This window comes from Schistocerca serialis, chromosome 2 (genome assembly GCF_023864345.2).
Source record: "Schistocerca serialis cubense isolate TAMUIC-IGC-003099 chromosome 2, iqSchSeri2.2, whole genome shotgun sequence".
Lineage (NCBI taxonomy): Eukaryota > Metazoa > Arthropoda > Insecta > Orthoptera > Acrididae > Schistocerca > Schistocerca serialis.
The window spans coordinates 574,562,971-574,625,433 of NC_064639.1; the positions used below are offsets into that span (position 1 = coordinate 574,562,971).

Here is a 62,463-nt window from a genome sequence, read left to right on the forward strand (position 1 = left end):
CCCGTGTTCGTCGGCTAACATGTACTAATGTGTACTGCCGTTTACTAACGTGCACCAACCTACATTAACGTATATCACATTTTTCTATACAAATAAGCCAAGTTTGGTCTAGCGGTTTTAGGTGCTCAGTCCGGAACAGCGCGACAGCTACGGTCGCAGGTTCGAATCCTGCCTCTGGCATGCATGTGTGTGATGTCCTTAGGTTAGTTAGGTTTAAGTAGTTATAAGTTCTAGGGGACTGATGACCACAGATGTTAAGTCCCATAGTGCTCAGTGCCTTTTGAACCAAGCCAAGTTTGAATTCTGATGGTCAGTTCGTGTTTCGCTACCAACACAAGAAAATTGTGGCAAAAGAAGCCACTAACCTAAGTCACCCGTGATGATTCAAAATCGTCGGCTTTGCCTCTCTCACACACCACTAGCGCGAGACCGCCCATGTCACAGCCTGGACCTTTATACTCGCGTCGGACATACTCCTCTGTAAATATTCTAGCTAAACTATGGCCCGAATACTGTTGTTCAATCCACACGGTCTAGGACATGGCCAGAGCACACCCCCCCAGTACCTAGCCGAGAACATCGCTCGCCCCACCTGTAGTTAACCGCTGAGAGACGGATATATGCTGCAATCACATCCCTCGCGCTCTCCTAGCTACTTGCCTCAGCAATTCGATCTAACAAAACCTCCAAGTAAAAAAAATAATAACCAACTCGAACTCTCTCATATTCTATATCATCCCACAAATACTTAACGTACATTTTATTTAGGCATCGAGTATATCTATCACTCTCAAACAAAGAGCAAAACTGCTCCCAAACAATGCAGTACACATAACTGTAAACATCATCAGTACTAGTAATCTGTCCAAATAACGCATAGCAAAATAACTCAACAGACGCGCGCAATCAACCAGTCCGACACTAAGTCACACGTCCGACAGCTCTCAATTCACTCAAAGGTCTCTGTTCGACCCCTCAAACATGACTTGATGACAGCCGCATTCACACCTAACACCTGAGTAATTCCTATCACCTAGACGTCGAACATGACTATCCAAGCCAGGCCCCGCGCGTCGTCTGTCACCGTCCTAACTCAGTGCGGTCCAACACACATGTTACGGCCGCTTTCCATTGCTTGCCGGCCTATTTGCGACACATCTCCACCTTCACTTCTGTTGTCAGAATAGTCGAGAGCGAGTTCACGCACACACCGTCCACACACATCCCAGTGCTGCCCTCCCCTCACAACCTAAAACGATCATCATACTATGTAAAAAAAAAAAAAGTAAGACCCCAGTCAACCTCTCCGAAATTGTATAGTGCCCCCCAGAAATGGTTAACGCTCGCTTTCGTATTTTCTCAGCTTATTTGTAGATTCAAATTCTTTCCCTAACAGAACTTGTTCACGAACATAATACTGAATGCGCTCCTAACCTCCTACCCTTCCACCTCTCAACATACGCAAAAGTTCTCTACCCTCCTATATCCCAGAACAATCGATGAATCATTCTTATTCCTTCTTATCGAATTTACAGGCCTAATTTCCTAAGGACCCGTTATCGCAGTTCCATCCTGCTCTTCTTTCTGAGGCTTTCTGTGCTTACTTTTACAGAGATCGCTCAATTACCTCCACAGCCCCCTCAATTTATACACACACACACACACACACACACACACACACACACACACACACACACACACACACGGTCATCCTCTCTACTCATCCCATAACATAAGCAATACTAGCTTTACAATTCATTATAAACAAACCCTACACAATGTAAGCCACAGTAACTTTACAATACCGACTATATGCCCCAGTGCTCTCCATTCCTATGGAAGCGCTGTGAACCTGCTCTTTCTTTCTACACACGTGACACTCAGCGGTAATCAGCCCTTCTACGTCAACGGACAGAAGTCCCTCTCAGAACTGTTCCACAATTTCGGCTATCGTTTCCCCTCAACACAAATGCGTTACTTTCTCTTCTTGTTTGCCTTCTCGCTTTTTTTCCTAGAAACATCTCCACATTCATAGACTACAAGAACACACCAAAATTTTTCGAAGTACAGCATCCTGTAAACCACTGAGTAACTAGAAACAAACAGACCAGAAAATGGTATACGCACTCTCGAATACCGAAGTCGGTGATGTCATTATACTTACAGTTAAATGTCACGATCGCGGTCTCAATTGACTGGCACTCGACAATGAGCTAAGTATCGGAAATACACTCTCTTGATCCCTGTTACTCTGGAAATATCTCTACTGTCCTTACGACTTCCGCTCTACTCATCACATAACATAAACAATATTAACTTTACAATGCCATATATACAGACGCTACACAATGTATATCACATTAACTTTACAATACAGTATATAAACATTTGACACAAAACAGTGTACTTATCCACTATATCTCTACAGCATGCGAAAAAAATTTCCTATCCCTACAGCGTCTATATACCCCAATGCTCTCCAATCTTAGGAAAGCACCGTCAACCTGCTCTTTCTCTCTACAGACCCGACACTCAGAGCTAATCTTCCCTCTTACATCAACGGACCTAAGTCACCTTCAGAACTCTTTTTACAAATTCAGTATCATCCCCCCCTCAGCACAAACGCTTTACTGTCTCTCCTTCCTTGTCTGTCCGCTTTTCTACAAACAACTTCAGACTCATAGACTGCAAGAACACATGTACTTTCCCCATAATATTACACGATTTTAGCTGTACTTCTTAATATCATGCACTTGGCTACACCCTACCGATCACTAGTTCATCATAATTCCCAAGATATAGACTTCAAATTAATTCTCTACAAACGCCGAACTTCATCTATGTGCAGCATGCTGTAAACCACTGACTAACTAGAAACAAACAAACACACAATGATATTTCCACTCTCGAATACCGGTCTCAGTCATGTAACATATTCGAGATCTTGGCTATAATTTACACGTCAAATAATGTCTGTCCCAGGTCTAGAGAACAGACAAGCGTGTATCCAACACACCACAATCGATCTTCACTCAACTAAATAAAGGAAGCAAATGGGCAGAAGTAGTCAACCGAACAATCTACATCCCATCGAATAACACTCCAACCCAACTCAATCATCTTCTCAAATTCTGACTTGATCACCAAAGCCGCCCAACACATACTATTACTTCGCTATTCGGTCGTCTAGAGGACATCAAAGTTAACTCTTACAGATCGATACACTCCAACAGGTCTCTGCATTCGGACAACTGCTACAGTTATTTATTACTATTTATTATCATTTATGATCATTTATTATTATTTATTATAATTTATTATTTATTATTATTTATATCATGTGCGTGTGTTCGCCACGAGGTCCGGAGTCCAACTGAGTTAGTACACATCGCCACCAGCAGAGGGCCTCATTCAAGATGTCCGATTTTGGTAGGGAGTTTGAATTTTGGCGGAAGATCATACAATTCGTTTACCTAACAAAAATGGCTTCAAGTTCAACTGTGTTTAGTTCCTATCACAAGCACCAGAGCGCTCTGTCATCGCGTCAGATGATTACGCAATTACCATTATTCAAGACGGCTGCACCCAGTGCGAAACGTGTCATCTTTCCCGAACCTGCATGCTACAGTAAAATTCCAACTTGGCTTTAGTCACATCGTTCAGCTGATCCCATTTCCAGATCTGCAATTTAAGTCCGAGAATTACCTTCTGCAGCCTGTTTAGAAACAGAACGACCTCATTTACTGCAACAGGACCTTGTCTTGACCATTCGCCGGAAATGCGAGCGCCGTCGGCGGCATTTCAAAGCTACATATCTGTCCATCTAAACAGCCGTCCACTCAGCCCCAGGACCAGCATGGCGTAGTGGGCTCTCTCTCTACACCTGCTCTCCAGCTGTTGTCTAAATACATACACTGCACAAATGGATTCCTGAATAGCGCAGATCTCTATCCTCCCCTGCATCTCCAACTCGGCATGTAAACACTGTATTTCCCCCAGCCAGCGAACCCGACATCATTCACGCTGCGCTGACAATTTCCACTCACAAATCTCAAACACTCTCATATATAAAAGCCTATTAACTCCTGCCAAAACTCACTTAATAATAAAAAACATTCTCCCTTTTTAAGCATATATTACTATGCATTTAGAACAAATAGACAAACATAATTCCAAGCAGAAGTCATACATATGATAAAAAAGAAAAAAAAAGACCTCAATTTAGGTTATCCGACATTTATTTACATGTCCTAATGATACAGTCGTAGATGAGTCGCGTCATCCACTCGCTCAGTCCTTCAACACACACTTTCACAGAACTTGTTCTACTTATTTGCCACCCACCCCATTATAATAATTTTGTACAAGCATTTACGCCCCTCACACACAACCCAGCTCAATAGAACATAATAATTCCGTTTTCGAATGATAGTCATAACCGGTGAACAATTAACTGTACTAAATTACGCATACATGCAGTCAAATAAGCAAATACTTTTACCTACATACACACCCCTCTCACCGAGGATAGGGTACTTAATATTATATACAGGGTTATTACAAATGATTGAAGCGATTTCACAGCTCTACAATAACTTTATTATTTGAGATATTTTCACAATGCTTTGCACACACGTACAAAAACTCAAAAAGTTTTTTTAGGCATTCACGAATGTTCGATATGTGCCCCTTTAGTGATTCGGCAAACATCAAGCCGATAATCAAGTTCCTCCCACACTCGGCGCAGCATGACCCCATCAATGCGTTCGAAAGCATCGTTGATGCGAGCTCGCAGTTCTGGCACGTTTCTTGGTAGAGGAGGTTTAAACACTGAATCTTTCACATAACCCCACAGAAAGAAATCGCATGGGGTTAAGTCGGGAGAGCGTGGAGGCCATGACATGAATTGCTGATCATGATCTCCACCATGACCGATCCATCGGTTTTCCATTCTCCTGTTTAAGGAATGCCGAACATCATGATGGAAGTGCGGTGGAGCACCATCCTGTTGAAAGATGAAGTCGGCGCTGTCGGTCTCCAGTTGTGGCATGAGCCAATTTTCCAGCATGTCCAGATACACGTGTCCTGTAACGTTTTTTGCGCAGAAGAAAAAGGGGCCGTAAACTTTAAACCGTGAGATTGCACAAAACACGTTAACTTTTGGTGAATTTCGAATTTGCTGCATGAATGCGTGAGGATTCTCTACCGCCCAGATTCGCACATTGTGTCTGTTCACTTCACCATTAAGAAAAAATGTTGCTTCATCACTGAAAACAAGTTTCGCACTGAACGCATCCTCTTCCATGAGCTGTTGCAACCGTGCCGAAAATTCAAAGCGTTTGACTTTGTCATCGGGTGTCAGGGCTTGTAGCAATTGTAAACGGTAAGGCTTCCGCTTTAGCCTTTTCCGTAAGATTTTCCAAACCGTCGGCTGTGGTACGTTTAGCTCCCTGCTTGCTTTATCCGTCGACTTCCGCAGGCTACGCATGAAACTTGCCCGCACGCGTTCAACCGTTTCTTCGCTCACTGCAGGCCGACCCGTTGATTTCCCCTTACAGAGGCATCCAGAAGCTCTAAACTGCGCATACCATCGCCGAATGGAGTCAGCAGTTGGTGGACCTTTGTTGAACTTCGTCCTGAAGTATCGTTGCACTGTTATGAGTGACTGATGTGAGTGCATTTCAAGCACGACATACGCCTTCTTGGCTCCTGTCGCCATTTTGTCTCACTGCGCTCTCGAGCGCTCTGGCGGCAGAAACCTGCAGTGTGGCTTCAGCCGAACAAAATTTTATGAGTTTTTCTACGTATCTGTAGAGTGTCGTGACCATATGTCAATGAATGGAGCTACAGTGGATTTATGAAATCGCTTCAATCATTTGTAATAGCCCTGTACTTAAACACAGACCAATGATAACAATAATCCGACTCGCACCTTGTCCTTATAATAAAGACAAAATTCATTTTCCTATACGGTACAAAATAGCCATTTTACATCAATGCATCCTCAGTCGACCCAAGTCGCCCTCAGAACAGTTCAGCTAATTCGAGAGCCTTTTCCTGTTGCAGAAACGCATCAGTCTTTCTGATCAGAGCCTGCTCTCCTTTTATACATACATCTCCAGACTCGCGTATTAGCAGACCAAAAATATTTTTAATGTAATATTATAAAATTCACCTCATACTCGATATTAAGCACAGTCCTAGTACTTTAGCACGCTATAGACCTCTGACTAGCTAGAATTCCTGCCCTGCACAGATATTAATACGGACTGATGCACGGCCTCTCACAGGAAACTATACCTTGCACCTTGTAAATCATATTATTACAATAGAAAGCATAGCATTGAATGATTTTAAAGGACAGCCACAACACAAGGAAACTAGAAGAGCCTGGTGGCGTTGTGGCGACTTTCCAAACTACCCCCCCCCCCCCCGAAAGTGATTGACGGCCTCTACATTTAAACTCATATGTCGCAATGACCCAATAGTTGATAACTCTGCCTTCCATCCCTAGTGATTGTTCATTTTGCGCACAAGTATGGGATCACCGTTTTCGGTGTTAGCAACCCCAAAAGTTGCGGTCCATCACCCAAAATATGTTCCCCAACTCATACAAGCATTGTCACTCAATCATTATGTGGTACCCAATGCACGGATGGTATGGATAAGACACCATGGATCTACTGTAATATTATCCATCACTACAGACACTGGCCAGTCATGTGACAGCATGTTTTCCTAATTTCAGTATCATAGCTAAACCATACCTCGTCTACTTTGCAAGTATCATTGCGAGCATTGATAGATGACTGCTCAGTACGTCCATTCACACTTAATTCTTGAACACATAAAAACGATCCAATTATACCGGACAACGCTATACATATTTCTGAGACCTTGCGCATAGTACTCAATCAATCTCTCTGTGTATGGCGGCCACAGAGCAATCTTGCCCTCCTACGTTAAAAGACCGTCCTCACCTCAGCATTGACCAGCCTACCCCGCAACATCACTACCCAATTAATTCTCAACCGAGCAGACGAATACAGCTACGCTTCAACTCTCTTGACGCAATGTAGTTCGACACATTTTTACGTGAATCATCCACTGTATCATGTGTAAAGTATTGTACCTGCATACGACTAGAAAGCCGGATATATCACGTGACTAAAGCTTCCAGATAGAACACTGGGAAAAAATCGACCTTCAGCAACTTGTCATTCTCTAGAATAAATGAGTCAACGTTAAATCGTACCTAGTTACAGCTCTGCCTCAATCGATCATCCCGTACACTCTCTGTTATCCATTAACACAGAAGTGATTAAGTTTAGACGTGAATGATTCTCTGTCCTCCTCAAAAGAATCAAATACAGTATTCAACTCGCGTGTATCACTGCTACCTCAGTAGACATAAACTATAATACGAACTCAACGAGAAAAAATTGACTGCCTTCCTTATTCCACTCCCTTCGAAGACATCGTTTTCCTACATTCATCTTGTTGCAGCATACTTGACTCCATGTACAAATTGTTCCCTGTGAACCAGAAGATAAGCAAGTACATCCTCATTTCCACCGCATTTCGGTGTATATTAGGTTAGTTTATACCTATGCGCTAATCAGTTATCGCATTTCTTTCGATTTTATGTCACATCCATCCACGCGACCGCAATATAACCTATCGTTCTGTGTTCTAAAATTGCCTGTAAATGTAACCCAGGCGTATCCAGTCAACGCCACATTCGGAGAGCGCTTGCTTTTTTACATAGTATGATGATCGTTTTAGATTGTGAGGGGAGGGCAGCACTGGGATGTGTATGGACGGTGTGTGCGTGAACTCGCTCTCGGCTATTCTGACAACAGAAGTGAAGGTGGAGATGTGTCGCAAATAGGCCGGCAAGCAATGGAACGCGGCCTTAACATGTGTGTTGGACCGCACTGAGTTAGGACGGTGACAGACGACGCGCGCGACCTGGCTTGGATAGTCATGTTCGACGTCTAGGTGATAGGAATTACTCAGGTGTTAGATGTGAATGCGGCTGTCATCAAGTCATGTTTGAGGGGTCGAACAGAGACCGTTGAGTGAATTGAGAGCTGTCGGACGTGTGACTTAGTGTCGGACAGGTTGATTGCGCGCGTCTGTTGAGTTATTTTGTTATGCGTTATTTGGACAGATTACTAGTACTGATGATGCTTACAGTTATGTGTACTGCATTTTTTGGGAGCAGTTTTATATTGCGCACTGAAATTAGGAGCTGTTTGCGTGTCTGCCGACTGTGCAACATGACACCAGGTATATCAGGGCGGTTGCTCTTTGTTTGAGAGTGACAGATATACTCGATGCCTAAATAAAATGTACGTTAAGTATTTGTGGGATGATATAGAATATGGGAGAGTTCGAGTTGGTTATCATTTTTTTTTTTTTACTTGGAGTTTTTGTTAGATCGAATTGCTGAGGCAAGTAGCTACGAGAGCGCAAGGGATGTGATTGCAGCATATATCCGTCTCTCAGCGGTTAACTACAGGTGGGGCGAGCGATGTTCTCGGCTAGGTACTGGGGGGGTGTGCTCTGGCCATGTCCTAGACCGTGTGGATTGAACAACAGTATTCGGGCCATAGTTCAGCTAGAATATTTACAGAGGAGTATGTCCGACGCGAGTATAAAGGTCCAGGCTGTGACGTGGGCGGTCTCGCGCTAGTGGTGTGTGAGACAGGCAAAGCCGAAGATTTTGAATCATCACAGGAGACTTAGGTTAGTGGCTTCGTTTGCCACAATTTTCTTGTGTTGGTAGCGAAACACGAACTGACCATCAGAATTCAAACTTGGCTTATTTGTATAGAAAAAATGTGATATACGTTAATGTAGGTTGGTGCACGTTAGTAAACGGCAGTACACATTAGTACATGTTAGCCGACGAACACGGGTCGGTAATGGGCCGTGGTGGTCGGTAGGGACTTTAACTATTTCATTCCAAGTCCAGGTGGGCGTCTCACTGGTGAAAATAGATTCCCGGTGTAGGTGGACGTGGAAGTTTTCCGCATCAGACAGGTTAATTGATTGATCAATTTAATTAAGTAGTCATGGGAACTTTGTTACATTCACTTCCGGAGGTACTAAGCTCGGCACGTGCTAAGGCTCACGTTTACGGGCGTGTGTTTTCGCGACGATCTTCGATTAGGTAAGTGAAGAATGTGGAATGAATAATGAGAGTGGGTTGATCAATTAACTTAGCGAGGGACGTCGTGGCGAGCACATGTACTGGACCACTTGTTGTGACGTCATGGCGGATTCCACTCTCGAGCAAACTTTGGCGCCAAACGTGGGGCAGGGCATTCTTTGTCAGTCAGGTGCTGGATCAACCGACCGACCGTTATGAAGGCTGCAGCGGCAGGTTCTAACCTGTCCAGCGAACAGTTTTGGCGCCAACTGGTCGGTGGGGGCGGACTCAACTGTACACGAAAACATGTTTACATCGCTGGACCAGTGCGTGTCTGCGAAGCGAGTCGGCGCCAGTAGGCTGTGTGACGTGAGCGGCCGCTGGATCGGCAGCGGGCGCGGACGCATCAGACGGCCGTCACGTGAGGCGACCGCTCGCTTGCCGGTGGCGCGCGGATCGGCAGCGACCGTATGGACTAATTCAGTTGGACCGGGGACCTCGTGGCGGCTGGACTGCGACCTCAAGAATGTGTACTAACTCTGTTGGAGAACAAGTGATGACGGTACTGTGTGAAATAATGACTTCAGTCCTTTTCACACGAATTCACAGGAGGTGATTTACGTTAGTAAAATGCACTTTATTATTATTTGACGCGATTTTCATAGCTTCGGAGTGAAACAATAAGTGACAGCAAAAAATTCAAATTTCGAAGGATGAGGTGGACTTAGGTTAGTGCATATGGCTCAATTGGTTTCTTTTTTTTTCGTATGTGTGACAGATTATCGTGTTTGAATTTGAATTTGTGACAGATTTTTTGTTGTGGATGTAAGGGAATTGGCTTTCTTGCCACAAAAATTGACCATCTTGAATAAATAATAATAAATAATGATAAATGATAATAAATGCTAATAAATAATAGTAAATGATAATAATAATAAATAGAAGTACTGATTTCCAGAGATTATGGCGTGTGAATTTGAGTATGGCGGGATTTTCTATGTTAGTGGAGGTAGGCCAATAATAATAAATGATAATAAATGATAATAAATAATAATAAATGATGAATGATTATCAATAATAATGTAGACAAGTATGGTTTTGCAGCCATTATCATTTTGGAATTTGAATTTGGAGGGAATTTTCTAGCAGAGGTAGGCCAATAATAATAAGAAATAATAAAAAATGATAATAAATGATAATGAATGGTAATGAATGTTAATAAATGATAATCAATAATAATGAATAATAATAATAAATGAACATAAATAATAATAAATGATAATAAATGAACATAAACAATAATGAGAAGCCTGCCATTATCCTGTTGGAATTCAAACTTCCCGCCTATTTTTTTGGAGGCGTAGGTTAGTGGACATAGCCCAATTGGTCCAGTTTCCCGCCAAAATTCAAAATTCCTGCAATTTTTTCTGGAGGTTAGGTTAGTGGACATAGCATAATTGACCTATTTTCCCGCCAGAAGCCGCCATCTTGGATGACATCATCGCCACCATCTTGAATAAATTTGGCAACAATGCAGAGTGCGCTGAAACATAGATTGTCCCTCTACTCACTACCTCTGAAGGGCTCACTGTATTGTGGTACAACATGCACTGTGTTGGTTTCATGAGCGATAAGAAAGACCGGAAATAATGTTTATGTTGATCTCTATTCCAAGTTTCTGTACAGGTTCCGAAGCTCTCGGAACCGAGGTGATGCAAAACTTTTTTTGAAGTGTGTGTATGAATGAAGACCGAACTTACACCCCGAAACTAAATGTTTTACCTTGCCACGAGTTGTTGAGTTTCCACTTCATGAGGTTGTCGGTTTGGCCCTGCCTTCTGAATTAGCTCGCTCGTCCATTACCCAATGTGCATCAAGTTGAAAACAAGCTGAAAACTTTTTTGACAGGAAATGGCACCACCCATATGTAAGAGCATTTCTTAACAGTGAACTGCCTCAACAATTAGCCATAATGGGCATATCAATCTTGCATTCTACCACAGGCTGAACAATTACTCCTCAGTAATTCTCATTCGGATATTGTGATAACCAAGAGGGTACAGCAAGAAATTAATTTTCTCTGCTCTTCTTAATTTATAGTGTTTCGACTGGCTTATAATACACATTTGTTTACACCTGCAATGTTTCAGGCATCCAGTCAATTGGTAGCTGTTTCCGCTGCATCTTTGAAGTGCAAGCTTTATGCCTGGTTTGCTAGCCTGTTGAAGAATCAAGTCGGCCGAGGAAACGCATTCCTTCTTGTTGCTAGGGAGACTGAGACTTGGCAACAGTGTACAGTGTAATGATCAAGTTACTTCCTGGAAACTGGAGTGACGCAAACTTATCCTGCTAAATTCAGCTCATATTTTCTCGGTGTTTAAATTAAATAAATTAAATAAGGCCTCCAAGTAGAATTCTCCATGTTGTATACCGTATGAGCACTGGTTACAAAGCTGTTGTTACTAGACAACGTATACTTAGTTCATCAAAAATATTTCACGCTATAAACCAAAGTATAATTTTCTATACTTTCATGTTGGCCAATGTGAGTGTAAAAACATCCACTGTACGTCATAGGATCAAGGCACAATGCATCGCGATTACCTGTTCTGATACTGGTTAACAGGTGGCCATAGACCGATAAAGCAGAAACTGTTCTGATCAGGACAGGCAGCCACGAGCTCTTTCACGGAAACATTTTTCCATGACTTCCCTGTACTGGCGGGTCTGAAAATGAAATAAAAATATCAACTAGCTTCCAAAAGATTGATACTGTTAGCAGACAAATGAAGTGCGGTGTATTAGATTACAGCTGAATCGCGCTCAGTAACTCAGCTTTACTTTTGGAGTGTGCAACATTTAACACGAAGAGGTAGTAAAACAGGGTTGCTCAAGTAGAAGGCAACACTTCCTGTGTTTCCTGTGAAAACTTCCGCACCTACACTGTTTGCAGTTTGTGTAGGTCGCCGTTATGCTATTTTATTTCAGTGATTACAAAATCGAGCCGAATGTTCACACTGAGCTAAGGCAGCTACTAAATGGCGATATGATCGAACAGGGAAATGAATGTATTGAATAGGTTATAATCCACTCCAGGAAGTAATGGTGTCAGAATTCTCATCAAGTGTGGCATGGCTGCTTTACGACAAAATTGTAACCCAGCAAAATGCAGTGTTTGGTGATCTGGTAGAGTGCTGCTAGTAATTTTATTTTAGTTAACGAACTGTGTACTATGTACGGCCAAAAGACACTTATTTCGTCTTTTATTTGAATTTGAGTTGCACTATTGAATATATTGGTTATGGACTGGGATTTGAACTCGGATCTTGCCATTCGCGGGATCTGATCCCTTCGTGGTGAAATCGCTCCATCAATCCGTTGTTTCCTCAAGATTCCAAATTCCTCAAGATCTTCACGTAAGCTGCATGTCTGGCTTCGAATCCTGGTCCGATGCAAAAGTTTTCATCACACATCCGTCCACATCAAACCCACCAACAAGCAACAGTACCTCCATTATGATAGCTGCCACCCATTCTATATCAAACGGTCCCTTCCCTATAGCCTAGGCCTTTGTGGCAAACGAATCTGCTACAGTCCTGAATCCCTGAACCATTACACCAACAATCTGAAAACAGCTTTCGCATCCCGCAACTACCCTCCCGACCCGGTACAGAAGCAAATAACCAGAGTCACTTCCTCATCCCCTCAAACCCAGAACCTCTCACAGAAGAATCCCAAAAGTGCCCCACTTGTGACAGGATACTTCCCGGGACTGGATCAGACTCTAAATGTGGCTCTCCAGCAGGGATACGACTTCCTCAAATCCTGCCCCGAAATGAGATCCATCCTTCATTAAATCCTCCCCACTCCACCAAGAGTGTCTTTCCGCCGTCCACCTAACCTTCGTAACCTTTTGGTTCATGAAATCCCCAAACCACCTTCCCTACCCTCTGGCTCCTACCCTTGTAACCACCCCCGGTGTAAAACCTGTCCCATGCACCCTCCCACCACCACCTACTCCAGTCCTGTAAACCGGAAGGTGTACACGATCAAAGGCAAAGCCACATGCGAAAGCACCCGCGTGATTTACCAACTGACCTGCCTACACTGTGACGCTTTCTATGTGGGAATGACCAGCAACAAACTGTCCATTCGCATGAATGGACACAGGCAGACAGTGTTTGTTGGTAATGAGGATCACCCTGTGGCTAAACATGCCTTGGTACACGGCCAGCACATCTTGGCACAGTGTTACACTGTCCGCGTTATCTGGATACTTCCCACTAACACCAACCTATCCGAACTCCGGAGATGGGAACTTGCCCTTCAATATATCCTCTCTTCCCGTTATCCACCAGGCCTCAATCTCCACTAATTTCAAGTTGCCGCCACTCATACCTCACCTGTCATTCAACAACATCTTTGCCTCTGCACTTCCGCCTCGACTGACATCTCTGCCCAAACTCTTTGCCTTTAAATATGTCTGCTTGTGTCTGTATATGTGGAGATGGATATGTGTGTGTGTGCGCGCGAGTGTGTACCTGTCCTTTTTTCCCCCTAAGGTAAGTCTTTCTGATCCCGGGATTGGAATGACTCCTTACCCTCTCCCTTAAAATCCACATCCTTTCGTCTTTCCCTCTCCTTATCTTTCCTGACGAAGCAACTGTTGGTTGTGAAAGCTTGAAATTTTGTGTGTGTGTTTGTGTGTTTTTTTATTGTGTCTATCTACCAGCACTTTCCCGTTTGGTAAGTCATGGAATCTTTGTTTTTAATGACTTCATAATAATTAACAAAGCACACCTATTCCTTAATTATATTTAGAAATGTGTGATTATTTAGTGCATATATTATTATGTTACCTAATGAGTAGTTTTTTTTTACCAAAATGAATATAATTTTATCTACATTATGTTTCACATCATGAAATACACATTTCTTGTGAGCAATGTTTCACATTAAAATGAAACAAATTCAAGAAGTTACAATAATTTTATTATTGGCAAATTACTGTCTTGGCAGAAAAGATATGAGACTATTTGCATTACTAATCAACTATTTGCCACAGCATATTAGTGTTTAACTGTTTGTTTTCTAATTTTGAGCTGTATCGTCCCAATGCACCAATTTTTCTGTCAGAATTGTTTGACTCAAAGGCTTTGGTCACATAGAGTACTAGATATTTATGGGACACTGAGTATGACACCGATATGAAAGAAATTAGTGTGATGATACAAATTTCTGCAATTTTAAATTAGTGATGTTCACCTTTGAATTGGATTCAATTTTAGTCCATATATGTTTGCACTCAATCATTTCACAGCTCAATATATTTTTGCATATCATTTCCCATAAGGCTTCAAGCAGCTAAGCTATTTTTATTTTCCAGAAGAGCACAAGAACACCTTAATGGTACACTATTCATCCACTGTCTCTGAGTTAATCGAGCTAGGTGAAATGTATCAGCGTATGAGGCTGAAAAAGTTGAAAAACAAACACGCATTATTATAATTTTTATTATTGTTGTTGTTGTTGTTGTTTTTGTTGTTGTTTTTGTTGTACAGAATTGTAGAACATATAGATACACATTGTATTACAAATTAATTTTTAAATTTGACTAAAAGATCACAGAATTTGTTGTCATGTTCAGACTACCTTTACAAGCATGAAGTTCTCAATAGTATGTCTTACTGTATGTTCTCCTGCACCACAGGTACATTCAGCATTTTCACAACCAACCCACTTCCTCAAGATATGGCCATATTTTCTCTGTCCCATTGGAACATGGTTGAGACTGACCATTCACAACTTGGAAGGGCAGACCCTGCAAACTATTTTGTTGAATGTGAAATTAGACAGCCATTCTGGGACAAATGTTCATTGCAATATTCTTTCCACTTCTCAGTGACATCAAAAATGTCAGTCTCAGGTGGTTTGCATGACTTCAAGCTCTTAGCTGGTGGATTCAGGAAAGCACTGTCTAGAACTGCCAATGAGTTCTTATGACACTATGTTCTTAAGAATTTGCACATCAGCACAGTGTATGTGCACATTCTACCCCATTGTTTCCAGCTATTTTGTGTGGTAGATTTACTTGTGAGCTAAGCTTCCTGGGTAATCTTGTTGTGCTGCTGAAATTACAGCATTGTATTGAGAGATATTTAGGAAATGGTTACATGAAACTTCATTCCCAGCAAATACCACATGTAAAATCCTAAGTGCCACTTTATTATGGAACTGAAACAGTGTGATCTACATTTTACTTAGGTTTGACAGTAGATTCTATTTGTGAAATAACACAAATAGTATTTTTGAGGTTGCTTGAGAGTGTACTTTCACGATTCTTGATATGCTTGTTCTTATGTATTAAAGGTGGGACATGTACATACTGGATTGTCTTGGAGCTAGTAGCTATCATGCTGTGAACAACAAATTAAACAGTATGGGAGTCATGGATGATCCTTGCTGTACTTGAATAAATGTGTTAACTTCTGACATAGGATTACATCAACTAACTTGAGCATCAGGACCCTTGTATATACCCTATCGTAAGCTAGCTGTTGCCAGATACATGAAACCTGCAGCCAGTTTGATGCTTCTCTGAAATCTAGATTCGACCAGTATTGTAAGTGTTAGCACCTGATCATGATAACACCAATTTCTTCTAAAGCCATAATACATGCTTGACTGGGATTATTTTCTCAATAGCCTCTTGAATGTGATTGAGAATTAGGTTCTACAGTAGCTTGTATGTGTGGTTAAGAGGTGAGCTAACTCAATAGCTAGGCACCTCAGTCCCTTCTTTACTCGCTTTCAAGAAGGCAGTTATTTTAGCTTTCTTATACAGGTTAGGCAGTTTTCCTGTTTATGCAAGAGAACGTCACATGCACAGTGAAGGTGGGGTTCTGAACAAGATTTCTTTGCATACAGTTTTTTCTTCACTGTTCATGTTTGTGTCTTCTCTAGTTACATTTTTTAAAGTTTTATTGCTATAGCAGCAACTTCATTAACACAATTCTTTTCTGCTTCTTCTTGGTATTTGTGGATCAGTACAAACTTTCCTTATACATTACATGTTTTACGACAGGAATATATAAAATTCACTCAAGCTGTGCTCATGAAGTATTTCTCTTTTGTCTTTTCTGGTTCAGATCTTCTGTTTCTGTATCAGTTTGTGATTTCTGATATTGCTTGTACATTGAAAGTGATGAAGGAAACTGATAGCAGAGTGTGGTTTCAAACAAGAAACTTCAATTTCCAATTAATTTATTCTCTGATAAAAGCACAATATATAAGACCAGACACACTTTTCAACAACACATATATACACACTCAATGTACACATCAAATCAAAGGCTCTTCATTACCAAAGATAAATACATAGCAAACCGATCATAAGGAGCATAACACATAATTGTGATTCTTTCACTCCGTCTCAGCTCTGTGCAACACTAGCCAACAGCTTTAAATATTTCCAATGCCTGTGACAGTTTTTCAATTTTTTTCACAAAACAGTTTTGTAAAAGTATCAGCTAATTGATTTTCTGTAACAATGTACATAACATATATTTTCCTTATAAATCTATGCTTAACATCAGTGTGTTTTATTCTTTTATATTCTCGCTTGCTGGGTGGCATCACAAGACTGTCTACATAAATTTAAAGTTTTTCATTTTAGGTCGTGGAACAGCTTCTCAGACTACAAGTGTTTTGTAACACAATTTGCAGGTGATACATATTCTCGTTCTGTAGAATACAGTGCTGCAGTATTTATATTTTTTATTTCCACAACTTATGGTGTTAGCAAACAGCTTGATGGAATAACCTCACATTGATTATCTTTCTTAACTGTTGCCTCAGTCAGTACCAAAATAGGCTACTGCAGTCTCACCATTTTTCTCATTTTTATAATGCATCTATGCCTTTTATGCAATGCAGTATTCACTTTAAAAATTTCCAATGTGATTCTTTGGATCACTTTGATAATGACTGAAATAATTAACAGCATATTTAAAAAATCAGATAGTGCTCTTTGAGTTACACAAAGCAAACATCCCATTAACTCCCTGCAAGGCTCTTTCTCATGTATTCTTTCATCACCCTCAACTACTCTGTAATTCAGTTCTAGGGATGTGTTAATGTGATTGCTTTCATTCATACCAAACCTCTTCAACAGATGCTCCAAATAAGTTTCCTGACAGAAAATTATTGTGTCCTCCCTGTTATCTAACTTAATTCCCAAGAACAGTCTCAAAAACTCAAAAACCTCTCATTTTAAATTTACTTCTTAAAGGAATTTGAATTACTCAACTTTCATCTTACCATTCCCTAAAATGATATCATCATGTGCAAATAAAAACATAAATGTAAGTTCCTCGACTGCATGGGCCTGGGTTGAGACCCCTACTGTTGTCAGGATGAGGGAGGCTGGAGTGCAGTGAGCAGGTCAGTTGGTCCACTGGGCACTAATGACACAAGCAGAATCGGAATTTATTATATTAAATTTTACAGTCATGTATTCCTCTCTGTATTGATGCCTAAGCCAGCAGAAGGACAGCAAATAGCCTTAGAATGTGTAGATGCTGTCACAGCAATCTGCGGAGGACGTCACCCTGTGGCATCTACCTTACATAATCATGTTGTTGGGTGGGTAGCAGGCCTGGTTGGTGGCCAGCATAGCACATACAACCGGCGTTGCTGCCCGGGAGGAAAACTGCACATTATTAGTGCATTCTCATCAAAGGATTGTGCTCAGGTAACCTCTCAGTAACTCTTCACAATGTGAAAAATGAGTAACAGCATTGCCCTTCCACTACAGAAGACTAAGGACATCAACGGCTGCTTTGAAGTACTAGTCAGGAGCCGCAGCAGCTAACACACTTCCTGAATACTTTGATAGGTTAACAAAGCACCACACACAATCAGCTTGACTCAGCAAGTCAAAGGCAGAAGTCTCAAAATTTTCTCATCAATGGTTGCGACATTGGCAGCTCACAACAACCGAGTGCAGCAGACTAGACATGTAGCAGAATCAAAGGTGGAAGTCATCTTGGTGACCGGTGGCAGCACATCATAGGCTCAGCCTCATAGCTGGTGTCTCACAATGTGAAGACATCAAGGCTCTGAAGCCATTCTGCTTGTCCGAAGCAATGATGTTATGTATGCCAGTGATGACCAAATGTGGCCTCCTTTTCTGGGCTCATCAGTGGTCTTCACCACCCCTCTGTTTTGCAAGAGTGGCTTTCAGGAATTTAGCTTGTCGTCTTTTTCCCATATCACCAAGCTGATAGGTGTTTTTGTAAAATTTGTACTCTCTCTTGTGAAATCAAGCTATGCTATTAGAATGTCATGATGTCTTCTACTTACCCAAGTAGTGTTGCTGAGTTTACAATTCTGGCCTCTTGCTCACATGAGGTGAGGCAATATCTTCTGGATTTGTTCTGCTTCCACAATATTGGCTATCTGTGTGTTTGTCATTTTGAGTATAACATCAGGCATTGCCTGGATTGCCTTGGCTTGGTGCTAGCTGGAGAGAACTATAAGAAAATTTTATATTTGTCCACAATACTACTGTGTAACAGTATATAGACACTCGTCAGCACTGTGTTAAAGTGTCAGGATTTGTGAGGAAGGAAAAGCAGTAGTCACCCATTGAGGTGAAGAAGTTAAACATTTTATAAGGGCATAGTGATTTAATGCAATAATAAAAAGGCAGGCCTAGAGAAGCCATCGAAACTGAATGGGCTGCTGCCCAAGAGAGCAGGAGAGGAGAGCATCTAATTGGGTCAGAAGCTGCCAGCAGAAGAGAACGGACAGTGTGTCCACACCCAGCAGCTGGCCGTGGCTCTATCCACACGTGACCACCTCCAAACCTCCCCATTGGACAGCCAAATTGTAGACGCACGGTTCAGTAGTGTTACCTCATCAGTAACACATGGGTTTACCTGCTGATGATTCAATATGTGAGTTTCAAAGTGGTTCTGTCCGGTTCAATGCAATGTGACTTACGAGCTGAAACTAGCCGCCAGGCAGAAGGCACTGGCGAACATCAATTGAAATACAAAAAATTAAATGTTTATAATATTACATCCATTCAGTAACAGCCCCACTGTACATCTGCTTCGGACAAAGCACACATCTTTAACAAACTTATGAATGTTTAAATTCTGAGATATTGAGTCCTGCATTATACTATGAATTGCTTTGTTTAGCTGACCAACAATACCTGGTTCTACATTAAATCCTTCTGTCATCTTTACATAAATTTCTTCATCTATACCTCCATGAAGGAAAACATTTTTTACATCCACCCAGTTTGCTATCAATTTTTCATGATTCATAACAGTTATACTGTTTTCAATTGTTAATCACATCCCTTCTGCTACAGCATAAAGCCAATCTTCTTTATCTGATCTGCTGCAAATGTCACTGAAAGTGTCTGGAACAGTCTTGACATACATTTCTACATTCAGTGATAATTCATCACAGTCTTCTATCCATGCCAGATATTTCCTTCCTCTTACACTTCTGTGGATTTCGGGAGATTTCATATCTTCAGCTTCATTATCACTTGACATGGAGTCATTTCTGCAGTCACTGACAGTTTATTCATGAATGCAAACCTCATTCTTTGTGACATCTTTGCAAGAGAACCAATCCTCATTATTAAAATCAAAATGATTTTTATCAAACTTGATGACTCTCCATAGACAGTCTCTCTTCTGTACACTATAGATGATATCTAGTAACATAATATCCAACAATGAAGCCTTTCTTTATTCTGGAATCAAACTTTCCAGCAATCACTTCTCCAGTAGTTATAAATATGTCACACAACCACACATTTTCAGTTTCTGCAACTTTGGCATTTCATCATACTGCAAACTAGCAGAGACTATCATTTTTAATGCAGATGTTAGTGTATTGTTTATCAAGTAAAGAATAGTTTGTTCTGCTTCTGACCAGAGAGATTTTCCAAGTTTACTGTTCAACAGGATGCAGTTAGCCTAGTTTTTAATGTTGCTATTCATCTGCTCACTCACTCCATTTTGTTGTGGTACATTTCATCATCAGTTCATAATGGATTCCTTTCTCTTTAAAGAAGCTTTTCATTTTGTTCGACAGACATTCATATCTATTATTGCAATGAAATCTACTAATCCATATAGCTTCATACTGTTTAACATATTCCAGTACTTCAGATTTATTTTGCATCACCTTTCTTTTGCTGTAGCAACAACATCCTCACCTCTTTCAGTCGCTGCTCTTCCATTTTCAAATGTAACTGTGAAACCAGTTGTCTGCAGTTAAGTTGTGAGTTAGTCCAGGAATAAATAAATAAAATCAGCACTCCTTTAACACTGACATAGCTGACAACATTCTTTCACGAGACTGTGTTGCCTTTGCAGATATTCTATCAATGCTGATGAATTCCATGGATACAAATAACCAGTCAACCACACTTTATTCATGCATGACTGCATGAAACCTAGCACAGCATTCAAAAACAATTGAAGTCACACCATTTCCAAAGCTCACTGACTCCAAAGATAGAGCACTCCTCATTCCAGAGTTACTGGCAATCCATGATCACCACAGAGAGCCCCCCCCCCCCCCCCCCCCCCCCCCGTCCGCCTTCCTAGGAGTGTGGAGCACTGGGGAGGGGAAATGGATGTTGTCAAATACAGCAGGGGTGTTGTAGGTCACTTGAAGCATACTGGTTGATTGTGCAAGGTAGCATAACCACCCACACCATGGTTGGTCCAAATGGAAGGCACAGATGGACCATTTCTCACAGAGTCATGGACATTCATGCAAAGTGGACTACAGAAGGTACAATCCACCATCCAATAAGGAGAATGGACCAGTCAACCTGTACATGTGACCTGGAATGGCACGGGAGCTGGCACTGACGAAGGAGAGGCGATGCTTATCTTGAGCATTCCATTGGTGCCGAGTGTCATTATTATTCCGATTGCATCCACCCCATCTGCAACAGGGATTGTGCACAGGATGGTTATGTGTCAGTGGGTGTGGCCCATGTGAAGTGCCCCTCATACGGAGGACGAAGTGTGATATATCTTGTAGCTGTAAGGAAAGCTCATCATGCGGGCACCGAGAAGTGATGATAGAAAAGCAAATCTTGATGATGGTAACTGTAGGGATACTGTAGGAAAAGGGGGAAGAAATGCTGTAGCTCAGGAGAAAATGTAGAACACACTGGGGGAACAGTAGGTGACACACAATGTGTGGTTGAACCCGAGACAGCAGAACATCACATGCAGAGTCTAGTGAGACAAGGGAGGGGGCTCATCACACACAATCACTGAGCAACTGACAAGCATAGTCCATACCACAGAGTGTGCAAAGTTCATTAAATAACATTAATCTGCCTACCTTCATTAGTGGTGATGGATGTAGGGCACTCGAATCTAGCTATCCAGGAAGATACAAATGCTCATGCTGTAGAATCCGCCGTAATATCAACAAGAGGGATCGCCTCCATCCATTGTGCAACATAGTTGATACTGGACAAGATATATCTGAAATATTATGCAAAATAGCGAAAACTTGGTGATGTAACACAGCCAGGACAATGGGTTGAGCAATGCCCATGGACTTATCACGCCATAACAGCCTGGCTGAGCCTGATAGGTTGCAAGAAATATCTATAGGGAAGTGGAAGAGGAATCACATGGCTTCTGATGTCAGTCTCTAATATACATTCCTTTTCCTCACTGCACATTCTGGTTAGTCTTAACAATTCTGAATATACCTTTGATTCTTCCATTATCCTCAATATGCTTTGTCTGTGGATGTTCCCATAGGTTTTCCTAAAATCGAAAAACAAGCATTATACCCTCTTACCAAATTTCCACACATGTCAATTACTTGTCTGGGAATGATCATTTAGTCTGTCTTTGACATGCCTTTCCGAAATCAGGCCTGGTGTTCTTCAAGCTTTTCCTCCATGTAAATTTAGTAACAGAACGAAGCAAAGATCCCATATGCACAACCTAATAATAATATATTCCTGTAACTCTCACTCCTGGTTCTTTTTCCATTCTTGTATATTTGATACACTGTATATTACTGCTTATTGCCGTTCCTTGGGTATTTTTACATTTTTCCAGAACTGCAGAATAATTCCATACAGCACTTTTGTGCTCACTTCTCCACATTGCTTCAGCAGTTCTACTGTTAAGCCATTGGTTCTTGGAGCCTTACTGTTCTTCACCTGTAGTGGTACTTAACCCATTTTCCTCACTGTAGGCTCCTGCAGTTTTGGTTGTGTAACACCCCAATTATAGAACCCATAATGAGCACTCTTTTGTTGCAAAAAGAAATAGAAAAATCAATCATCCTGACAGTGATGACAGCTACTGACAACAAAATTTACACCTTTGACGGTTTGATTAACAATAATGTTATGCAAATACTAATGTTTATCATAAAGAAAGGACTGAGTGAAAGAATACCATATGATACAAAACAGAAACTTTAAAGAAAGAATTCAAAAAATTATTATTTATGAAGTTTAAAGCCCAGACCATAAACTGAGCAAAGATAATATTTATCCTAAAGAGAGTTGTAGCCATGGAGGTAAGAATATTCTTACCTCCATGGTTGTAGCCACATCGAGCTGTAAGTTCTCTGACTACAATGTAACTCGGCAATGGGGATGTTAACTTCACTTCTCTCTTGTACTCCTGCAATAGCAGTAGGCATATTAATCACTACTAGATTGTTTTAAAACCGATCTGAAGTTTAAAAGTTTTACGGTTGGAAGTATTAGCACAGTCTAACATAACAGTCGCGACACACACTGCTGTAAAAGTTGTTACCGTTTGACAGATGGAGCGACACTAGCGCTCCAAGCAGCGAGTAAGGTGAACGTCGGATGCGTCATAAGCATAATGTTCGTTTTGCATCCATTTTCTACGTAATTTTCGAAATATTTGAGTTATTTTCTAGCCTCCAAGGGTTTGTGTAGTATCAGAAAGCGTATATGTTTCTAAAAATGATTCTAAAATAAGCGCAAGTATGGACAAAAACCATGAATCAAGTGGCAAGCTACAAGACATTCGTGAAGAAACACTTGAGACGCAGGATGGAATTTCAGCTTACCACATTGATATCAAAGAATGTAAACACACAGATTCACACGTAAGAAGCACAGATATGTACCTCTACATGCAAAAGCAATCAACAGCTCATTTATCATTCTGTAGGCCTACTGTGTATGTCATTGTCGCCTGTTGCCACAAGTATGACCTTCATCTTTATATTATTCTGAGTTGGACAAGCAGCTGCCAAATAGTGGGAGAAACATGTTGAAAACAACATTATAATGAGCTGAGTACATTACGTTTCACGCAAAGCCAAATATTTGAATAATTTTCAAACAATCTGTCAGTGAACAAGGTGCTAACAAAATAATGTCATCACACGAAGGAAGGAACGAAAATTAAGTGACTAACAACAGAAGTGAATGAAATACATACCAAACATTACGCTTTTGTAAGACAAAATCATTAATCTAACCACTTCATCATCAGAGCAGGTCTGTGTTGACGACTCACACACATCTGGCACTGATACATGGAGAGTTGAACTGGCTGCTTCTGTGTCACAGGACTGCTTTACAGCTTTAGATGAACTGTCGAATCTTTGTGGCAGTTTCCTCTTCATTGTCAGTTGAGGTAGCTCATTTGGGATTTCAAACAGTGTGGGCACTGCATTCCACGTGAGTTTATTATTATCTGCATTCATGAACTGGTTTTTTTCGAAATGTAGCGAACAAAACCTAATATTATTATACAGATAAACTGGGTCTTTTTTATAAGGTCTTCTTGTCGGCTATTAACTAGCCATTTTCTGCTCCTAAAACGAAATATTAATCATTAATACACATATAGTTTGCAAGTGAAACCTAGGATCCTTAGGAAACCTAAAAAAAAAAAAAAAAAAAAAAAAAAAAAGACAGCTGTGGTGTCATCTTCCTGTTGTTGCTGCAATTTATTGCACTACAAATGCTCCCGCTTGTAGAAACCATTGCAAAAATCAAAATAAACAACCACTATTCGCTTTCACGATTGCGCCCAACTCACAGTTTAACTTACTTGCTGCTTGAGGCACTGCTGGCGCTGCAGGCAACAAAATCGAGGCAAAGTGTCACGGCTGTTATATTAGACTATGGTATTAGTCAGAAGTCGGACTGAAGTAAAATCATCTTTACCGTTTAGACAGATAATGGGATAGGTGATGTATGTGACAAAAAAATAGCGCATGTGATTGCCGATTTGTGGTGGGACTTAGCCTTCATGATACTTAATAGTCACGAACATCAACAGACACAGAAAGAGACTGATCGCTGACATAAACTCAATTATTAGACTTGAGTAGGCAACAGATAAATGCAGTCATGAAGAACTTACAATTGCGCCGTGTTGTCAGAAGCTATCGTCAAAGTTAGAATTGCTGATGTTAACAGACGCAATCCCCTGAATGAAAAATCGGTGTGTGTGCTCAGTGTAGGGACAAATAAGTATGAAGAACAATAAACTTTAATTTAGCTTTAATTCTTCGTGTCGCATACATCATCTAATGAACATTTAAATTGTATTTGTGGAATTAACTAATTCTTCGAATAACATAAATGTGAAAAGTGATTTAGTGACAATTTAACTGTAAACAGCAATACGTTTACATCGAAATATGACGCATTCTGAACATCGCTCAAGGTTATGTTATCTCTGGAATTACGTCATGTAGTTGTTGAATACGCGACATAGCGATGCCTTGGCGATATAATAATAATTGACAGAATAATAATTGACAACTCAATATCCTCACAAAAATCATGATGTGACATCGGCTTGGTTGATGGACTGATGATTCAAGATATTATATTTTCAAAGTTTGAATACCCATTCTCAAACTGGGCATAAGAACTACAATCAGCAAGTTTGCATAAACTGAAAAGTCTGTCACGAACACCCAAAGTTTGAATACCCATTCTCAAACTGGGCATAAGGACTACAGTCAGCAATTTTGCATAAACTGAGAAGTCTGTCGCGAACACCCAAAAGGACTTTTGGTTATCATTTCAGATCAAGGGAGTCATTGCATTATCGGGTGGTGCAGACGCTATACACTCCTGGAAATGGAAAAAAGAACACATTGACACCGGTGTGTCAGACCCACCATACTTGCTCCGGACACTGCGAGAGGGCTGTACAAGCAATGATCACATGCACGGCACAGCGGACACACCATGAACCACGGTGTTGGCCGTCGAATGGCGCTAGCTGCGCAGCATTTGTGCACCGCCGCCGTCAGTGTCAGCCAGTTCGCCGTGGCATACGGAGCTCCATTGCAGTCCTTAACACTGGTAGCATGCCGCGACAGCGTGGACGTGAACCGTATGTGCAGTTGACGGACTTTGAGCGAGGGCGTATAGTGGGCATGCGGGAGGCCGGGTGGACGTACCGCCGAATTGCTCAACACGTGGGGCGTGAGGTCTCCACAGTACATCGATGTTGTCGCCAGTGGTCGGCGGAAGGTGCACGTGCCCGTCGACCTGGGACCGGACCGCAGCGACGCACGGATGCACGCCAAGACCGTAGGATCCTACGCAGTGCCGTAGGGGACCGCACCGCCACTTCCCAGCAAATTAGGGACACTGTTGCTCCTGGGCTATCGGCGAGGACCATTCGCAACCGTCTCCATGAAGCTGGGCTACGGTCTCGCACACCGTTAGGCCGTCTTCCGCTCACGCCCCAACATCGTGCAGCCCGCCTCCAGTGGTGTCGCGACAGGCGTGAATGGAGGGACGAATGGAGACGTGTCGTCTTCAGCGATGAGAGTCGCTTCTGCCTTGGTGCCAATGATGGTCGTATGCGTGTTTGGCGCCGTGCAGGTGAGCGCCACAATCAGGACTGCATACGACCGAGGCACACAGGGCCAACACCCGGCATCATGGTGTGCGGAGCGATCTCCTACACTGGCCGTACACCACTGGTGATCGACGAGGGGACACTGAATAGTGCACGGTACATCCAAACCGTCATCGAACCCATCGTTCTACCATTCCTAGACCGGCAAGGGAACTTGCTGTTCCAACAGGACAATGCACGTCCGCATGTATCCCGTGCCACCCAACGTGCTCTAGAAGGTGTAAGTCAACTACCCTGGCCAGCAAGATCTCCGGATCTGTCCCCCATTGAGCATGTTTGGGACTGGATGAAGCGTCGTCTCACGCGGTCTGCACGTCCAGCATGAACGCTGGTCCAACTGAGGCGCCAGGTGGAAATGGCATGGCAAGCCGTTCCACAGGACTACATCCAGCATCTCTACGATCATCTCCATGGGAGAATAGCAGCCTGCATTGCTGCGAAAGGTGGATATACACTGTACTAGTGCCGACATTGTGCATGCTCTGTTGCCTGTGTCTGTGTGTCTGTGGTTCTGTCAGTGTGATCATGTGATGTATCTGACCCCAGGAATGTGTCAATAAAGTTTCCCTTTCCTGGGACAATGAATTCACGGTGTTCTTATTGCAATTTCCAGGAGTGTATTTATAAGTGGAGAAGATCGATAGACATCGACATCGAACACAATTGCTTTAATTACAAGCAAGGGTGGCCCACACACACTCTGGCGTGCTGCTCCATCGAGACATTGATTTCAGTTTTGAGAGACAGTATCTGAAAAATAACCAAACTGCATGAGGAGTTTGTTTTTTATAATTGTGTTGTATTGTATGTTAACCGGGGACCTAGAAATGACAGAGAGGTTTCGTCCCTGCCACAGCCGCAGTGGTCCACAACCCCATGACGACAACCGCAGTCCACTTCACCCCTCTGCCGCCCCATACCGAACCCAGGATTATTGTGCGGTTTGGCCCCCAGTGGACCCCCCCAGGGAACATCTCACACCAGACGAGTGTAACCCCTATGTTTGCGTGGTAGAGTAATGGTGGTGTACGTGTACGTGGAGAACTTGTTTACGCAGCAATCGCCGACATAGTGTAACTGAGGCGGAATAAGGGGAACCAGCCCGCATTCATCAAGGCAGATGGAAAACCGCTTAAAAACCATCCACAGTCTGGCCGGCACACCGGACCTCGACACAAATCCACCGGGTGGATTCGTGCCGGGGACCAGGCGCTCCTTCCCACCCGGAAAGTCGTGCGTTAGACCGTATGGCCAACTGGGTGAGCTTTTGTTTTTATAATAGTTACAGATTGGCGTTGTTGTGGTCGACAGATTCCGTTCCACGTCATCTTGACTGGGACAACCATCACCATTGGGCCGAAACAAAATGAGATGTCACATTATTTGGTGCCAGAATGTGGGGCCCGACGCGACAACGACTGCAGAGTGCGGGTCGATGCTCTGCAACTACGAGACACATGAACACATCTGCAGAGGGAGCGACACAACGCGTTGGAGGACTGAACCAGAGCAGAACATTGGTCGAGACAGTGACATCAGCTGCCGACAGTGACGTGAGCGAGACTACAACAGCGCACAAGCAGATGATAAATAGTAATCACTACTCAAAGTAAGTGATTATCCAGGTACGGTATATTTTATTGCTTCACCAAACTGGTAATTGTAAGAATTTTATTGTGCTGTTGTCAAGTAGAGAATAAGATTAATACTGTGTGACGATTATGACCATAGCTAGTGTCGGTACTAGCAAAAAGTGGTTAACAAGATTTCAAATGTCAAGAAGAGATAGAAGGTCGCGTAGCAATTTCGACAAAATTGATCCGGAATCTTGTGATGAATTAAGTGAAGTATCAGACCATGAGGATATCAACAGAACGATTGTCAATGTGGGAGTACAATCTTTTGTCAAGTCAGACATAATTAACCCCACTAATGTATCTGACTATGGGCTAGAAAGTAAAGAAAAAATATCTGATGATAATACTTCTGATCCTAAGGATAAAGCCATCAATGAGTATATGACGAATGCTACACCAAGGTGATGAGGAAATATAGATGTCCTTAGAGCTATAGTAGTAAAATTGTCTAGGATGGATTGTTTGAAAGTTAAATTCTCTGACATGAACAATAGGTTCGCTGAACAGCAAGTGACCTTAAATGTTAAGTTTTCTGATATGGACAGTAAGTTTGTTAACATAGATGCTAAGTTAACAGAACAGCAAGCATCTATAGATGCTAAATTCATTGATCACCAACAGGCTTTAGAAATTAAGTTTTCTGAACAACAGGCTAAATTAATTGCAATTTGGGAGGCTAAACTAGCTGAACAACAGACTAAAGTCGATTGTAAGTTTGACAGTCTAGAGTTAAGGTTAGAAAACCGAGAAAAGGAAGATATTAGGATTATTGATCGTATCGATAAAATCAATGAAAATGTCAATACTTTTTCAGAACAATTTGGGGCTATGTCTGAAAAAGTTAATGCCTTGGCTGAGAATAACATTTGCATCATGGAATGAGAAGAGGAATTGTCAGGTCGTATAAATGATTTGGAGAAAAATTTGTTGGGTAAAGTGGCTACTTATGTGCTAGATCAAACTAAGAAACTGGAGGAAGATCTATCGAAATGGATAGAAAACAAAACAGGAGATATTAACAGAAGAGTTCGTTCGGTCGTTGAGAGTGCGCAAAATCAAGTTCATGAACAGGTGACAAACAATAATCCATTGATAGAGGCTTCTGTTAATGAATTTCGTCACATTGAAGATAAAATAGTTGATGAATGTACTAAGGGTTGTAAATCAGCAATTACTAACACCCGGTCTACCGAGCAACAGTCAGGAAGTGATTCTGCTTGCTTGCTCGCTCACTAAAAACACGGATTGAACATCAACTCTGATGGTTCTGGAGTCTTAAGCAGCATAGCTGCTGTTCCTCCATGTTAGACAATGGTGGTAATGATGGCCTCTGGCTCGGGTGGTCCTCAGGCTACTTTCAAAGATTTTCGAAATAGGCGATGGCAGCTGCATCCTCTGGGACATGTTGTCTTATGCCGGAACGCTACTCCTCCTTCAGGCACTTCGCTGAGACCTGGAAGAGGTGTTCCCAGTCGCTGGGGGGTGAAGATGGGGAGGATGTTGATCGCTCGCAGCCCCTTCGGAGAAACTACCTCATGCAACAGGCTACAGGTGTGGCAGAGGTCGCACGGGTGGTGGGGAAGGGGGGGGGGGGGGGGGGGGCTTGGGAACATCTGGCGGCGGAAAAGGATATGGGTTGTCTGCGTGAGGGTATGACCCATCCTTTATGGATGCCGCGACCTTCTTAAGGAAGGGCTGCACACTGCACTTATCAGCAAGTGGCAGGCACAGCGGCAGCTTCTCCTTCTCCAATGTCTCTTCCTTTTTGTGTGGGGTGACCGATGGTGCATCTTCCCTGGTATGTGGGACTGCCGCCACAGCTACAGGCAGTCCAAGTGAGTAGACGTCCATCGCCACCTACACTGCTACAGGCGACGAGTCGATGTGCGTCTGCGTGGTGGCGTACACACCCATCGGTGCCTCACACACGGGAGGCATGTGCGGGAGCCGGAATCTTCTTCATGAGAACTCGCAACTCCTCAGGCAGCTCCTGGTTGAACAGCTGCGAGCTCTTCTTTCAGCGTGGATGGTTCGGCTGCAAAGGTGGCTTGGAAGCTGGCCATGGCGTTGTCAGTGGCGGCTTCGAGTCGGCGCGGCTCGCGCCCTTCACTATAGGGTGGGGGGGGCGGGGTGGCCACCTTGGCATTAGGCACCACCGTAGGGTGTGTCATGGAGGGCTGGCAGTGAAGCTCATTAAGATAGCCGCACCTCGTGTCTTGGTGCAACTGCCGTTTTGCTGCCAGGCACCGCCACGGGGCGTGTCATGGCGGGCTGGCGGCGAGGCTCCTTAAGATAGCCATAGTTATGCGAATTTGCAGCATGTGAGCTGCTGCAATTCGAGCATCTCCTGGCCACCCCCCATGTCTTGCTGCTACTGCTGTCTTGGCGCTAGGTACTGCCATGGGGCATTTCACGTCCGGCTGGCAGCAATGCTCATTAAGATAGCCACCCCTCATGTCTTGGTACAAATGCCGTCTTGGCAACAGGCGCCGCCGCGTAGCATGTCAAGGTGGGCTGTCAAGAGGCACTTAAGATAGCCCCAGCTACACAGGTTTGCAGCATGTGAGCCACTGCAGTTCGCCATTTTGGCGCCAGGCGCCGCAGTGTGGTGTGTCATGGTGGGCTGGCAGTGAAGCTTCTTAAGATAGCTGCCCCTTGTGTCTTGTTGCAACTGCCTTCTTGACGCCAGGTGTGTCACGGTGGGCTGACAGCGAGGCTCCTTAAGATAGTCGCAGCTACGCGAGTTTGCGGCGTGTGAGCCACCGCAGGTCGTGCATCTGCTGGCCACCCCTCTTGTCTTAGTGCAACTGATGTCTTTGTGCCAGGCACCGCCGTGGGGCATGTCACGGCGGGCTGGCGGCGAAGCTCCTAAATATGGCGGCCCCTCTTGTCTTTGTGCAACTGCCGTCTTGGTTTTAGTCGCCGCTACGGGGCGTGTCACGACGGGCTGGTGACGAGGCTTCTTAATATAGCCACAGCTACGCGAGTTTGCAGCTTGTGAGTCGCCACAGTTCGAGCATCTTCTGGTCACCACTCGTGCCTTGGTGCAACTGCGCTGGTGGGCAGTTCAAGTGCGCAATGGCGTACTTGCCCACAGAGGAAAATGAACAAATACACAACAACGTGAAATTAACTTCGACAGAAAACGCCCACGAATGCAATATAGCACTTGTGTAGGTGAACCGTGGGAAACGAATTGTCAGTCAGATGAGGAGGATGATCCCTACATTCAGGGAGAATGTATTTTGTCATTAAAAGTCGAACATAGTATTTTCAAAAGTCATAGTTGCCCACATTTTCAAATGAAAAGAATTATATCAACCCCAGAGTGATTATCAATTCATTTAAAAGAATATTTCCCCGTAGTTGAACAAAATATGATAAATTACAGTTTATAGTGTCGAAGATTGTAGGAGAAGCAGCATTATGGGCCGCTGAAGTTATTGAGACCGGTAACTCGTCTTCTTAATTTGAGAGATCATTTCTAGCTAAATATTGGTCCTTAAGCAAACAAGAGAAACTGCATAAGGAAGTATATCAACCGGAATTTTGTAATTCGAAAAAGGAAACCCTTAGGCATTATTTTGAACTCTACTTGAACTAAATGCATTGTTGGACAGAACCAATTTCGAGCAGAGGAGTGATTCGAATATTGAAAAGTAGGGTACCTTTGAATATTTGAGAGAAATTAATTCATGTTCCCCATTCTGACGTTGAACAGTTCCTATCCGTGATCGATTTAATTGATATGTTCATGAAGGATGCAAAACAGTGGCATAATAATAACAACAACCATTATTATGCTAAGAACAACGGTAGTAATAATGCGTGGAATAGTAGTAATCAAATTAATAGTCATTCTGGAGAATTTAACTGAAATAACGGTAATTCGAAGAACGCTAATGATCATTTGGATCACTCGTAAAAGAAGAATCAGAATTGGAACACAAATTATCAGTATTCAAAAGGGAATCTTGTGGGAAACAACAACCAGGTGACTGAAGCGGGAAGTTTTCAATGAGTTTATGTTGTAACCACTAACAGAAAGAGAAAGTATGGGGGGCGGCAATCATTGAACCCTCAATATTGTGATGATGGCAGTAAGAACAATTGTGTTTCTATAAATCTACAGAATAAATCGAATTGGGGAAATTGTCCGATGCACATTGTAGGTTGGGGAAATTCAACACCAAAAGTGAATCTTCCGGGTCCAACAGACCTATACCTTTGTCAGATGGAAGAGGTGTAGTTGTGGATAGTTCGTATTCACAAACAGAAAACGAAATTCATATAGCTGAGGTGCATGAACAGCTGAGGGACCTAAAGAATGGATAGTCAAATTAATGTCAGTCATTTTAGGCCTTATCTTGGTGGCTGGTATTGAGGAGGGAGGCAAACGTCGTGAGTTAATAAATATACTGGACTATAATAAGGAAAGTGATATTCGTGAGGATCTCATGTTAGAACCAAAACAGGAAACAAATGAATGGATATATTTTGCAAGCAATTGTCGAAGTAAACATTAATGACGTACTGATTAACGTGCTCATAGATACAGGAGCGACAGTTAGTGTGATGACGATGAGTTGTCTAAATATGGTTAGTAAGCAACGAAAGGTACTCACCTTACTGGTAATGGGCTGCACGGTTTCAGGGGCATTTAGTGCAACACACTGCTAAACAGATAAGGGTGACGGTAGAACTACAAGGGATAGCCACTGAATGCACTTTTTTAGTAGTATCTCGAATGTCAACGTCGTGTATTTGGGGAATGGATTTTTTGTGTTACTACAGTGCAGTGATAGATTTTAATGAGGGTGTATGTACTTTCATAGTTAAAGCTAAACCATTAAGACTAATTTTATTGAAAAGAAAGATTATTTTGGGAAAATATTGCCAAAATGTCACAGTTGACTAGTTGTAAAGGCTTTGCATTTGAAAAGTATTGAATTTGTAGGACGAAATGAGGCTGAGATGGATGTATCAAGCATCATAGAAAAGTACTCAAATCGGAATGCACTTCACCACTCCCTCCTTAGTGTCAACGGTACTTTGTGTTGAAACGGACATGTCATCCGGACCGCATTACAATGGGTCGTGCACAGGCTGCTGATGGTGCATTAGAGGTAGCCTCAGACGTCCGTTGAGGCTGACCTGTGATGTGCAGTGAAGTGGCTGGAGCTTCGGTCATGTCCATAGTGTGTGTAGATTCGTCCATACCAGTGTATGGAGTGCGGAAGGCTGGTTTGCGCCTGTCGATGGAGATGGTGGTTGGTGTACCCATCACATCGATATTGACTGTCTTCTTCTCCCTACTGAAGACACAATAAGATCCATCGTAGCGTGGCTGCAGCGGCTTTCATACTGCGTCATGCCATAAGAAGACATATTGGCATTCCCATAGCTCGTCAAACACAAATGGGCGACGAGTCTGCTGACCCCTTGGAGCAATGGGGCGTAGCTGCCGGATTTGTGTATGCAGCTTTTGTACAAAATCTGAAATGTCAAATTGACAATTAGCAAAGAACTCGCTGGGAAGTCCTATTGGCTGGCCATACACAAGTTCTGCAGTCGTGGCGTTCAGGTCTTCTTTCAGTGATGCACGGAGACCCAGGAGGACAATGGGCAACGTCTCTGTCCACCACTGTGAGTCATGACATCGAAGCGACACTTTCAGTTGACGGTGCATGCGTTCAGTTCAACCATTTGCTGACGGGTGGTAAGCTGTAGTTCTAATGCACCTTGTACCCACTAGGATAGAGAGTGCTTTGAACAAATATGACTCAAACTGTCTTCCTTTGTTGTGATTCATAAGGGCACTCCAAAACGGGCGCTCCATCCCCTGAAGAATGCAGTCGCGACAGTTTCGGCGGTGATGTTGGCGATCGGGAACACCTCGGGCAAGAACGTAAAACAATCAGTGATTGTAAGGCAGTAGGTGTATCCTTCTGATGGTGGGAGAGGTCCTACTAGGTCTAGCCGGACATGATCAAATCTCTGATTTGGAGGAAGAAATGTGGCAAGAGGTGATCTAACGTGCCGGCTAACTTTATTCCGTTGACAGGCCACACATTGTCACACATATTGCTTGCAATCTTTGTCCATGTGTGGCCAGACAAAAGCTCGCTTCACCATGCTGGTAGTGGCTCGTATTCCAGGATGTGAGAAGTTCTGCAAAGAGGCAATTGCTGTTGGCAAAAGTCAGTAGTCACAAAAGGTCTCGGTTTGTTAGTGGCGACATCACAATACAGCAGCACCATTGACAGAGGCAGTGTAATACAGGGAATTTGTAGGCCTGATGGTTGCGCCAGCAAATCTTGGAGCTCACTATCAGATTGTTGTGCTGCGGCGAGAGCTTCAAAATCAACTGCTTCAGTGATTGCTTCAATCCTTGGGAGTGCATTAGCTGGCACATTTAGTTCTCCTTCAACGTGTACAATATTGGTGGTGAACGGTCCAATACAGTCAAGGTGTCGTAGTTGACGTGGCGATGCCTTCTCAGGACGCTGGCTGAAAGCATATGTTAGTGGCTTATGGTCTGTGATGAGAGTGAACTGCTATCCTTCCAACATGTGATGAAATTTCTTAATAGCAGCACATGCAGCATACAGTTTGAGATCATAAGTGGACCAATTCTGCTGAGATGGCGATAGCTTTTTACTGAAAAAGGCTAAGGGCTGCCAGTGCCCATCTATTTGCTGTTGCAGTGCAGCACCGATTGCAGATGCAGATGTGCCGACCATCAGAGCGAGAGGTGCCTGCGGAACTGGTGCGTTAACGGCATGTCTTCTGCGATGGCACTCTTCAGCTTGTTAAATGCCAACTCGGACTCACTGTCCCACTTGAGTTTGTCTTTCGGCTTCGGTGGACCTTGCAAGAACTTATTCAGTGGTGCAGATAGGAAGGCATGATTGCTAATGAATCAACCATAAAAACTGGTTATTCCAAGAAATCTACATAATTCTTTCACCGTCGTAGGCTGGGGAAAATTCAGTATAGCGTCTACTTTCTCCTGTGGTGGCTGTATGCCTTGAGCATTGATAGTGTAGCCTAGGAATTGTACTTCAGTTGCTCCAAAAATGCACTTCGACAGGTTGATGAGCAGGTCATGTGCACGTAAATGAGTGAAGATCTGTCGTAAGTGTGATAAGTGTTCTGCCTCTGAATTTGATATGACCAAAACGTCATCAGTATACACATAACGGTAGTCTAAGTCACGTGTCACTTCATCCATGAATTGTTGAAACGTTTGGGCACCATTACAAAGTCCAAAAGGCATTCAGGTAAATTCAAAGAGTCCGAACAGTGTGCAGACAGCAGTCTTAGATACACCATCAGGTGCCACAGGTATCTGGTAATCACACGAACTAAGTCCAATGTGGAAAAGATTCGCTTACTGTAGATTGAAAGTAAAATCTTTGATATGTGGGACTGGATAACGATCTGGAATGGTTCTGGCGCTGAGCTCTCTGCAGTAGCCACATGGACGCCATCTGTTATTCTACTTTGCTATCACTGGTAGAGGAGATGACCAACTAATGCTCAATGGGCGGCAGATTGCTTGTGCTGGCATGTACGAGAATTCCAGCTTAACTATCTTCAGTTTCTGGGGTGTCAAGCGGCGTGGTCGAGCATGTAGTGGTGGCCCAGGTGTAGTCAAAATATAGTGCACTGTCGAGAGCTGCACAGGTGCTAGTGTGGGAGTCTGGCATGTGATCTCTGGGAACTGTCTGAGGAGCTCTATAAATAGAGAATCACCAGTAACTACTCATACTGCTGTGTCATCCACACAATGCACTCGACCTTGGCTTGCTAGGTTGGTAATAGTGTCAAGAAGGTGTCGGTGACGAAGGTCAGGCAGGAGTCCATACAATGATAAAAAATCCGCTCCAAGTATGGGGTGTGTCACATCTGCTATGACAAATTGCCATTCAACTTTGCACTGCAGGCGTAAGTTCAAAACTAATGTGACAAGACCATACATTGTCATTGTATAACCATTGGCTGTGAAAAGGTGGCAGTCATCACATTTGCAACATGGCAGACAGGCAGATGAATAGACTGACACATCAGCACCCGTGTGTACCAAATACTGTAACTTTGTACTATGTTCTGTTACAAACAGTCAACGGCAGCCGTCTGGAGAGCCAATAGCCGTCATCACTGACTTCCTGCTAAGTTCTCTGTTCTCTCAGCAGTTTACACTTGCACACCTCAGAACTATACCATTGGTGATACCAACAGATTCTTGCTGACAAAGGTGAGCGGCTGTGCTTACCTGGTGAGCGGTGGCGATGAAGTCAGCAGCTGGTTGTCTGGGTCCGTAATGCAGCTACTTGCAAGGTGAGCTTGGCAACCTGTGCTTGTAGCGCGGTGAGAGTGTTATCTGCCCGAGGCTGTGAGCGAACTGCTGTGATGCATGCAGATGGATACATTTCCGTTACGCGATCTGCAGTTTGCATCCAGATTGCTGGCACACACTGTCAATATTTTCTGTGACTCGGGTGGCAGGCAGGATAGCCAAATATTCTGCTAAATGTCATCACTGACCACGTTGCTTGCTAATGTATGCAGTCGGCACAGTAGCTGCTATGGCGTGCGATCGCCTAGCTCTTCTGTGTGGAGTGGCTTCTCTAACCTTTTCGTCTCGGGCTGCGAGAGCTGGGTTATCAAAACATTCTTTATGGTTGTGTAATGATCAGTATTCGGTGGTGACGCCAGAATATCTTGTACTTCTGTGCCCATATCTTCATTGAGTGCAGCAACTACATAACTGTACTTCATTTTGTCTGAGGTTATGTGCACTAGCACAAATTGACTTTTTAGTTGAGCAAACCACAGCATGGGATTCTGTTCCCAACACGGTGGCAGTTTTACTGCCACGCAATTAATTACTGCACCAGTAAGCACTTCTGCAGTTGGTGGTGGGTCTGCCATCGTGAGTTATGGTGAAATGGGGATGTGCGACACGGCTGACGCGGATACCTGTATTTAACGTGACGTGGCATGATATGGAGTGTTAGTGACCATCGAATTTCATGTTGGTGGCCTTCGGTGATCATGTCAGGGTCACCAATGTTGCGAGACTGGTTGCACTCACTTAATTGCAACATAAAAACACACCACAACTCACGCAACTGCTTTACTACCAAAATAACTCTAAAGAACATCCATCAAAGAGAAAACATAGAAGTGATAACATAGGTCAGAGACTGCCAAAGATAATAATTACAAATGGCAATCACTCGCACATAGCCTTACACTGCATGTAACACTGAACTTCAAATGCACTTTCTTAGTAGTATGTCGAATGTTAACGCCATGTATTTGGGAAATTGATTTTTTGTGTGACTAGAGTGCAGTGATAGATTTTAAGGAGGATGTATGTACTTTCATAGTTAAAGCTAAACCCTTAAGGGTAACTATTAAAAAGAAAGATTATTTTGGGAAAATATTGCCAAAATGTAACAGTTACCTGTCTACTTGTAAATGCTTTCCATTTGAAAAGTATTAATAGTGTAGGACGAAATTATGCTGAAATAGATGAAAAAGAAAATGTACGCAAATCGGAATGTCTATCAATAGAACAACAAGATGAGTTGGGAAAAGTTTTTACAACAATATTTGCCTGTATTTAATAAGAAACCAGGCGTGATTAAAGATTTTGAATATTGTATTCAAACTTATCTACACTCTACATTTTGTAAAACCACTTATTCAGTTCCTTGGTAAAAAAGAGAAGCCGTGGCCAAAGAAATAAAAAAGATGATAGAGTGGGGAATAATTGAGACTTTAACTTCTGGATACTCAAGTCCATTGTTAGCTGTGACTAAACCAAACGGTGATATTCAGCTAGTTCTTGATGCTCGCGACATTAATAAAATTATCAAACCCATAAAAACTCACCCTGAAAACTTAGAAGAGCTATTGCAGAAATTTCATGGGGTGAAATTTTTGACCTCCCTCAAGCTCCAAAGTTCCTACTGGCAAAGTAAAATGTCAAAGGAATCAAGAAAATATACAGCATTCATTTTTCTGGCACTGAGTTACCAGTTTAAGGTAATGCTGTTTGGTTGTAATATTAGCGGTGGTGTTTTCATAACCGCTTTAGAAAATTGCTCAGACCTGATTTATTAGAATGTGTCACTGTATATGTAGATGATCTACTGATCGCCGCAGAGACCTGGAGTGAACATGTCAAATTAATTGATCGTATATTTATTAAATTTCTTGAGTATGGGGTCACAGTCAATTTAACAAAATCCAAATTTGGTAGAAATCAAATAACAATTCTTTGGGCATATTGTGGCACCAGAAGGAATTTTACCGAACCCTAAAAAGTTGGATGCCATTAACAATTGTTCATATCTACAAAATAAAATAAAATTAAAGTCAGTTTTAGGTCTGGCATGTTTATTTAGAAAGTTTGTGTCGCAGCAGTTGTTAAATAAAGATTGTCTGTTACATTTGTTAAGGAAAAATATTCTGTGCTAATGGATGGAAGCATGTAGTAACGCTTTTGATGATATATCAAAATGCTCTGATAAATGCTCCATTGTTACATCATCCCCAAATGAATAAAGACTTTTATGTGGTGACAGATGCAGCTGAAACAGGTTCAGGTGGCACAATATTCCAAATGGAAGATGAGAATAATGTAGAAACAATAAAAATTATCGCCTTTGCTAGCCCAACCTTATCAGGTTGTGAGAGACCGTACAGCACGACTGAACTGGAAGTGCTGGCAATTACCTGGGTGCTTAAAAAGTTCTGATATTTCATATATGGGAAACGAATTGTAATTTATTGTGACCATAAAGTGGTGACGTTTTTAATGACAAGTAGGATGCTGCATGGCCGACTAAGATGTTCGGCATTGTTGCTACAAGAATATGACATAACAGTTAAGTACGCCAAGGGAAGGGATAATGTTGTTGCTGATGCGTTGTCAAGGCTATCAAATAAAATGGTAGATGAGATCAAAGAAGAAAGGGTGATGGACTTTAAAGTGACAATGTTCGGAACACTTCCATATAGGAGGGAAGTTAAAGAAATTTGTTTGCAAATAGAACAAATCCAAAAATCAGATGATAAATGGAGAAAAAATAGGAGAGAATTAAGAGAAGGAATGCATAGTAACATTAATGATCATTACCAATTGCAAGCAGATGTATTATTTTATCATAGAACCGAGGAGGATGAGTGGAAGATATTCATTCCCTCACAATGTGCTGAGACATTATTGCGGTTCACACATGCAAGATGGGGTCATTTTGGAGCTCACAAATGCGTGATTAAATTACAACAATTGTGTTTTTATCTGGGTTTAATAAGGAGTGCTCAGGAGATACTCAAGAGGTGTAAAATTTGTCAAAGAGCAAATCCGGTTAATTGTTGTAGTAAAGGTGTATTACATCCCATTATATCATTGGAGCCACTGAGTATTGTCTCATGTGATACATGTGGGCCATTTCCCAAAGCTAAAGGAAATTTTAAATATATATTCACAATGTATGATCTATTCAAGAAGTATGTGAAATTTTATGCTTTGTGAATGGCCAATATAAAACCCATGCTGAGAAAGATTACGGATGATTATTTGGTGAATGTAGGAAAACCTGGAATGCTTATTTCAGATAACGCCTCATATTTTCGAAGTAAAGCATGGAAGGAAACATTGAAGGCATGCGGAATTCCTCATGTATTCATTGCCTGCTTTAATCCATCGGGAAACCCAGTACAAAGATTATTTAGAGAACTAAATCAATTTGTAAGAACTTGAGTTTGTATTTAATAAGCAACAGAGTGATAATTGGCTTGGTAATTTACCACGTGTGGGGTTGCTAGTCCCCCATCGGGCGCCTCCCCAGGTGGCGGATAGGGGAAAGCCTCCCAGATATGGGTGGCACCGGGGAAATGAAATACCCGGGGTGGACCAAAACTAGCAGTGTGGTGGCGTCTGTACTCTAGTGGAGCGGCCTACCAAAGGTGTCTGTACCCCATGTCAGGGGCGGCCTGGAAATTATATCGCCAATCCATTCTGAAGCAAGCGTGGCGATTATGCTTCTCACCTTTGAGTTATGTTGTGTGACATTAATGTTAAATTTTCCGGAGTAATAGCCCCACAGTCGGATCTCCGGGTGGGAGCAACTTTGATGTCCCAAACACCAAGTGGTGCTGAGAAGAAGATACAGACTCTTCACGTCTGTACATATAACTGTCGCTCTCTAATAGGCAACGACAGACTAGAAGAGATCGAGAAAGAGCTTACAAAAATCAACTGGAGTATTGTTGGTTTAAGCGAAGTTCGCCGAAAAGGGGAAGACTGTCTCCGTTTGCGCTCTGGCAACTTGTTTTACTTTTGTGGTGATCCAGAAGGAAAACTCAATGGAGTTGGGTTCTTAATCAACAAGAATATTGCTGATAGAGTATCTGTCTTAGAAGGTACTTCCAGCAGGACAGCTCGAATGGTCCTGAAGGTGTCGAATAGGTATAAAATACAGATTGTTCAGGTGTACGCTCCCACCTCAAGTCACCCTGACGAAGAAATTGAATCATTTTACGAAAGTCTGGATAACACCTGTAAAAAAGGTAGCGATTGTCACTTCCAGATGGTCATTGGAGATTTCAATGCAAAAGTTGGCACCAAGAAACAAGGCGACACAGTGGTGGGCAACTATGGGATTGACGACCGAAACGATAGAGGTGAGAGATTAGTCCAGTTCGCTGAGTACACCAGTATGTCCATCATGAATACGTTCTTTAAGAAGCACCCTGACCGAAAATGGACTTGGAGGAGCCCAAATTTCAGTGTCAAAAATGAGATAGACTTTATTCTGTTAAATATTCCGCAGATTGTAAAAGACGTATCAGTGCTAAATCAGTTCAACACTGGCAGTGATCACCGTCTTGTGAGAGCAAGGGGCGAACTCAATGTAAGAAATGAAAGGAGTAAACTTATGAAAGGGAAGAGAAGGGTAATCAACCTCAAAAACCTGGAAGAACATTCCTCGAAATTCCAAGAAGTCCTCCAAAGCAAGTTCCACGTAACTAAAGATTGTGATTTGGCGGAAATGATTGTTTCAAGTGCACAAGAAGTCGGTGGCCTATGCCAAAAAAATAAACAACCAAAGAAATTCAGTGCCAAAACTGAAACCCTTTTACAACAGAGGAGAGAAATGAAAATCCAAACCGATAGTGACATGGTGGCGTATTCCGAACTATGTAAGGCAGTGCGAAGAGAAATGAAAGCTGACATACAGAAATTCACTGAAGACACCTTACGAGCAAGCTTGGAGAACAAGACAAGTTTAAAGTCAGCCAAACGCAAACTCACAATAGGTAAAAAGCAGATTATCGTACTCGATGGAAATGACAGTCGAATCACTGAAAAGGAGGCGGTTTTGAAGTTCATCAGAGACTTTTATAGCAATTTGTATAGCAATCCAGGGGAAAATTTGAGTGTATCTAATTTAAATGATATATCTAGTGTTCCAGATATACTCCCATCGGAAGTCAAGTGTGCTCTAGATAGCATGAAGAAGGGAACAGTGCCAGGTGATGATGAGCTCAGCGTTGACATCCTCAAACTGGCAGGAGAGGTAACAATAAATCACTTGGCAAAAGTATTTACTTCCTGCCTGCACTATGCTTCAATCCCACTATCGTGGAACAAGGCTAAGATTATTTTGATACACAAGAAAGGAAGTATTCACAATATTAAAAACTACCGTCCTATCAGCTTGCTCTCAATTTTGTACAAAATTTTTACAAAGATCTTGTTAAACCGAATTAGTTCCACCCTAGACTCAGCCCAACCTATAGAACAAGCTGGATTCCGAAGCAATTTTAGCACTATTGACCACATTCTGACCGTTAGTGAAGTGATAAGCAGAGCGAATGAATACCAACTGCCTCTCTGCATTGCCTTTGTTGACTTTGAAAAGGCATTTGACTCCGTTAGCCATGTAGCTGTCCTCCAAGCTTTGAGTGAGCAAGGAGTGGGAGCAGCATACATTGAAGTGCTCAGGAAAATCTACGAGAATTCTTCAGCTTATGTTAACATCGGCGAATCAACTCAAGAATTCCGCATCATGAGGGGTGTCAAGCAAGGCGATCCCATCTCCCCAAAACTGTTCTCTGCTGTATTGAAAATGGCTATGTCAAAGCTGAGCTGGGAAGGTAAGGGAATTAGAATTAATGGAAGAAGGCTTACCAACTTGAGATTTGCTGATGATATTGCCTTACTGGCCAAAGACTTCGCAGAGCTCCAAAACTTAGTTACAGATCTTGCATCGGAATGTCAGCTGGTTGGCTTGAACATGAACCTTTCCAAAACAAAAGTAATATCCAATAAATGGGTCCCAGCTGGAGATGTGAAAGTCAAGGACAGTCTACTAGAAGAGGTCAGTGAATATGTCTACCTTGGCCAGATTATAAATATGAAGGGAGACATAAGACCAGAAATCTATCGACGCATCAAGCTTGGCTGGCAAGCATTTGGGAAGAATTCAAAAGTATTCAGATCAAAAATGCCAGTAAATCTGAAGAAAGCAGTATTTGATCAATGCATTCTTCCTGTGATGACGTACGGATGCGAGACGTGGACACTGAACTCATTCACAAAAGGGAAACTTAGGACAGCACAGAGAGCCATGGAGAGATCAATGCTGGGCTATACAAGAAAGGACAGGAAAAGGGCAGATGACATCCGGTCTGTGACGAAGGTTAATGACATCTTAGAGAGAGTAGGTTCCTTGAAATGGCAGTGGGCTGGCCACGTCGCAAGAAGAAAAGACAACAGATGGACGAAGTTAGTACTGGAGTGGAGTCCGAGAGAGCACCGGAGGCCTAGAGGAAGACCACCAGACAGATGGGACAAAGACATCAAGAAGATCGCTGGTAACACCTGGCAGAGAACTGCCCAAGACCGTCCCACTTGGAGAAGACTTCTGAAAGCCTACCTGAATCCACGACTCGAAGAGGCCACATCATCTAATGATTGAATTGGCTGATGATGATGATGATGATGAATTTACCACGTATGTAAAGTGAACCAAAATATCATGGTGAAAGTATAAAAAAGGTATACTTGAACTTACAACGTAAAGCAAGTATTTGAAAACATCAATTTGACAAAAAGATAGGTTTAGGAGTTAATTATATGGTTGATGATAATGTTCTACTGAAGAATCATCCCAAATCTTCAAAGATAAGAAAATTAAATTGAAAATGGAGCACTTTGTATAAAGGACCATATCGGATTGTTAAGATGCCACATAAAGGAAGCTACCTGTTAGAAGATGAAGAAACCAAGAGGATAAAAGGGGTGTACCCCCATATAGAGTTAAAGAAATACTTTAGTTAATTTAAGGTTTAGATAGTAAGTATGCAAACCAGGAGTAGTTACACAGTAGAAAGATGTTACAACAATGTTTGTGAATTTAATTTCTATATAGAATTAGTGGACAATGAATTAGTTTTAAATAGTTCTTGCAAAAAACAAGTTCTATTTACTTAAGTCATTAAGAAAGATTCTGAGCTATGAGTTCATAACTATAAGTATTTTGTGTTCATCAAAAATTTTAGTAAGTAAAACAATTAAATTATATATTGTATTATCATGTTAATAATTGATGTTTTAATATTTTTACGCTAACTTGCCTCTACATGTTGTTTGACAAACAAGTCATCAGTTTAAAACAAGCATGCAAGGACAGTGAAAAGTCTTACTGTGATCATTCAGGAATGGGGGAGTTTATTTGAACAAAATCACTTATTTTGAGGAAGGCAAAGAAAAGAGATGAATAAGGTTGAATAGTAAATAAATGAATGAATCAACAAGACTTGAAAAAGGAAAAAAACTAACTAATAAGAACAATAGAATGGTACCGGTGTAAGGAATGTTGTACGTGTTTATAAACTGATAGTACAAGTGTGAAAGAGAATATAGATTAATTAGACTTACCATGAACGTTATTAATAAAATGAAGAGTCAATGTGCAATAATGAACACTCAGAACTACGATAACGATATGTAATTTCATGTTATGTACCAAAAAGAGAAGTGATCTAAATGTTTCAGCATACTCAACAGAGGTGATGCAGACTATGTCAGGATAGATTGTGCTGAGGTGTTGTACCGTCTACCGGGAGTGCAGCCACTGGACAACGAGAGTAACCAGACAACCATGCATAATCAGATTGCACTCACTGCCATATATGATCTGATGCTGTTGCGGCTTCACCATGGCCGATAGAGGAGAAGGCACTGGCTTCGAACTGGGCCATGTTTGCAGCTTTGCACGGACTGGTGCAGGTGCAGTGACAGTGTGGCGATACACCGAAAATATAAATGTGACAGTGAAAAGAAATAATGAAATATTTAAGGCACATGGAACCTAAGTTCAAATTCATGTAAAAGAAACAATGTTATGATTCAATTTTTTTGTATGTTTATGTGTCTGAATGACAGTATGCCAATAATAAAACAAGGACCTTACCTAGTTACGGACATTGAAGCAGGAAGTCACATACCCACTTCATCGTCCGGGAGCATGTGTAACACTCCAATTATAGAACCCATAATGAACACCCTTTTGTTGCAAAAAGACATAGAAAAATCAGTCACCCAGCAGAGATGACAGCTACTGACAAGAAAATTTACACTCTTGGCAGTTTGATTAACAATTACGTTATGTAAATACTAATGCTTAACATAAAGAAAGTCTGGTAAAGCACGCTGCAGATTTTGAATCTGCGCCAGACGGCATGGACATCAAAGACACCCAGAGGTCTCTGCACCATCGAGCCGTAAGCCGTGGCGGCACGCACCTCCTGGCCCACATTTAATGTGAGGGCGCCACGGTGGAACACATGGTCCCAGCAGCCAATAGCGGCATTCCCGATCTTGTGTTTAAGTGCCTGCCTCTTGCTCAGCCAGTTAGTCTAGTGTGGGCGTCCATCTATCGACATCTCACCTCAGACAGGTCCTTCATTGTTCGTGTCCATCCTCTCCCATTTGCATTGTTGCTCACGGGCTGCTCCTTGGGTCCCAACACACTTTCCATCAGATCAACCCCATGACTGTTCCAGTTGCAGTTACAACAGAAAGGACTGAATGAAAGAATACCATATGATACTAAACAGAAACTTTAAAGAAAGAATTCAAAAAATTATTATTTATGAATGTTAAAGCCCAGACCATAAACTAACCAAAGATAACATTTATCCTAGAAGAGAGTTGTAGCCACATCGAGCTGTAAGTTTGCTGTGACTACAATGTAATTTGGCAATGGGGATGTTAACTTCACTTCTCTCTTGTACTCTTGCAATAGTAGTATGCATGTTAAGCACTACTAGATTGTTTTAAAACCGATCTGAAGTTTAAAAGTTTTACTGCACTCCTGCCTTCTATATGCTTCCTAAAGTCCACAAACCCAACCACCCAGGACACCTTGTTGTTTCCAGTTACTGCACCCCCACTGAGAGAATCTCTGTTCTCATAGACCTTCAGCCTATTACCCACAACCTACCATTTTACATAAGAGATACAAGCCACTGCCTCCACTGACTTTCCTCAGGTCCCATTCCTTCACTGCGGTGCCCTGATCATCACTACTGATGCCACCTCCCTTTGCACTAACATCCCTAATGCCATGGCCTTCCTACTATTGAACAATACCTTTCCCAGTGCCTGATGGGTTCCAAACCTACAACCACTTTCCTGGTCACCATGACCAACTACATACTCACTCAAAATTACTTCTCCTTTGAAGGCTTCACCCCCCCCCCCCAAAAAAAAAAAGAGAGATTGGCAATGGCATAGTACCATCCTGTGTCAACATATTCACTGCTCATCTAGAGTAATCCTTCCTAACCACCCAGAATCTCAAACTCCTCACCTGGTTTAGGTTCACTGATGACACCTTCATGTTCTGAATTTAAGGTGAGGGCACCCTGCCCACATTCCTTCAAAACCTCAACACCTTTGCCCTCATTCACTTCTCCTGGTCCTCCTCAACCCAGCAAGCCACCTTCCTCAATGTTGACCACCACATCTCAGATGGTTTCATCAGTATCTTCATCCATATCAAACCTACCAACTACCGGCAATACCTCCATTTTGACAACTGCCATCCATTCCATACCATAAGACCCTTCCATACAGTCTAGCCACCAATGGCTGTTGCATGTATAATGATGAGCAGTCCCTCTCAAAACATACAAAAGGTCTCAGCGAGGCCTTCACAGACTGTAATTTCCTTCCCAACATTGTGCAGAAATAGATCTCAGTGCTTGACCTCTCCAGTCACCACCCACCACCTCTCAAAGTCCCACAGTCCAGACACAAAATTGCAGTCCCCTCACAACTCAGTACCACCGAAAAACGGAGCAACTGAATCACTTTCTCCACCACAGTTTCAACTACATCTCATTGTGACCCAAAATGAGGAACACCATACCCATTATCCTCCCACCCACTCCCACAGTGCTATTCCGCTGCCCACCAAATGTACGCAATATCCTCGTCCATCCCTACACTGGCTACAGGAAAATTAAAGAAACCTTTGGAGAAAGGAGAACCACTTACATGAATATCAAGAGCTTTGATGGAAACCCAGTTCTAAGCAAAGAAGGGAAAGCAGAAAGGTGGAAGGAGTATAAAGGGTCTATACAAGGGCAATGTACTTGAGGACAATATTATGGAAATGGAAGAGGATGTAGATGAAGATGAAGATGAAATGGGAGATATGATACTACGTGAAGAGTTTGACAGGGCACTGCAAGACCTGAGTCGAAACAAAGCCCCGGGAGTAGATAACATTCCATTAGAGCTACTGACGGCCTTGGGAGAGCCAGTCCTGACAAAACTCTACCATCTGGTGAGCAATATGTATGAGACAGGCGAAATACCCTCAGACTTCAAGAAAAATATAATAATTCCAATCCCAAAGAAAGCAGGTGTTGACAGATGTGAAAATTACCGAACAATCAGTTTAATAAGTCACACCTGCAAAACACTAACGCGAATTCTTTACAGATGAATGGAAAAACTGATAGAAGCCGGCCTCGGGGAAGATGAGTTTGGATTCCACAGAAATGTTGGAACACGTGAGGCAATACTGATCCTACAACTTATCTTAGAAGAAAGATTAAGGAAAGGCAACCTATGTTTCTAGCATTTGTAGACTTAGAGAAAGCTTTTGACAATGTTGATTGGAATACTCTCTTTCAAATTCTGAAGGTGGCAGGGGGAAAATACAGGGAGCGAAAGGCTATTTACAATTTGTACAGAAACCAGATGGCAGTTATAAAGAGTCGAGGGGTATGAAAGGGAAGCAGTGGTTAGGAAGGGAGTGAGACAGGGTTGTAGCCTATCCCCAATGCTATTCAATCTGTATATTGAGCAAGCAATAAAGAAAACAAAAGAAAAGTTTGGAGTAGGTATTAAAATCCATGGAGAAGAAATAAAAACTTTGAGGTTCGCCGATGACATTCAAGGACTTGGAAGAGCAGTTGAACGGAATGGACAGTGTCTTGAAAGGAGGGTACAAGATGAACATCAACAAAAGCAAAACAAGGATAATGGAATGTAGTCGAATTAAGTCGGGTGAAGCTGAGGGAATTAGATTAGGAAATGAGACACTTAAAGTAGTAAATGAGTTTTGCTATTTGGGTAGCAAAATAACTGATGATGGTCGAAGTAGAGAGGATATAAAATGTAGGCTGGCAATGGCAAGGAAAGCATTTCTGAAGAAGAAAAATTTGTTAACATCGAGTATAGATTTAAATGTCAGGAAGTCGTTTCTTAAAGTATTTGTATGGAGTGTAGCCATGTATGGAAGTGAAACGTGGACGATAAATAGTTTAGACAAGAAGAGAATAGAAGCTTTCGAAATGTGGTGCTACAGAAGAATGCTGAAGGTTAGATGAGTAGATCACATAACTAATGAGGAGGTATTGAATAGAATTGGGGAGAAGAGGAGCTTGTGGCACAACTTGACTAGAAGAAGGGATCGGTTGGTAGGACATGTTCTGAGACATGGAGGGCAGCGTGGAAAGTAAAAATCGTAGAGGGAGACCAAGAGATGAATACACTAAGCAGATTCAGAAGGATGTAGGCTGCAGTAGGTACTGGGAGATGATGAAACTTGCACAGGATAGAGTAGCATGGAGAGCTGCATCAAACCAGTCTCAGGACTGAAGACCACAACAACAACACCATCCCTACACAGCCCCTTGCCTTATGGCTCATATCTCTGTAATATGACCTAGATGCAAGACCTGTTTCGTACATCATCCCACCACCACCTATTCCAGTCACGTCACAAACATCAGCTATTCCATCAAAACCAGGCCCGCCTATGAAACCAATCGTGTGGTCTGCAAACTACGCTGTAGCCACTGTGCTGCTTTCTATGTGGATCTATCACAACAAGCTATCTGTCCGCATTAATGGCCACCAACAAACTGTGACCAAAAAACAGCTGGACCACCCCAGTGCTGAGCATGCTGCCCAACACAACATTCATTATAAATACTGTTTCAGAGCCTGTGCCATCTGGATACTTCCTACCAAAATCACTTTTAAAATCACTTTTCTGAACAGTATGGGTGGAAACTGTCCCTACAATATATTCTGGCCTCAACCTATCCCCTTCCCTGTCCCCACTTCAGCAGTTCACAGCTTTCCATTCCACCAAGCCACCCAGTCTCTTTACTTCTCTCCTTTTCCATTCCCCCCCCCCCCCCCCCCCCCTCCATTCCCGTCCTCTGTCTAACCTCCTGACTGCCCTACCCTCTCTCCACCTCGTCTCTGTCCCTGTATGCTTCCACAAGCAGCACTTTACCATCCCACAGCCATACCCTGCTGTCCCTCCCCTCCCCACCACAGACTAACTGGTCCTTAACCCACCACCTAGACTGCTTTTCTCATCATGAGCAATTGCTAGCAGTCTGGCCTGAGCAGCTAGCGAAAATGCTCATGTGTGTGCGAGTTGCATTTGCATTAATGTGAATGTTGTGTAATTCAGAAGGAGGCCTTTTGGCTGAGAGTTTACTTGTTTAGCAGCCTTTTTATTTTGTGTGTCTGCAACTCAATATTTCCACTATATGGTGGGTAGCAATCTGTACTTTTCATGACATTGTTAATTTGTACCATTTTCTTTCCAAAGTGTTAATTAATCATTCTAATCTTACAAAAATTGATTTTTAGACCTATTGTCTGACTTTATTAAGTTCTTCAAATAGTTATAGAATATCATCCATGCTATAGACAAACAGTATATTGTCAGAAAAGCAAGTACGTTAATTTGCATTGCTTCATTCTTTTTCCCAGTTTAAGGGTTGGGTTGTCTCAGGGAGGAGACCAAACAGTGAGGTCATGGGTCTCATCGGATGAGGGAACGAAGCGGAAGGAAGTCAGCCGGAATTTGCCTGGAGCAATTTAGGGAAATCACGGAAAACCTAAATCAGGATGGCCGGATGCGGGATTGAACCGTCATCCTCCCGAATTCGAGTCCAGTGTGCTAGCCCAGTTTAAGGATCTGAAAAATGTGCTCTAGGGCTGCTGGGAATAATTCTGGTTATATGGAATTTGATTATCTGACTCCTCTTACAGTTCTCAGTTTCCATCATCCCGATGGAGACTAATGTAAGTTGTACAAGTGGGAAACACTAATGAGGCAGCTTCATAGCATGCTAGTTCATCTTTGGGACACACAATGGTGGCAGTTCTATACGGCACAGGTTCAACGTGTACTCTGTAGGCTTGCAGAGACATGTGGCACCAGATATCTTGACACAGGTCATCAAATTTCCATAAATTACAGTCCAAGGGTTTGTGGGCTGCCACCCCAAAGTGTCCTAGAGATGTTCCATTGCTTTCAGATCAAGCGAATTCCACGGCCAAGACATCAACATGAATTCACTACCATTGTCCTCAAACCACTGCAGCAGGATTCAGCCTCGTGACACAGATAGTTACCCTGCTCGAAGATGCCATTATCATCACGGAACACGAAGTATGAAAGAATGCAGATGGTTTGCAATAACATTCACATAGTCCACAGCTGTCGTGGTGCCCTCAGTTACCACCACACATCCCAACTGAATGTTCCCCACAGCATAATACTGCCCTCACTCCTGTGTTCATGTTTCAAGTAGCAGTTCACCTGGATGAGGATGTTAGCAGGAAATGCTTCTTAAAAGCAGCAGGGGCTTGAATTTTGCTAAGGTTGAGGGGCAGTTTGTTCCAGAGGTGGAGGCAACAGAGAAGGAATTTGCAAATATTTTTGTTTTGTGAGTGTGCACAGTTAGGATGCCAAATAACAGTGACTTTGTGTTTCGATTATGATGGCATGAAAGGTGTTTAATCTCTGAAGCAAGGTACTAGGGTGGTTGCGCAATGAGGATACGGTGAAGTAGACAGTGTGTGGTAGTCACGCAATTCGTCTGGCCGCAGCAACCCTAGCTGGGAATATGAAGCACTAACATGATCATATCGACAAATGTTGCTGTGTAACACACACAGACATTCATGGTTAATTCTAACAGCCTTTTTGTTTTCACTACACAAGCCTTGTGGAACTACATCACAATAGTGGAGGTTCAGTAGAATGAGTGCTTGCACGAGCTGGCATTTCACGTCCTCTGGAAATACGTTCCGAAACTTTTTGAGAGCACAGAGACAAGAGGACATCTTCCGGCGCACTGTGATTTAGTAAGGTCAACAAAGGAACACACAGGAGTTATCTGCTGTGGAGCCCCACATTCAGCAATATGTACTAAACAGTGTGCTCTGAAACACTTGTGCCAGCACCAGCACTGTACTCTGTGGCCAGATCTGCCACAGATCATAATGTCTCCTGCTTTACGGAATGGGCAAGTCTCCAATCTCCACATTCTATTGTGAGGAGTAGACATCCAGCACCTTGTCAAATACTTGATTTAATGCCCTTCCACCACTTTCCATAGATGCTCACTACAGTAACACACAAACACCTGACCAGCTTCATTTCTGAAATGCTCATTCCCATGTGCCGAAGTCACTCATGTCGCTGGAGTTCCCCATTTGCTGCCCATATCATCGATAGAATGATTCCCCATTCACCTCTGCTCCATTTGGATTCTATCCTTACCGCACTGTGTGTCTGCAATGCCACCAGGCATCACTTAGTCTTGCAGTTGTTAGTAGTCATTATTCTTGGCTCATTGGTATACAAGTCATTCAGTATACTAACATAGATATGCCAATATCTTGTTTCTTAAGGGCCATTGGTACAGTTTTTGTTAAAATGAGACAAATACTTTCTCAAAACCAAAGCGTATTGAAGAACATAAATCATACTCATTACTCCATTCTATTTGCTTCATGATTTGCAAACAGTCCATTGTGTTATATACACTTATAAAGCCAGCTTACCCTTCCTTTTTTTATTAAAATTACTTGTCTCTATCTACGGGACTGGTGATAATTTTAGTTAGTATGTAGTAATTACGAAAAGGAGGCTGATTCATCTGTAGTTTCTTATATTTTGTTTATTTGCTTTCTGTTAAGTAACAGTATACCATTACTTTGTCTCCAGCTTTCACCATTTATATTTAAAGAGCCCTCAAATGTCTGTACATATCTCACCTGACATTACTTCCTGCATGTCATGATTTTCATTATCAGTATTTCTGGTTTATCTCTTGAGTTACACAAACATTTAAATAAATCTGCAGACACTAGTACAGTTTTCTTCATTGTTCGTGACTGTGCTATCTGCCAACTTTACTAAATAAATGCAATGCCTGCCCAACATAACAATCTATTTTGTTTTCTTCAAATGTTACTGTTTTCAGTTTTTGATTGAAATTCTCATTTTTCATTTAATGCTTGCATTGTTCTGTTATAGATGTTCTTGAGCTGCAGTTATCTCAAGTTTTTAGCTTTCCATTGACTAGACTGCATTGCAAAATAGGTACAGAGTTGTGTGCACTGGTGGAATAGAAGGCTGTGTAATGTTAGAGTGGAAGCAGGGAAGGGGATAAATGAGTGAAGGACAGGGACAAATGAAGAATGAGGCCAGCCTTCTAGTCCATCAATGCACCCAACAGATTTTTTTCCTCCCATTTACTTTTCCACTGCCCCTCTCATCCCTCAAACCACCAGACTGCACCTAGCATCCCTACCCTGTCCTAATCATGCCCCTGCATTTTCCCACAAGCAGTACTATAACTTCCTCCAACCCTAATCTGCTATCCCACTCCCTTCCTGTTCCAGCCTTCTCCTTACAACAACCACCACCACCACACCACCACCGCTGCCGCCCATAGGCTGCTTCTTTTCATCAGGTGCAGTTGCTGTACGCACTCCAGCCTAAGCAGCTAGAGACAGTGGTCGTGTGTGTGTGTGTGTGTGTGTGTGTGTTGTACTTCAGACGAAAGCCATTTGGCCAAAAGCTCAAATGTATAGCTGTCTTTTTGCTTTGCCTGTCTGTGGTTGGTTGGTTTGTAGGGGTTGAAGGGACCAGACTACAAAGGCCATCGGTCTCTTGTTACACAACCATGAAAACCTACAAGGAATAAAAACAAGTATAAGAGGTAACAAGGGACGACACAGAACAAGAAAGACACAGACAAAGACCAGAAAACAAGGAAATAAAAGCACATAAGAGTAGTACACTGGTTGGCCAACCATGGAAATAAAAAGGAAAGGCCAACCACCAAGAGACACACTAAAAACCCCAATCTAAAACCGTAGGCCAAAGGCCAGACGCAACACACAAAAGAAACAAACCCTCAGATTGAGCGATAAAAGTCCCCCGCCTGAATAAAACACAAAACTAAGCCCGCCTTGGCAGCGTCACCTGTTAAAAGTGAAGGCAGGGCAAACGTCTGCCTGAGCGCAGTTAAAAAGAGGACAGGCCAACAAAATGTGGACCACTGTCAACACTGACCCGCAGCAACATAAAGGTGGGTCCTCGTGGCACAATAAATAAACGTGTGTCATCCATGTGTGGCCAATGAACAGCCAGCAGAGGACAGCTGAGTCCTTGCAAGACACACACAAAGAGAAGCACCACGCACCGGTAGTCTCCTTGACGACCTGAAGTTTGTTGGGAGAAGGCAGCGTACGCCATTGAGCACCCCAGGTACCTAGTAGCTTCTGTCACAAAACTGACCTGAGACCACACTCCAAAAGGCCAATCTCCAAGGCTGGTGCACCGACAGCCTGTTTGGCCAGCATGTCAACAGGTTCATTACATGGAATGCCGACATGACCCGGGGTCCACAGAAAAACGATAGAGCAGCTGCAATGGGCAGGAGTATGGATGGACTCCTGGATAGCCATTACCATAAAGAGAGCAAGGAAAACACTGGTCGATAGCTCATAAACCACTCAGGGAGTCACTGCAGATAAGGAAGGACTCATCTGAGCAGGAGCGGATATACTCTAAGGCGTGAGAGATGGTGACCAACGTTGCAGTGAAAACACTGCAGCCAGCCAGCAATGAGCGTTGTTCATAATGATCCCCTAAAGTAAGAGCATAACCAACTTGACCAGCAACCATTGAACTGTCAGTATAGACCATGTCTGAGCCTTGAAACGCAGCAAGGATGGAAAGAAAGCTGCGGCGGAGGGCCTCAGGAGGGACTGAGTCCTTCGGGCCCTGTGCCAAATCGAGCCGAAGGCATGGGTAGGGTACACACCACGGAGGTATACATATATGGGCCTGGAAAAGAGGTGGGAGAGGGAAAAACTCAAGCCCAGAGAGGAGAGTCTGGGTGCAAGCCACGATCTTACACCCCGACTGGGGCCGCGGTTCTGGAAGATGGACGTTCGAGTTGGGGAACAGGACATGGTAATTGCGATGCCTGGGCAAGCTACAAACATGTGCAACATAAACGGTCAGTAGGCATTGGCGCTGGATCCACAATGGAGGGACACCAGCCTCAATAAGTATGCCGTTTACAGGGCTTGTGCGGAAAGCGCCAGTTGTGAGTCGGATCCTGCAGTGAAGGATGGGGTCAAGCGATCGCAACACGGAAGGCGATGCCAAACTGAAAGCCAGGCTCCCATAATCTAGATGGGACTGAATCAATGCCTGATACAGTCATAGAAGAGTAGACCAATCGGCGCCACAGCTTGTGCGACTCAAGCAAGGAAGAGTGTTAAGACGCTGCCTGTACGTTTGTTTAAGCTACCGAATACATGGGAGCCAAGTCAACAGGGTATTAAAAAGGAATCCCAGAACTGATGTGTCACGACCACAGCATGAGGTTCGCCGTCGAGATAAAGCCGTGGCTCAGGGTGAACACTGCTTCACCGGCAGAAATGCATAACGCACGTCTTGGCAGCTGAAAACTGGAAGCCGTGCCCTGCAGCCCAAGACTGCGCCCTGCAGCTGCCGTACAGCAACAACTGCAATGCCAGCGGAGCTGTAGTACATACAAAAGTCATCAGCAAACAAGGATGCTGAGACAGACATTCCCACTGCTGCAGTGAGCCCATTGATAGCAACTAAAAAGAGGCAGACACTCAAGACACCTTGCAAGACCCCATTCTCCTGGACTTGGGAGGAACTATGGGAGGGCCCAACTTGCACATGGAAGGAACAAAGTGACAGAAAGTTTTGAATAAAAATCAGGAGCAGGCCCCTAAGACCCCACCCATGCAGTGTGGTGAGGATATGATGTCGTATCGTACACCTTTCGCATGTCAAAAACAATGGCAACCAAATGGTGACGGAGGCAAACACTGTATGGATGGCAGACTCCAGGCAGACCAGATTATTGGTGGCAGAGTGCCTCTTACAGAACCCACCCTGAGACAGAGCCAGAAGGTCCCGAGACTCAAGTAGCCAACTCAACCTCTGGCTCACAATGTGTTCAAGCAACTTGCAAAGAATGTTGGTGAGGCTAATGGGGCAGTAGCTGTCCACCTCCAGGGGCTTCGTGCCAGGCTCCAACACTGGTATGATAATGCTTTCCTGCCATGGAGACGGTTAAAAAGGTCTAGGAGGCATCGCTGGCAGTCCACCGAGAGGTTTTTGAGCACCTGACAGAGGATACGATCTGGCTCGGGAGCCGTATCAGGGCAAGCAGCTAGGGCACTTTGGAATTCCCACTCGCTGAACAGAGCATTGCATGATTCAGGGTGGCGTGTGTGAAATGAAAGGCTCCAACGTTCCAACCACTCTTTCAGGGAGCAGAAGGCCAACGAGTAATTCGTAGAAGCGGAACTCTGAGCAAAATGCTCCACTGAGTGGTTTGCAACTGTGTCAGAGTCAGTACGAAATGCTCCATTCAGGGAAAGCCCAGGTACGCTGACGGGGGTCCGATAGCCATAGAGTCGCCTAATCTGGGCCCAAACCTGCGATGGAGAGGTACAGAGGTCAATGGTGGAGACATACCTTTCCCAGCACTCCTGCTTGCGTCGACGAATGAGGCAGCGGGCTCACGCACGGAGCCGTTTAAAAGCGAGGAGGTGTTCCAATGATGAGTGCCACTTATGATGCTGGAGGGCCTGCCTGCGATCTCTAATCACCTCAGCGATCTCGGGTGACCACCAAGGCACAGTCCTCCACCGAGTGGACCCGGAAGAACAGGGAATTGCACATTCTGCGGCAGAAATGATGTCGGTGGTGATCATGTGAACCACCACATCAATTGTGTCAGTGGAAAGAGGCTCAATAGTGGCAATGGAGGTGAACAAGTCCCAGTCAGCCTTATTAATATCCCATCTGGAGGGGGGCCCAGAAGAGTGATGCTGTGGTAGTGACAGAAAGATTGGAAAGTGGTCACTACCACACAAGTCGTCATGCACACTCCATTGGACAGACGGTAGAAGGCTAGGGCTGCAGATTGAAAGGTCGATGACTGAGTATGTGCCATGAACCACACTGAAATGTGTGGAGGCACCATCATTTAAGAGGGAAAGGTCGAGCTGTGCCAACATGTGCTCAACCACCAAGCCACCCCGCAAAGGGTTATGAGTGTTAAAATCGACCGGTAACAGAAAAGGTGGCGGCAGTTGGGCTATCGGCACAGCCAAACATGCTATAGGACATCACCATCCGGCGGAAGATGGATACTGCAGACAGTGACAGCCTGAGGCATTCACACCCGAACAGCGACAGCCTCCAAAGGTGTTTGAAGAGGTACACAGTTGCTGTAAAGAGAGTTAAGGACATAGATTCAGATGCCACCAGATATCCTCTCATAAGCTGCCTGATTCTTATAACAACCCTGAAAGCCACAGAGGGCAGGGGTTCGCATCTTCGGAAACCAAGTTTCCTGGAGAGCAATGCAGAAGAAAGGGTGAAGGCTGCGAAGTTGTCAGAGCTTAGCAAGGTGGTGGAATAAACCGCTGTAATTCCACTGGAGGACGACACTGTCTGCGGCCGAAAAAGGCATGAAGGGACTGATCAGGCACATTACGCCACTGGGTCATTTACTGCCACCGAAGGAGAGCCAGAATCGAGAACCATTGCATCTGAGGTAGAGGCGAGATCGAGGTCGTTAGGATATGCCAAAATCTGCAAATCGTCCTGCCGCAGAGCTGGTAGCGACAGGTGGCACAGAGGCAACCTAAACCTATGCCTTCCTACCCAGCAGTTTCTTCTTCTTCTTCTCTGTCTGCCCCTCCACCCGCTGCTCCTTACGAGTAACCTGGGAGAGTCTCCGAAGGAGGGTCAGGGACAGACGAAGAGCGGGAAACTCTTCGATCTGGCACCTGTGGTTCCTTGAGTCACCGACTGACGTCAGCTGTCACACTGGAGGAGGCCTTAGAAGGTAGACTTCCAAGGGATCCTTTCCGCACGAGAGAAGCCGGAGAAGGCTGGTGTACCTCCGGCGGGGCGATGGAGTTCGATATCCCCATCAATTTGGGGGTTGGTCTCCCAATGGAGGTACCTTGGGAGCACCAGTAAAAGTAGTGTCCCCTGTCACAGACATGGGGCAAGAGGTGGGTGCAGCCCTGAGGGCCCACTGGAGGTGTAACAACCGTAGGGCCAGCCGTCGCCAACGGGGGCAACGAAGTTGCAGTTGCACCATAGGATGCAGTCATTGGAACAGGAAAAAGGTGTTCATATTTCCTCTTTGTGTCTTGATAGGTGAGGCTGTCCAGGGTTTTGATTTCCATTATTCACTGTTCTTTGTGGAGAACAGGGCAGTCAGGCGAGCAGGGGGAATGGTGCTTCCCACAGCGGACACAAGTGGGAGGAGGCACACACAGAGCTCCCAGGTGCAGAGGACAACCGCAATTCCTGCAGGTGACACTGGAGGAGGGACGTAAGGTTTCATGTCGCAATGGTAAAGCGTCACCTAGACCTTTTCAGGTAACGAGTCACCCTCAAAAGCCAAGATGAAGGCACTGGTTGTGACCCTGTTGTCTTTGGGTCCCCTGTGCATGCGCCAGACAAAGTGGACACCCCGTCGCTCTAAGTTGGTGCGTAGCTCCACATCCAACTCCAAGGTCACGATGGAAAATAAGACCCTGGACCATGTTAATGCTTTTATGGGGAGTAAATGAGACGGGGATATCACCCAGCTTGTCACAGGCGAGTAACTCCAATGACTGGGCTGGGGAGGCCACCTGGTTCAAAAGCACCCCGCTACGCATCTTAGACAACACCGCCACTTCCCCAAACCTATCCCGAAGGTGGTCTACGAAAAAATGGGGCTTCATTGCCTGAAATGTCTCTCCATCAGTCCTGCTGCAAACCAGATACCGAGGCGAATACAGCTCTCGAGACCTGGTCGCCCTATGGTCCTCCCAAGGTGTAGCCAGGGAGGGGAACGATCAGGAATTGTATGTCGCAGCATCAAAATCATTTCTAACATGCTTCGAGACTGCTGGGGCCAAGCAACCACCAACTTGATTCGATTTAACCCGTTTCATTGCAAGTAAAACGCCCTGATGCCACCCACCCCGAACAGGGGCTCTACCCACGGGTGCCACCCAGCCTCAGCAAGGACCACCTGGCAGGATGGCCATTGCCATGAGTCATGGTGCCCCAGAAGGACGGACACCTACTCCTTGGCATTCATGGGGAGGTCTCAGCTCAGGCATCAGCAGTGCGATCCTTGTGTTCTCAGGAGGCTACCACCAAGAGGGTACATGACGACCCCACCACGACGTGGGCGATAAGGATGGGACTACACAGGAGACAAGATTGAGGCAACCCGGAAGACGTTGGGTGCAAAGCCCGCCACACGACAATAAGTAGCATGCAAGATCTTGGTGCATGATAGACAAACAAAAAACACCATCTAAGGTGTCCTTCCCCAAATGGCACGCACTAGCAACAGAAATTTGTAAAAAATGTTGGTCAAACCCGAGAGGGAACCAACACAAAGGCCGAAACGATGGAGACTCCTTTTAGTCGCCTCTTACGGCAGGCAGGAATACCGCGGGCCTATTCTAACCCCCGGACCCTCAGGAGGCACCTGTTTGTGACTCAACGTCTCCTCTACATGGTGAGCAGCAATCTATCCTTTTCATAATATTGAACATTTTAATATGGTCATGAGTTGAATAACTGTAATGTAAATTTTAATGAATTAATATAGTCTGCTCATTATTACTGCCAACATTCCATCCAGTAGTCTCTACCTGATAGCTTTACAATTAATAACTTTCCTTTTCTGTAATTTTTATGTTAAATGTGATGTAATCTGCAGCTAAGTGCAAACATTTTGCAAGGCAACTAAACATAAATGTTTTGCAAATTTTTGTAAGTTGCCCACCATAGGAACCGTCCAGAAAGTTACTTTTACAGAAGAAGAAGAAGAAGAAGAAGAAGAAGAAGAAGAAGAAGAAGAAGAAGTAGTAGTAGTAGTTAAGCACCGTGTTTTGTTTTAAGGTTGTCTTGTGGTATCTCAAAAACTGCCTTTCATTGGCAACTTGGAACATGAAAATACTATTTACTACATTAAAACGAAGAAATTCAGTTTTTGTTGTGATCAGACTTGCCACTTTTCTTAACATTCAAGAAAACACAGCTACGGTTTATCAAATAGGTTATCAGTCATCTGAATGACATACGAAACAAAGCTCCTGATTGATGGGCCATAAGGCAGTGTTTTTAAAAATAAGCCTCCAAATGCTGTACCAGATGAACATTTAAAGATATAACCTTATATTTTAATAATTGTAAAACAGTGCAAATAAAAATTAACTTCCACAACATATGAATGTCAGCTCACTTAAGTTTGAACATCATTTATAATTTGAAGCTAAGATTCCTTTTGGGCAACTGAACACACACCTGCAAAATGTAATTTGTTACATAGTCTTTGGTAATGTATTAGGTCTATGACTTTGCTTCCACCGTTTTGCAATAGATGGCAGTAACGGCAAGCGGAGTTCGGGTGGTTGGTCATAGGTGCAATACAATAAGCTTAGGCATCTGTAAACATAATGCCATAAAAATATCAGTTGATTTGTGATTGCACCAAAAGATTATTCTCGATTGAGTACATCAACTTACGTACCCATTTCTCGCCATTTGCAGAAAGTTTTAATTTTCTGCTTTAACACCAAGAAATCTGCGGCTGTGGCTCTTCATTTTCGTAGCTACTGAAACAGGCGAAGACAGTCACAGGACATCATCATCAAAAGCAATTTACGCGTTTGAGCCCAGCACTGAAACACGAACAGCCACAACACAGCAATAGACACGTAATGGTAATTTTGCAGCACGTCAGTGCTCGACCCCATGTCGCAAAACCCATCAAAATATACATGGAAACGTTGAAATGAGAAGTCCTATCCCTCCCGCCGTATTCTCCATACATCACTCTCTCTGACTACCACCTTCTTTAATCAGTGGCATACAGTCTGGCTGACCAGCACTTCTGATCATATGAAGAAGTGCAAACTTGAATCGATTCATGGATCACCACAAAAGACGCACAGTTCTTACGCCATGGGATTCTTATGCTATCTGAAAGATGGGAGAATATAGTGGCCAGAGCGATGGGCAATACTATGAATCATATTTCCCCTCCCCCCCCCCCCCCCTCAACAAAGCCCACTTAGAGAAAAAATGGCAGAAGCAAAGTTGTGGACCTAGTAAGTAAAACTGCAAAATTAGGTCGCCCACGTAAGAGCCTACCATGAAAAAAAAACTTTGTTGTCATTCAAAATAAGATTTATCGGGCATGTTTGCTTGGTGTGTTACGATTTTGGTGTATTATGAGAGTATTATTCACTAAAATTCTGTTAATTCAAAAAACAAGGTAGATGAAACAGAACATTTTTGGTATGACAATTTATTTACAACAATAAATTTAATTAACAATAAATATTAACCATTTAAATGTGACCACATAATACTCAGAACCTTGAATTTAGGAACCTTAGTCAGATGGAAATGTTAAGCCATACATACAATTGACTAGTAAAATGAAGTATGTTGCTTATGGAAAATCATATGACAGAAATATCCAACTTTTTATGACATGCTTTGCAAATGTCCATCAAATTCTGTACAGCAGTCACGCAAAACAAAAAATACTGCTAGTGTAAAAATCTTTTCATTGTACACTCCAGAGAAATGGAGTAAAAGCATTACACATACTAGTAAAAGCTTACAGAAAAAATTAACATTAGATCATCGAAATGGTTAAGAGAAAAAATTCAAACAATCAAACTACTGTTGCCACTTCCTGATGATGTTACAGCACTAAGGAGTCTTGCCAACAGATAACGAATACTACAGAGCAATATGAAGCACCATTCCCATACAATCAAATACAGCAGTTACGTCTTCATATGAAATTATGAAAAAGTTCAGAACAGGGTAAGTCATGACTACTTTAATGGAATTATACTGAAGTAACAAAATATCTGGCTGGCTGACAGAAGGAAGAGAGAACAAAGGAATAAGTATAGGAATTTGGCACTGGTGAACTCCCCTGGTGTAGGCACAGGGAGTTGGATGTGGTACACAGTGCAGGAATGGAATGGGAGAGGTATACCAAAGAACAAAAGAGAGAAAGAGGGAAATGACAAAAAATCTAGAATGAATAAAATAGGGAAAAGGATTGAAGGTGGGTGTGGGACTGGAGCTACCCGAGTTTGAGGCCAGGAGAATCTTCCTGTCGCAAGGCTAACTAACATTTCTTTTGTGCCTCTCCCTCCCAGTCCCCAGACACCCTTTTCTCCAATTCCTCAACTCCTTTTTCAACACCTCAACTATGCAGTGAGGGGTTATCTCTACTCCTCCACAACTTTGAATAATTATCCTTTCAGATGGCCATTTTAATTTCATCATCCATCATAAATGGAGTTGGTTACAGTGTACTTTACAGCCAGCTGAAACTGTTTATGTAGAGGAAGATCTTGTGAATTTTTCCAAAAATTTGCCCTTCTTTTGCTTTACTTGTGAACTAGTAGACAGAATTATCATCTGGCATTTTATGCCTCAAGGTATTACATTTTCTCTTGGTGATGTAATGCAATATGGATATAATGCTGTTGTTTTTGTTATTGTGTCCTTTATTTGAGTAAAACTGAAACACACTGCAGTAGTTTATTCCCCGCAGTTTCATAAGGATGTCATGTCTGTAGTAAATGGGTGACTGTGAGTTGCGTAGTTTGCCAAAGCCGTGCCCTGTGTTATTAAGGAGTGTGTTGCATTTCAGCTTTCTTTCTTAAAACATAGAATACTACACATTAGTAGATATATTCAATGCAGAGATCATCAAAACAACGTGTTTATGGAAATAGGAGTTCTAAGTGTATCCAGTAAACTAACTGGAGGTGTACCACAGGCTTTTAAATAACTAATAGTTTTTTTTTTTTTTAGTTCAAGAAATTTGTATGAGAAAATGAGCAAGGACAGGAAACCATTTAGAATTGTCACCACACACAAGTTTCAACAATTTGTATTTTTGAGAATCAAACACATATACTACTGTGTTATGAGTTTGATGTAAAATAATGTAATTTATTGGATAACAACTAGAATTTGAGTGATTATGCCCTGGGAAAGTTAGCAACCACAGGAATCCAAAATTAAGATGTCTACAATTTTACAGCAGCCTTTGGCCCTGCTCTAGTAAATAAAAATTTGATTCCTGCAGTCATCATTACTTTTCATCTTCTTCTCGGTCATGAAGTATACTGGCTTAATGATGAGTTGTAGCTTGGGTTCTTGTACCAAAAATTTATGGAGGTTCGTAACTACATAATATCTGTAGATCCTTTACCTAATCTTCCAAAATGAGTTTTCTAACATGCAATCAGTGTGGAAATAAGCAAGATCTCTTGGATATATCAAGTGTTTCACAACACCCTATCAGTGAGCTGCACAGACAGCTTGCACATAATGTGCTGCAATACTGCAACATACACTGCATGACATATGCATGACCCATATGATGGTGAGCGAAAAGTTTCTCCATAAAATTTTTATTGACTTTTTTATGTAGTATAACTATTTCTCAAAGCCCTTAAAAGGTTTTAATTACAAATATTATATCTGAGCGAGTCATAAATTTTGATTTTGTTACAGTGCTGTGTCTCCTAAACAAAAAATTACTCAATAGTTACTCAATAGAACATTTTCTTTTGCAACTGGAGGACCTGAAATCTGTCATTCCTTCATTCAGCAATATCGCTCTTCAGTTATGACTAATTTACATTTAACAGTTTTCTATGACACCAAAATATCTGACTACAATATTCTGAATAGCTGCACAGTGAAATTAATTGTGA

At 42.9% G+C, this 62,463-nt stretch overlaps 1 protein-coding gene across 1 annotated transcript; it reads left to right on the plus strand.

Annotated features, from left to right (window-relative positions):
- The first annotated feature begins 27,471 nt into the window (after positions 1-27,471).
- On the plus strand, positions 27,472-44,008 carry LOC126456238 (uncharacterized). The gene is made up of 2 exons (XM_050091991.1): positions 27,472-27,721; positions 43,834-44,008. Exons 1-2 carry the CDS (start codon positions 27,507-27,509, stop codon positions 44,006-44,008), a joined length of 390 nt encoding a protein of 129 aa, XP_049947948.1. The 5' UTR covers positions 27,472-27,506.
- Positions 44,009-62,463: the final 18,455 nt, after the last annotated feature.

Coding starts and splice junctions, on each gene's coding strand:
- LOC126456238 (XM_050091991.1), top strand. CDS start 27,507: ATGTGGGGCCCGACGCGACAACGACTGCAGAGTGCGGGTCGATGCTCT. Junction 27,722..43,833: donor AATAGTAATCACTACTCAAA/GTAAGTGATTAT, acceptor TAAATGTTTCAG/CATACTCAACAGAGGTGATG.